The following is a 60,948-nucleotide window of genomic DNA, read 5'->3' as shown; positions in this document are numbered from 1 at the left end:
TGAAGTTTTCTGGCAGCATTTTCATATGATTTTCGCGAAGAAAAGCCTTGAATGTACTAAACGTGCGCTCGACGTGAGTTGATACAAGCGGCGCCCAATTTAAATATGAAACGTTTAAAACTTTCATATTATGAGGAATAAGGGCTTTTTCCTCGCCCTTAACAATTTTATCCACACACCGTTTTGTCTCCAAGCCTACATTAGCTGAGAAAACGGCTTTTCCAGCACCAATTTGGCAATAGGTCCCTGCGCTTCTATAAGCCGCTTCGCAATAGTGGTATTCACCGAATTGAGCAAGTAGCCTGGCACTCTGACCGAAGAGTAGATGATTGTTGACAATAGTCGTTGCTTGAGCTGATCTACTCTTTTGCCAGACGGCCAGGCCACTTGCTCACTTTGGTGAATACCACTAATGTAATGAAAAATAAATTTTGTGTACGGTTCTTAAAATGTCATACTCATGTAAGGCAAAAAAGCCACATTCTCCGCCCTTTACAGTTTTGCCAGGGGCGATCGTAGCCCTGAAAACCATATGGTTACATAAAACGAATATATTATCCAATGGGGGAGCTAGACAAGGGCAAGAAGGCAAAAACATGCCGTTTGCAGAGTTGAGTGTAAGATCAAACATATTTTGCACCGTAGAAGGCCAACATTTTTTGGGAGAAGCGAAATCACCATTAATGTTTGCTTCAGTATTTCACTACTACATACACACTGCGGTTTTCTATACATACTAATTTTGGTAGCGCTTTTTTCGAAACGGGGCATTTATTTTTTACTATTAAATAAAAAACATAATTATTTATTACTTTTTTTTAAAGGTAGAAAGGCAAATAAAAGGCAACATCTAATGTATATACAGGGTGTCCCAGAAGTAACCTGCCAAACATGAGGAGAAGGCAGGTGGGGTGGTCGGCTCCCTGATAAGCAAAAAATTTTCAGGTAAAAGTGCGAGGGAATACTTCACGACCCGGATGCCGACGATTTGGGTATCGCTCTGCATAGAGTCTTTGAGCAGCTCTGGCATTACAGCAAGCTTCACCGTAAATTAGGTGAATATCCGCATATTCATGCGACGTATACTGCGTGTTCTCTGTCATAGTATTAATAACACAATGTTCGAAGGGTCCAATTTCACAAAATCCACTTTCACTAATTCCGGTAAGTAACACAAAATAATGTCAGGAGCAGGTAATAACGTACCTTTGTACTATTTAGCATGTCATTGGTCGGTAACAAGAGCAACTTAAATTTTAATCTATTAAATACATTCTAGCGTGGCTCAGTCCTTTGCCCACAAAAGCGGCTATAACTTTTTTTTTCTATTCGAAAAAGAAAGAGTGGAACCTTTCTGAAATCTTTATTAAATGGGCAATTTTTTTATGTAATGTAAAGTTATAGCTCAGTACATTTTTTTCACCAGAGATAGTCAAACTTGGGGAAGAAAATATCAAAAAGTTAAAAATTGCATTTGAATATGGGTAAGCAACTACCTGGAAGTATTTTACATAAAAAATTTACTAAGTATAGCCTTGTTTGTAGATGCAGTTAAAGAAAATACTTGAAAGGGCACGCTTTTTCTTTAATTAAAAAAAATTTAAATATTTCAAAAAACGGTGACACTTTTACCTGAAAAAGTTTTGCTTTTGCCTTCTCCTCAAGTTTGGCAGGTTACTTCTGGGACACCCTGTATGTATATGGAATCAGGGAAAGCTAAATCGTGGACATTCTTAATCAATTATACCCTATTCCATTAGCAGAAAAATGGCAATTTCCATAAAATCCGTTCCCTGGTGATTACTTATACTGGGGCGAAGTCGATAAGGCTATTTGCTTTCGGTGGAGTTCTTGTGAAGGCTTACTTATCCAAATGTGATCAAACATATGTATGTGCGTTCTTTGGTCACCAATGCATCAAAATCACAAACTCGCTGCTTTGTCTCAGCGTCCTCCCCGTCCATCGAGACGTGCGTACAAATTAGGCTAAATGTTAAAATAGCCTTCTTTACAATAAACATGTCAAAATACTTTTATCTGATTTATGCTGAAAATTGGGCTCGGTGCCATAAAAAACCACCTGCTTTTATCTAAGTTGGCAGACATTATGGATTTGTGAAATCCCTTTTTGATAGACGGTGAGTCAGCCACGTAGCCACGTATGTAGCTACGTTATAAAAAGGGACAGCTTGGAGAATATCGTGTTGTCCATGGTAAGCAGGATTGCTTTTGGACTCCTTATAGTTTCGCGCTGCTGTTTCTATACAAATGTTATGTCTAACTACATATATTTATGTGTAAAGAAAGTATATATACATTTGCAATTATCAACATTTTAGAGCAATGATATGTATAGTATAAATATGTATAGTATAAATATGTTTGCATGTATTTATTTACATATGACTGCATATAAGACGATATGTATGTAGTATTTACGTATTCTTTACAAATGCAGAAAGTAAAAACTGACAGTAAGAGAACTCGTTCAACCCACATTATAGACGCTTCTCAGTTCGTCTGCAATCCACTATATGCCAAATGGCGATCACTACAAGATCCATCCACAAAAGAACGCTGTGGCATGCTCGTGTGCCAGCAATCTAGCAGCCAGGCTGGCCGGCAAACATCCATACATACAAATCTACATTAGGGTAGTATAATATTTTCTTTTTCCAGCCACACGCCAGAACTGCAGAATATCGAATATGAGGAGACCCGTAGTTTAGCTCTCGGTATGTAAATAATTTATGTTAACCCAACAGAAAATTTGTAACTGCTTCTTGTGTAACCCGGCGGTAAATCTGTAATTGCTTCATGTGTGTACAAATGAATATTTCTGAGGTGCAACAGGGCTATTTCAGAACCATTTGGGGTCTAGTTCACCTCTAATTTAGGGCCATTTCGGGGCTAGTTCGAAATTATTTCGAAACCTGCGCATTGCCATTTCAGCACTAACTACCAGTTTGGGATCGCCGAACTATTTCGAGACTAGCTGAGGACTATTTTTAGAACATTCTGGGACTGGTTCGGATTCATTTTGGGGCTGGTGTATGGTCATTTTGAGAATCATTTAAAATGATTTTGAGCCTGGTTAAGGTGTCTTTTAGGACCATTTCGCGCTAGTTTGCATTCATTTTGGGATTAATAGGGGACTAGTTATGGTTCATTTCGGCGTAGTTCATGCATATTTTGGGATGATTTTAAAGTTAAATTTCCATCATAATTTTATTATTGGAACATTTCTGAAGGTAAATATTCGTATTCCATCAAAAAATAAAATGTTGCTTTTTGGACCACTCTAATGTACACACATACGTATTTAGTACGTAGTTATGTATATTCATGCGTATGTGCAGTGCTCTTTTCACGAATTTACAGCGTTTTCCATCGCAACAACAATAATAACATTTGCATATAATTACTGAATGTGAAAACGCCGACAATTCTGGATGTTTATGCGATTGTTGGAAAAACTTGGTGTACATCCATGCCTACATTGCGTTCGTATGTGTGTGTGTGTGTTGCTATCAGATCGGAGTGATTTTCTTTGATATTTTGGAACGTGTGCCGAGCAACATACCGCCAGTTGGAGGACGAACGTTGGAGCTTCTGGTACACTGCACAACAAAGTGTGAAAAATAAAATATAATTCGCTTTGTCAGTACAGGAAAAAAAACTTGGTGAAAATGAGTTCCGTGGTGAGTTTTTTTTTTTTGGATTTCCTTATAATGTTTCGCATTGGTGATTTCTTTTAAAAAGAAGATGTGTACATTTATTGATTTGTATCCTTGTTTTGCAGGATGAAGATCTGACACCTGAGCAAATTGCAGGTTTGTTTTTCGACATAAATATTGTGTTTTCTTAAAGTGATGTGAATATATTTTTAGTGCTCCAGAAAGCTTTTAATAGCTTCGACCACCAGAAAACCGGTAGTATCCCTACAGAAATGGTGGCGGACATTCTGCGTTTGATGGGCCAACCCTTCGATAAGAAAATTTTGGAGGAACTCATCGATGAAGTTGATGAAGATAGTAAGTGATTAAATACTTTTGATTTAAAATTTTTAATTTTACACAATTTTATTTAGAGTTTTATTTTGGGGATTATAAAATACTTTTTTTTTAAATTTAGGCGTTACTACAGATACTGAATAGAAAAAATATCAACTTAAGGAAAAAAGGAATGTATTTTATCAAAGTCATGATTTTATTATTTTCAAAAAGAAAAGGACGAAATATGTCAAATATTTTTGTGCGGAAAATTAATGGACATATTTTCTTTTTTATTTTTCGGCATTAAAAAAAAAAATCGCTAAATATCATAAAAAAGCCCAAATTTGGTCATTTCTTTTCGCCTTAAAAAAAAAATAAATCTTGAGGAATATAGATACACATGTACATATGTATTTTCTGCAATGAGAGAGGATAAATTTAGCGCAAGCAGGTTTTTTCACAATGTTTTTTTTTAGATTTCAAAATCTAAAAATAACGTTTAAATAAAAATATAGCTTCAACAAAGTCCATTAATTTTCGCTTCGACGAAAAAATTTGTGTATCCTAATATTTTATTGTATCTGTAAAGAGTAAAAGTCATCATGATTCACATACATATGGATGTGTATGCTTGCGTTTGTACGTGAATATTGGGGTGCTCCTTAAATTCCAACAACTAAATTTTACATGGGACAACACTTTATTTCGTTCTATTTACAAAATAAAGATATTCACGAAAGTTTTAAAGTTTTCAAATAAATTTAAGGGTCACTACCAGGGTTTTAAAAAATTTAGATCTGTTAAAATTTACATATTATTGAAAATTATTCATATTAATCCATAGTCATCACAAATGGATTCATCATGCAATATTACGCTCCAAAGACTGTCCTTTGTTTATTTTTTTTTTTTCGAAATAAGCACTTAAAATTTTCCTCTAAGTTTCAAGTTTACAAATAGATATCCTGAAAACTAAGAACAAGCTCATCTATAGAGGAGAGTTAATATGGCCTTCCAGAGCACAAAACGAATTCTTTTAATAAGATATAGCAACTATGTAAAATTTTAATACATGTTTTCAAACCCCGGTAGCGATCCTTAAAAATTATTTTAAACTTTTTTAAGGAACACCCTAATACATATCTATCGTTCTTGTCTGGTTCCGATCCATGGAAAAATTTCTTACGGCTTTATACTCTTTGTACATATGTATGTAGGGATCACTCTCAGGGAAGCGTAGACATTTTTTGCTCGAAAAGAGGTGCACATTCGAAATTAGAATTTGCTTCGCCACTACTTACTTTTCACCATAAAAAAATATAAAAAAAAATTCAAAATGCAACCGCATGAAAATAGCCATAATTATGTTTGAAATTTATTCCAAACAAATTTGTAAGGCACTTCAAGTAAAACTATCTTCTAAGGATATTCAGGGATACAAATTTCAAAGGACATCTTTCAACAACTTCAAACCGAAAGATCGTTAGTAAAAACCTTTTTTTGATTTTGCCTCACATTAATTTTTGGCTGGATATTCATGTTGGCATAAGTATAAAGTAATTTCATAGATTTACTAGAAAATTAAAATTTTTTTAAAAATATTTGTTATTCTGCCTCGCATTCATTTTTGGCTTACTACTCGTGTTGTCATGCATATAATGTACTCTTATAGATTTACTCGAAAACTAAGAGCCCCCCTCCCCCCCCCCCTACGTTATCTTCATTACAGATTTTTTTTATTGGAAAATCAGTTCCATTTGAGCAAAGTATATTAGTAAATAATTTATTTTTATTAACTTATGTATTTAGTCATTCCTCTGACAATGATTTAGTTTTATTTTCTATTAACTGAGAGTTTTTTTTTTGCTTAATCTTTTCGTTTCCAGAATCAGGTCGTTTGGAGTTCGAAGAGTTCGTACAACTGGCTGCCAAATTTATCGTTGAAGAAGATTCTGAAGCTATGCAAAAGGAATTGCGCGAAGCCTTCCGTCTTTATGATAAACAAGGCAATGGATTTATTCCTACATCTTGCTTAAAAGAAATTCTCAGAGAGTTGGACGATCAATTGACCGAAGCAGAGCTTGATATTATGATCGAGGAGATCGACTCGGATGGTTCTGGCACAGTGGACTTTGATGGTAAAAATATTGCTAAAAATCTGAACGTACTAGGGGTTCGATCTGTTTGTGTGTGTATGCGAATGGGTCTTACGCGCTTCTAGACGCAAGGTCATTCGATAAACTAACCTCTCTAGAAAAATAGACGATTCTACGGATTTGTAAATGGTCAAGTGCGTGTTGAGGGCAAAATGAAATTTTGGTTGAGCTCGGGTAGAAGGGAAATCAAAAGTTCAGGTTTCAGCACCAATTTTTGTCCGAAAAATCATGAGCGAAACAAGTTCAACGGAAAAATTATTAAATAAAAGTTATAAAGAACGGCATTTAGTATGCCTCTAATTAATACACATATGTATGTATATAGATACATATACAAATATGCATACATAGTACGTATCTACATGTTTTACGAGCGACACTTTTATTGTCTCCGAATTTCGATTGAACACTGTCATCAGAAACGGCAACGGTTCATGTCGCCGGATGCGTAGGTGTTTTTGGACTGTACAATTTTCGTTTTGTTAATTAGCGTAGTTTGACTAATTAAAAACAGTTGATGTGTTGGGAAATAAAAATTAAGTGTATGTTAGCACTCGATGAGCAATAGATATTGAATTATTTTTACTAGATTTTCTAGACATGCGACTTTTTTGCAGTAGATATCCAAAATTGTCAGTGGGCGTGCAAAATTGATGGAACTTTTCTTTCAAGAGATATGTATGTATTTACATACATTAGTATTGCTATGAATTTTTATTAGATTTCATAGATTTCACTTGTCAGAATCAAATCTAATTTAGATCGCTGATTCCGAGCATATTGTGTTACCACTTAATAGATTTTCTTGGAATGGTAAATTCAGGAAACCCTCATGAAGTTTTTAGGAAAAATTCGTGTTGGTAACAATGAATTTCCGAAGGCAATTGATGTCGACCCCCAAAGAGTTCAGCTAACTCATTAGGGTAGCAAGAATATTAAGCCGCAGTATGCACGGGTTTCCACCAGTCAAAAGGACTTTGCTATGACTTAAAGCGTTCAAAGACCAGCTCCCAGCTGCCTTTCTCCTTTGCGGTTTTGCGCCAGTGGTTCATCCCAAGTGCGGAGAGGTCCTTCTACACCTGCCTGGGCTCGTAAGTGCCCTTGCTCTCGTAGTTCATCAGTGGGTGTGGAGTTGAAGGAACTTTTCACCGGAGCGCCGTAATTCATGCGTACAACATGTCCAAGCCAGCTAAATCGTTGTATGTTCATGTCGAAGACTTTTTATGTGTTGCCAAGAGATACTTTGTGTTGCCCACGTTCACCGCTATACCAACCTCTTTTTAGCTTCTTTTTCTAAGCTGCAATAGGTGCTACTGCAATTATTTCTTAGTATGATGACGATGCTGAGAGATCGCCCCATTGCGGAATACCTCTACTCAGCTTACGCTGGGTGGGAGGTGCATGTAAGAGATAAGCCTAACTAAGTTGTTCCCGCCTTCGAGCTTGTTCAGCGCTAATATTATCGCTTCGCATAGCAGTCTGTATATCGAAAGCGAAGTTTTTGTCCTTAAAAGCTTCCTTTGTTAACAGATGTATGGAAAGCAGATTGTACTGCCCTTCATGCAGGCATATATGTATGTAGATACATTTTTAGTTTGGTAAAATAATTTTTAGAGGAATTTTTTAATACAAATTTGATAAAAAATTTATAATTGCACTAGTAGCGGAACTACTAAGAGGGAATTTTTTTTATCCGAGTGCTTAAATGCGGGAAACACTGCAGAAACACACAGTCTTGCATATGCATGTATAAGTGAAACCATTTGTACACAGGTACATATATACATTATGGTGGTCCAAAAAAAGTAATGCTCCCACAGTTAGGTGGGTTCTATACCGAAAAAATATACCCCTTTTTAGTTTGAGATAAAAAAATATTTAGAGTTACATAGCTCAAAGCGCTCAAAGTTTTCTTTGTATTTTATACGAAAAAAAAAAACAATTTTTCGTAGAATTCTTGAAAATCCATATTTTCCGAACGGAAACTGTTCGTTTCAGGAGAATTCCCAATAATAATACATAATACCCAATTGTTTATTTAGCCAGTTTTTAATATCTAGCTCTTTGTTATATAGGTAAAAACCTAAAAAATGCAACGGGGACCCATAAATAATCTTTAGCATTAAAAAATGGTAAAATAAACAATTGGCTATTATTATTGAAAGTCTCCTTGTTTTTCACAAAGGTTTTCGATCGAAAAATATTGATTTTCAAGAATTCTCTACTATTTTTATGAGAAATTGTTTTTTTTTTTTCGTATAAAACTAGATCGGTGTCACCGGCTTCGCTGAGTGTATGAAATTTCTACGTGCAACATTAGGTGTAATTTATTTTATTTAAACTCAACATACTTAAAATATGCGAAAATCAGGAGACTTTAAATTTTTTAAATATCTTAAAAATTTTCTCTCTTGTGATACTGTTTCATACTAATGTACATGTAGTTTAGAAATGAAGCCATTTAAAAATCATTTCTATTGATACCCATATTGTAATAATTCATTGAAATGATTGACAATTTTTAATTTTACATTTGAAACCGTTAATTCCTATAATTCAAGTTGAATTTGAATTTTTAAACATGTGGAGTCCCTGCTACACATATGTTGCATAGAAATAAAGCCTTTTCAAGACTCTTCCGATTAAAACCTAGTTTGTAATAACTCATTAAACATAATATAATTGTATTCGAACTCAGATTTAAAACAGGTGGCAACCCTCTTCAAAAACCTCAGAAAACTCTACATGTTCAAGCTGAACATTTCTAATTTGAACTCGACTTTTAAAACAGGTGGCAACCCTCTTCGAAATATTTTCCTATTAAAACCCTATTAATTCCCTCTTATCTGACGTCCATATTGTGATACATATTCCAATTATAAAATTCCTTTAATTCAAAATCCTCATACATGAACTGAAGCCCTTATCAAGAACATTTCGATTTATGCCCGTATTGAAGTAATTAATTTAAATTAAATGAATTAAATTTTTAAACGGGTAGCACCGCTTGTAAAACACCTCAGTAATATTTTAAATGTTCAATCTGAAGGTTTCTTAGCAGTCTTTCATAAGACACCCATATATACATTTTTCAGATAGCTTGCTAATAATTAATTTAAATTTATCTTTTCGAACAGGTGGCAACCCTTTCAAAAATACTTTCAAACTACAACTTTTTAAGCCTCTTGTCATCCATTCTTTAAAATAATCTTCAAATTAATTATTCCCTTAATTCAAGTCGAATTTATCTGTATCTATACTATTTATATGTATCTATACCAAGTTCCTGTAGTCTATGAAAAATATTTTCTGATATATGATGTGCGGTATGAAAACTCCGTTTTATGGGTAGTGCAGGGGTATATTTTTCTGGTATAGGGGGTGAGAGCTTTAAAATTCCGACTTTACTTTTTTTTTTGGACCACCGTAGTATACATTCATATCTACAGTATTGCATACATATTTTTATTTATTTATTATAAAATTTTACTTTATTATTGCAGAGTTCATGGAAATGATGACAGGAGAGTAAAATTAAATTCGAAATGGTGTTTATTGTCGTCGTCACCAAGCTATCTGATTGATATTTGGGATATACTGCGAAGACGCCAATAGAAAGTTGCATAATTGCTTGCCACTGGCGGGTGTCAATCATTCACTCATATACATATTCAATATATAAATTTGTACATAATATATTCGTACTATATTGTTGAGGCTTCAATTGTTATACTAACTTAAATATTTTGGGTTTAAGATTTCGCTATTTTTTTATTTGTATACTGAAATTTGGTAATCATACTTTAAACGTATACATACACCCATATATGTAAAATATTGTATTTACTTCATACGCCATAAACATATCGTTGGTGTTCACCAAATATGTTGCCCATAAAACTAAAAAAACTTACGCATTTAAAATAAAAAGATTTTGATTGAAAAGAATTTTTATTTTACTAGAGGGAGTTGAGGTGGGCAGAGCAGAGCCGAGCTGAGATTTACTGAGTTGATTGGAGTGAATTGAGGTGAATTGAGGTGAATTGCGTTGAAAAACATAACATAATATAACATAACATAACATAACAAAACACGATATAACCCAAAACAATAAAACACAACACAACACAACACAACACAACACAACACAACACAACACAACACAACACAACACAACACAACACAACACGACACAACACAACACAACACAACACAACACACAACACGCATTATTTCCTTAAGTTGATAAAGAGACCATAGCCTCTGCAGAACAATGTGCTTACAGCTGGGATTATAGAACTGACACTAAATCATAAGGATTTAGCTAGGGAAGCAAGATGTGGAAGACGATTTAAGAAATATTAAGTTTCAGATTATCCCCTGTGCTAAGTTTGCTTTAGGGCGGGATCTATTAATTGCCTTCACCGTATGTTTTTATTTGTCCGGGTTGTTCTGGAGCAGTTTTTTGTCGGAATCAGGCACGAAAACAACGCGTGCAGAAACCAGCACTGATAGTATATGGCGTCCATTATACTGTTTTCATGCCTCTTTTAATCAATTTTAAATCTGCACGATTTACGAATAAACCTAAGTAGATTTTTGGGTATACATATAAGAGTTAAAGTGTTCGTCTCTCAACGCATCGCGGCCAAATGCCTCAAACTTATTTCTTGAAAAGCAGGGACAGAAGCATAAAAGGCGTTCCCCGTCTCTTCCTTTTCATGGCAGGATGGCAAATGGAGTTGTCACGGGCGCCTATCACAGTTCAACAAGTTGACTGCAGTTCCGTGTACTTAATGAGAGAAACAACTAGAAATCATGTTGCAAGCTCGCCATGTTTGCCAAGATAATTTAGTTGAGACTTGCTTAGCCGAACTAAATAGTTTGGAAATAGAGGGCTGGCCATTGCCTTAAGTGCAGCTTGGCTATCCCCCAGGGACGTAGTCCATACGCTTGAGGATTGCAAGTACCTGGAAGACCGAAGATGCCAGATCCTGACCCAGAGTCAGTTTTGGAGCAATCAGATTCGACAATGTTTGGGTTCGGACTCAGTGTTGTACTTAAACCAGAATTTTGCCTCCGGGAACTTAACGTTATAGAATCTCTTCAACAAAGGCAATGGTGGCGTACTATCCTGCGGCATTGGAAAGATACAGGGGCTCAGATCTCTGCCTCCAGCAACTTCTGTCTCGTCCCACTCAATGCTTTACCTACATCCGTATTAGAACTTACTTAAAACATATTAAAGAAAAGTGCGAAAGGCAAAGAAAAAATCCCGGAGGTACTTCTGTGATAACTTGGAGGGAACAAACAAGTTGGGAAAGCTAAAGAAATACCTAACCTAGATTGCAAGCATGCCACACCTTATACGTAAGAGTTGGGTGGATTGTACAAATTCAAGTAAGGAGTCGTTAGAAGGCCTGGTCAATACCAACTTTCTGTGTCGCTTGGACTCCACAAACCTCGACAGCTGGAGAGATATAGCGGGTTGCACCCCGCAAAACGTTATAATTTTATCCTTAGTAGAAGGGGAAATCAATAGTTTTGAACCTCACAAATCTCCAGGAGTCGACGGAATATTTCCAGCCTTGCTCCAAAGTTGTATCATGGCTGAAGTCGATATTTTTTATTATTAGAGGCTGGGCTATGCGCCGGTACTATGGAGAGAATAGAGGGTTGTTTTTATAACCAAGGCAGGCAAGAACAACCCAGTTTCCTCAAAGGAGTATACACCCATAAGGCTAACCTCATTCCTCCTATGAACGCTGCAAAAAATTCTTGACACAAACGATGCCAAAAAATTCATAAGTACCAGAACAGATTATATGCCACCTTGCTTTAATTGGGAACGAAGGTTTCGTGCAAGGATTGAGGAGGAGGAATGGAGCAAGGGAATAAAACCTAGCCGGATATCCCTCGGTATTTTCACGGACGGCTCTAACTGCCAGGAGCTGGACGCCAGGAGACAGTAGGGTTACTTTACCATTGCAACATATTTCAAGCAGAGGTTATCGCTATGAGGACACTTATACGTAGACAGTCAGGCGGCAATTAAGCATTTACCTCTTTTAGTATTTAATCTACAAACGTCCTTCGCAGCCGGGAAGCCATTGACAGACTGGATGATAGATGATAGTGCCAAGAGCGCTACCAGTCTGACTGTCAAACAGACAAGCAAAATTCATAGACCCCACCAATAATTGCATAACGAAATAGACGACATTATGACTAGGCCACTCGGGGCTGGATGGAATGAGTTAACGACCTGCAAAACCGCAAACATTATTTGCGAAAACAGCGAAACCAACCACACGCCCTTCTTATTACGGCATCCAGGAAATAGTATAGTGTTGCCACCGCATCGCTTACTGGACATATCCTGCTGGCTGCTCATGCACAAATAATGGGCATCGCTAACGTGGACAGGTGCCGGAAATGTCGTTAGCGGCAGACCAAAGAAACCTTAGAGCATCGTTTATGTCGATGTTTCGCACAGTCCAAAACACGACACAGTTCTAGAAGTTAGGAGGTATCTCAAATGTAGAGTACTACTGAAATTTGCAAAACCCGTTGACATCTTTTAACGTCTAAAATCTAACTTCAACTGGCAACACTAAACACCTATCTTTAACTTAACCTAACCTTAAACCTTTGGTAAGTTACGGAGACCCCAATGGATGCATTTGTGGTTTGGTGGAACAGAACTTTCTATCAATATTTTAGGAAACTCTGGTAACTCAACTAAAAAACACGAACGCTGTACGCTTTACGGGTGCTCTAAAGCTCCTTACTTCTGTGCGCTATTCCGAACGTACTGCTTAACCTACAGTCACTTAATGTCTTTATCCGCGGAGAAGCCCTTAAGGGCACTTATAGGCCTGGTACATACAATGTAGAGTGAGGGAAAAATTGCTTGAGGCAAACATCTTAGCGAAAGTATAATTTCAATGCCACAGGATGACTAGCACTGGCTTTGCTACAATGTTGACTTCCTGGACTTACATGTTGTAGAATCTTTACTTATGGCTCCAAAACTGGCATGGGGTAAAGGCCTGAAGTCTATATCAAAGGTAACGGGTAAAAACTTGGTTTTCACTCGTTAACTGACCATTTGACTGAAGAAAGCTGATGCCAGGTATTTCTCCGTACTCGACCAGTTATGGCACTCTCACAAGCGGCCACCGAAGCCACCGGCGGAAACAGGTAGTCTTCGCCAGGCTGCAACTACACAAAACTCATCTGGCTGCATAGATATGCCGTTACATCTACATACCTGTTTTTCTTTTGATTTAATAATGATCTTAATACAGTTAATTACAGCTTTTTATGCGAGCTTTCACATACTACGTTTGAAAAGCTACATATGTATATACATACATATTTATATGAGTCCATAAACATGAATGTGTGTAAAGAGCCTATTGAAAAATGTCTCTCTTAACTATTGAACATTTTTCGAGTAAGTACAGTTCTGTGTGTGATAAAAGTCTTATCACGCGGGAAACTTTGGCTCATTTGAAGCGCGAATCGGTTAGCTAATTGCAGTGAAATAAATTTGGTGGCTAGTTGATTGACTCTTGCTTAGTTGGCCATGCAGTGGTTTCTATTGAGTCGTTGTCTTCACGTCGTCTTCTCCAACTGTCCCCCATCAACCAATCTTCGCGACGAAACATTCTCGTGTACACGGACACCTATAGAGCGGTTAAGTTCTTCGTCGTTTCATTGGGCCGTTTACTCTCTCAGCTTAGCTTGCACGCTCACTGCGGGACTTTTGCCTGGTTCTTCAACGGTTTTTTGCGATCGTCACTATGTAGAAGCTTTGCCGTAACTCATTTCAATTCGTTGCAATCAGTTGCTTAATTCATTTAGTACACTTTGGACATTCCGTGATCACAGCCGTTGCGAGCTTATCATATACTCGTAAGCGTTAGCGCTTTTTGTTGTCGATCGGTAGTATTTCTGCGGTTCAATAGACCTGTAGCGATTGAAAATCAATTTTACGTGCTCGTTTCCCACGATTTTTGTTTAGGTTTAGACACCTAATAAATTACAAAAATTGCAAAAAAATAACAAACCAAAGCAGTGTTCATCATGCCACAAAGGTACGCGCTAACATAATAAATAACAGTGATTAAATAACTTTCAGAAATTCTTGGACTACCCGTAGTGAGTCACAGTGTGATTTATAAAGAGGTCTTTCCCCAAATCACATGAAGCTTTTCTTACAAATGTCTGTTAGAATTTTTCAAATAGATACATACATACATATTTGTATATGTGCCTCCATATCTGTGTACTATGTATGTGTGTATGTACATAAGTGGATTTCTAACGCATCTTTTTTACACAAACAAGTGTGTTATTCACACGAATTCGTGTTTTCAAATATGCATACCTACTGACATATATACATATGTACATTAGGCTGGCTCACGTAAAAAGTTTCTGCTTGTCCATGAGCATCATAAACCTTTCTCTTTTGTTGCCCCTTCTTGAGATGAAGCGCGTTGAAAATTCCTGTAAACTCACCACGGCCTTTCGAAAAACAAAAGTCTTTCGTAAAAAATGTTTCATTCTGGCAACTATACTGAAAGCTCCTTTTTGACTTTCGAAAGACTAATTTAAGACTCTGCTAACGAGGCGGTCTTAGCGTTATTTTGTATGTCTTTTAGCAATAGTCTTTTAAAAAATAAATGAAGTTAACAAAAATATAAATATTACTTTCTAAATCAATAAAAACTTAAAATTAAAAGAAAATTTAATGAAAAATAAAAATATGAATGAATTAGTTAAATAACTAATTAATTAGAAACAACTATAAAAAATTAATACATAATATAAGTTGCTAAAAGTTAATTGAAGCAAAAAAATTGTTTCTTTTTAAAAATCCTAAAATCTTAACAATCTTAAAATTAATGAATATTAATGAATAAAAAGAAGAATAAATCAATAAAATATGTTCTTAAAAATTAAATTTAATTAAAATAATATTCTTCCCTTTAAAACAATAAAATTTAAATTAAAACAAAATAAAATTAAAATGAAATGAAAGAAAAGAATGAGCTAAAAAAGCAAAAGGTGTTTTTAGAAGTTAAACAAAACACAAAATATTTTTCTTTTTTAAAACAATCAAATCAGGAAATTAAATAAAAAGAAGAAGAAAATCAATAAAAATAATATAATAAAGTAATAAAATTAAATTAAGCTCTAAAAAAAAGAAAACAAAATTTAATTAAAAAAAATCTGCGAATGGTTCGATAAGCAAAATCTTTCAAACTACTTTCTTTCAATTTACTTACAAAAGACTTTCAACCATCTTATTGCGAATTTCCATTAGGCACTGACATTTTTTGGGTCGAAATAGATTAATTTATCGAAAGGGTTAAAAGAATTATTGAAAAATCTTTAGCTCAAATAACTTGCATTCACATACATACATATTTATCTTTTCGTAGGCCGTTTTCTTGGAAAAAAGTTTCCGATATAATTTTGCGGCAGATTGAAAGGCCTTTCAAACGCGATCAGCTTTACATTTTATAATTTTCTTGTGGAAGCAGAACCGATTTTTTTTTTTGTATGGAGCGTGAGGCGGTTTAATGTACACATATACATACACACTACATCGCTACTACAGATTGTTATAAACATTCTGAGAACACTTGTTAGCAATTTTCGTATGTAGGTATGTAGTATAATGCATTGCCAAAAGTATTTTAAGAAAGTACCGGATATTTCAAATTACAAACCACATCGGTAAAAATGCTGGACTCAATCTTTCTATTCAAATACGAATACATTGCACAGTTTTACAAACATTTGATCATATACATATGAATGCTTGAGTTTCTAAGTATACATGCATATGTATGTATGAATGGATATACATATATATTTGAAACGCTTGTGACTACGCTAGACATCAACCAATATCGGCAAATAACTAATTCACGGTCTTCCTATCACAAACTGGCATATTTACTTTTTGTTTATACATAGTTGTTGTGTATTTAGCTGACTTTAAGTATGTATGTATGTAAGTGGCTTTTCTTAACAAAAATATTGTCAGCTTGGACAGAAAAGAAAAGAAGATACACATGTATGTACATATTAATATATGTATGTATGTAAATATATTTTAATAAATTATGTACCCTAATCAGATTTTTAATTTTCAGTGTCTAATAAATTATCCAAACTCAAACACAATCGATTATGGCAGCTAAATTTATTAATTTACTTAAGTATTATACGTATGTATTTCTTTGTGACAAACATGACTACTACCTAGAACAAGTGCAAATACTTAGTAGTACAGATGTAAGTATGTGCATATTTAAATAGATTGTTTTTATGAAGACAAGCATTGAAAGCCCAGCTGACATTGTGAAACTTCAACCCCAAACCGATACCTTCATATTTATGTCGTTCCACTCCCAATATTACTGCCCATTATTTTGTGGGAAGATTGTTTGATCACAAAGCTCTACGCCATTTCTAGCCCATATCAGCAGATCATTAAAGTTGAATTCATCTGGACTTTACCCGCTGTATCTCCGTTTGCTTCAGAACCATCCTTTGCAGCTACTTATAATATATGTATGGAAATAGATCCATCTGTGTTTAACATTGTTCCGGTATTCCTGCCATATACATATATATCTAGAGATATGGTGATCTGTTGGACTTAATTTCCAATGACTTCACTCCATGTCAGCCAGTATTTGGAAGCATTCTTGTAAGCGCCTCATAAACCACTGATACGGAGACCAAAAAACTTCCAAAAATTGCCTCTATCCTTTGCAAAGTTACGCAAGTTTTTCATAACTATTGTACTAAGTTCCTTCTCCTTTTGATATGGCCATTATATGTGTGGGCAGCCTGGCTATCGTATGCCCGTTTCATTTCAAAGCGCATACATGTCGTCATTCCATCTTCCTGCAGGCAGAGTACACGAGAGCCCAGTTTGCGTACATATAGTCATGAGAAAAATAATAGGAACACGACATATTAACCAGTTTTGGTAATTTTTAATTTATTAGTGTGTTTATTATTTGTTTTTTTTTTTCTTTATAAAATAATAAAGCTCGTTTGTAGAAAAGTTAGAGAAATTAAACAAACTTTTTATTTAGAGTTTTTAGAAAAAATTTAAGTACGCAGTTTTATAGGCCCTTAAGTGGTTAAGAAATCGATAATTGATATTTTTGCTGACGGTGTCACGCATTTTCTTTCATATCAATTCTTAGCTAGAACTTAATGGGCTATAAAACTATATACTTAGATTTCTAAAAATGGTTTATAAAATGTTTTTTGTTAATATAAATTATTTTGAACCTTTCTAATTTTTCTACAAAGTTTGAATTTGGACTTATATGGTTTTTGTAAGGTGCTGAACTGTATTTTTATAAAAAAAAGAATAAAAATAAAAAAAGTAACAAGTAAAGTTCGGGTGAAACCGAAATTTATATACCCGGCGCAGGTATCAAATATCGTCGTTACAACTATCTCTGAACTACCTTTGCAAGATAAGTAGGGGTCTTTACCTACTTCTTTCAAACGTTTTCGATAATATGCAGAGTTAGACTCAATGATATAATTGAACCTAGTTAGGTACAAATCGATTAAGTGGGCTTCGCCCAACTCCTAAAAGTCTATAGCAGTCTTATTTATTGTTAGGAGATTGTTGTAACTATTAACTTGGAATAAATTAGCGTCCTCAATTATTGAAATATCGGAGTTTTCGTATTTGTGAAATTTACCGTTATACGGGGAGCGGGTGTAATTTTGGTCCGATTTGAATAATTTTCAACAAATTGCTTTTCCGTACCAAGGTTATTAAGTGCACCGAGTTTGATGGTTATAAGTGGGCGGCGCCACGCCCATTTTCCAAAAGTTTATAATATTCTTATTTTCTACTAAGTGGTTATTGCAACCATCGATTCTAAGTGAATTAGCTCCAGAAGTTACGGATTTATAGCAGTTTTTGTGTTTCTGAGGTAGGTGGGCGTGTATATTGCCCGATTTCAAAGATTTTCAACAGATTTCTTAGCTAGACCCTACCCAAGCCTCGTACCGAGTTCGGTAAGGATTGGTGAAGTGGCTACTGAAATACAGCATTTCATAATAAGTGGGCGGGGTCACGCCCATTTTCTAAAAATTTCATAACAATATTATTTTTATTTTTTATCTTTTATCACAATTCTACCCCAAATACTAATTTTCAATAATTTGCTTCTAATATTTACTGAAATATCGCAGTTTTTACATTTTTCGAAAATACCGTTATATGGAAAGTAGGCGTGTTTACAGTCCGATTTCGCCCATTTTCAATACCAACCTACCTTGTAGGGCAACCTACATAACAAATTTCGTTGAGATATCTCAATTTTTGCTCGAGTTATCCAGTACACGAACGGACGGACGGACGGACAGACAGACATGGCTTAATCGAATTTTCTTTCTCGATTCGTTTTGGCTGTTACAAACAACCGTTATTCGAACAAAGTTATAATAGCCTTGTGAACAAGTGCGCTCGGGTATAAAAGCTGCCATAACTGGTCAAAATGTCCTGTTCGTATTATTTTCCACATGACTGTATATTCATCTGACCGAATCGGGCTTGACAGCTGGTATATGCGCTTAACGAGCTCTTCGTCGCTGGATTTAAACAACATCACAGACGGTATACCGTCGCGATATGATGTCTTTTCTGCTTTATTAGTGCTCTTCTCAACTCGTCTTGGCTGAAAGGTGGGACGTGAGGATCGTCTCTATGCATCGGGCAGGGCTCTTCGTCATCAAATGCGCCACCTGCGTCGCCATTGAGCAGTGTTCAGAAGTATTTTCTCCTAATCTCGAATGTTTTCCGGACTTCTGTTACCGGTTTTTCATTTTCCTGCCTTCGTCTCAAATCCTTCGCACTCGCGTCCTTCTTTCTCTGCCTTCCTGTAATAAGTAATTAAAATATGTAGTATGTTATATGTACATACTTTTGTAATTTACGTAATAAGTACAGTTTTTTTTTTGCGCATCCAAAGATAAGGTGGACACAGTCGAGTGTAACGAAATTAAACTGAGGCTTGGCGCAGAAAAAATCATCAATGTTTTAAAATAAGAACCACATTAAAGACTGTGCATACATACATATGTACATCTGTTTGTATTTATTTATGTATTTACGTTTATTTTCAGTCTTAAATTTCACTTTACGCTTTTGCACCAAATTTTGTTTTGGAGCTTCCATTAAATGTAAACAAGTAAAATGCGTTCGATAAACAAAGCCGAGACTTTTTGTATCACATGTTTTCCAGGTCAGTTTAAGAATTTGTCACAATTTTTGTTTTTGTTAATTGCTACACACCCAAAGTTGATAGATATGTATTTACGTATGTATGTTTGTACATTTATTTCATTTCATTTATTTAAAACATAAGTACAATAACACTTGCATACTTAAATGCATATACAAATAAGAATACATATGTATGTATGTACATATGTATGTATACACTCATTTATGTATGTATGTACATATGTATGTAGCTGTGTGTAAACCTTACAGTGTACTCATTGCAATTGAGGTTACCAAGCTTGGCTTTAGCACAGAAATTCAGTGTGTCTAAAAGTTTTGGTAAGTGAGCAAATGGTGCAATCTAAATATGGAAACCGTAATTCGCGACTACACGTGCCTACACATACTTATGTACATACATACATATACCTTTGTGGTCAGCTGATTAAGTTGAGAGAGATTTTGACCAGTTTTGGCTATTTTTTTTTGTTTATTTACTGTTTCGATTACGCCGTTACGTTAACAATTACGCCCAAAAATTTTTAAATTTTTATTCAGAATTTTTAGAAAAATTTCGGGCATACGGTTCTATAGCTCATTGAATTTTATAAGGTTAAAGCGCAAACTTCAAGACGCTAGAAAGTCGGCTTGATTTTTAATAATTTCTAACAAACATTTTGGGTTGAGTTCAACGTTGTTTCTCAATAGTACCTGAAGTGGATGATCATAGCGTTCTTTGTATGAAAATAGGACTGTTTCTCGAATTGAGAAAATGCTAGTTATCTAATTGAAATAGTAAAATCACTTACACCTTTTGATTGAAACGACATACATAGATGGATTAAAATAATATTTTTTTTTATTACTTCATTTGTATTATGTAGTTAAGCAGAATCGTATTACAATATTTCACCTCACAGTACACAGTCCGACAGTAATTTTGCCACTCGATTCACTTGGCGGTTTGATTTCTTTGAAGATACTTTGAAGCTTATTTACTTTTTGTTGGTAATTTTCCTCTTTATGTACATACATACATAGATTTAGTTTTTCACTTGATAATTAAAAATTTATTTCTCTATCACTTTTTACGTATCTGCGCGTCGGTTAGACATGATTTGTAGAATGATGTTGGATATCAACTTGAGAACTATAAATTTCTTCAAGGTTGGAGAAATAGTTTTTTGGTGTTTGTTGGGTTTGTTTTGCTGACGGTGCAAGGCATTTTCTTCCATATATAAAAGAAATTGTCGAGCATACTCTATGTGGAAGAAAATGCACAATACCCTAAGCCAAAAAAATTATAAACAATCAATGCGATGTCCGAGCGTCTTGAAATTTTTCTATAAATTCGAAATAAAAAGCTTAAAATTTTTCGGTGCAATTGCTAAGGTTTATTGAATTTTTATAATTTTTGTACGAAGTTTAAAACTTAGATTTATGTGGTGCTGGTTGAATAATCGCCAAAACTGGTCAAACTGTCACTTAACTTAATCAGCGACCACAAGTGTATATACTTTTAAATACTGACGTACTTACATAATGCGTACATACATACATACATACCTAAAAATATATCTACGTATAAACATAACTTGGTGGGGCAAATCAGAGGAATTCAAAGAAATCTTAAGCGTAGATAATTGAAAGAATGTAAATCAAACTGATAGAGACTAGCTATATGTAGTTCCGCTAGTGCTAAAGCTTCATCGACTTAAACTACGCACATACATATGCCCATATATATATATATATCTATATACATACATACGAGTACCAGCGTTATTTGCGGATTGCGGTTCTGTGTTCTTGAAATGAGTATTTCCTACTGTAGGTAGAAAAATTCGCACGTAATTTAGTACGTACGTACAGTCTCCTCGGGCTTATTTATTTCACCCCTGCCAGCAATTGGAAGAAAATTTTTCCGCCTATCGCCGCGATGTCACTTCTTCGTCATTATTGGAAGTGATCAGTCAGATTTACTGGAAATCGATCCCATACTCGGTTCTCTGACTATTTACAGGGCAAAAAAGAGAGTAGATAAGGTTCTCTCTATGTCAGAAGTTACCAGTTTTAGTCCGAAGATTTTTTGCTGGTAAATTCTGGTTAATGTGTCAAACAATCAGCTGTAGTGTGTTTGGCAACCAAATTGTAAACAAAAGAAAAGTGCATTCTGCTAATTCTTGTTGAAAAGTATTTAGTTACTTCTTTAAATGGATTCTTATGAGTATGAAAGTATTTTTGGTTATTTATTTACACGTGTGAGCTGAGCGTGTTTACATACAAAATAAGCAAAAATTTACAAGCAAAATTTTGAGGTTATGTTGAATTTGACAGAAGTTACCATTTTTTTTACTAGAAAGCGATCCCATACTTTTCAATGTTACTCTCTCGCTCTGAGCGAATTTTTATTTTTTGTCAGTTTTAATAATTTTAGTCCGAGGAATAAGGGATTGCACCTATAGCTGACAGTAATGTCGAAAAATGTAAACAAAGAAATTAACCCTTTGTTATGCATTTATCATATTTGATAAAAATCAATGGCCCGTAGCTATAGTCTAAATAAAGTCAACTCCTAACGCTAAAAGCAGCTTTTAGACATAACTTTCAATGGGATATCTGTCAAAAAAGCTGCTTTTAACTTTGGGATTCGACTTTATTTTGACTATAACTACGGGCCAATATCTTTGAAATGAAAGTTTTTGTAAATATGAAAATATTTAAAAACTCATTTGAATAAGCTTCATTTTAGGCTTTGCATTTTCATTTTAATGCAAAAGTGGAAATGCATACTTACACAAAATTAAACACTAAATAAATGAAACATATTCTTTTATAAAACCGTTTTTGCAATTTTCTTGCTTTTACTAGCCCAATGTTTTTTTGAGCATTTATTTTTTTATTCAATTACTTAATCTTAAAGTATATTGGTCATTAAACAAAAGTTGGGTTCTTCTAAATTTACATCAGACTCAATGTCACGGATGGGACATGCTTCACTGTTGAATTATTCTTATCTAACTAAGTGGAAACGAAAATGCAATTGTGGTAAACATTTGCAATGAATTTTTAACATTAGGTAAGAAACACGAATCACAACTTCAACTTCTGTAATTAAATATAAAAACTTGTAGCTTTTTTGTCACGGGTGGGACAAGACCAATACTGCCTAATAATAACTCATAATATAGACAAAGCACTCACACAATTTAGTATAAAACACAATTTTATTAAAAGCAGGTGAGTTCTACTATATATTTTTCTTACCAAACACTTGAATTATGAATTCCAAATTGTTTGAGAGTACTTTCAACACCATCTTATTACTTTCAACTCTCTCAAAAAATTTACTCAGAACTTGATGTCAAAACGTAAAAAAAGGTAATAAAAATGCATTTAAACCTTTGATTTGTTATTTTTTGGTTGATTCAAGATTTTTACAAATGTCTTATCCACACATTTGTTTATTTTATAACGAAAAAAGATTTTTACACTGAGGTTCAGTTTTCCATGGAACATTCCAAACATATTTTTATTTCCGCCTTTTTTTTTTGATTTTTCAATTAAAGTGCAAAAAATCATCCGTTGGATCAGATCTTTTCCTGAGCCTGCCCTTAGATGAGAATGAAGACAACATGTAGTCGATTCACTGATTTAGACAGAGTTTAGAAAGCTGCTACAACAGTGAAAGATTTTCGTTCGGGTTTCCTTTTATGTTTAGCTCCCTATTATATGTATGTATGTTATGGAGTCGATCAGGTCTGTAACGATCTTTAACTTGCAGTTAGTGTTAACCGGACATTGAGTAACCGGCCCTAAGTGTAATTTTTTATTACACAGGCGTACGATGAACGCGAAAATGTAACATTGCCACTACTGTAAACTCCTGAGACCACTCTGGCATTTGTGCATATATAAATACATACATACATATATAGAAACTGCGTCAATGACAACCTCACTGGTTACAGATGTTGAAATGTGAAGAAGATATGTATGCATATTAGGGTGGTCCAAAAACGCATGTGGGGGGAAAAAGTAAAGTCGGAATTTTTATGTTCTCACCCCCTAGGATTGTTTTATACCAAAAAAGGATACTCTTATTTTTCATTTTGAAATCAAAAAATATTTAGAGGTCGCTCAAAGCGTCCAAAGCTTTTCATGTATTTTATATGAGGAAAAAAACAACTTTTCGTAGAAATGGAATAGAATAGTTAAAAATCAATATATTTTTACCAGAAAGCTCTGTTTATCTGCAGGAGATTCCCAATTGTTTATTTAACCATTTTTCAGCGCAACTATAATTTATAAGTCCGCCAAAAACCTACAAAAGCCCCGAAAAATGCAATGGGGCGACCAATAAAATATCGTTAGTATTAAAACATGGTTAGTTATACAATTAGGTAATATTATTGAAAGTCTCCTGAAGAGAACCAGAGTTTTCCGAACGAAAAATATTGATTTTCAAGAATTCTATACCATTTCTACGAGGAGTTTTATTTTACCCATATAAAAATACATGGAAAACTTTTTGGACCACCCTAATGTACATATATTCCTACATAGGTATTAAAATTTGGGTCTTATTCTCACAGTAAGATATTTGACGCCGGGCTTAAATTTTTCGAAACCTTATTGCGATTCTCATGATAATTTAATATTCATTGTACGATCAAATGTTTTTTAATATATGGCTTAACGGATGAGCCAAGTAAATATGCGGCATGCTTTGTGAACTGTAGTCATAAAAGTTTGGCTTACACACCTATGAATATACGTGAATGTACATATGGTATGTATATGCAGTAAATGTCGCGTCTTTTTAAAGGCTAATTTACCGGCATTCTGGCTGCTGTCTTTATAATTCCGTATATGACTAAAAGTTTTTGTATAAGAATGAGTTTATAAGTATAAGCTTTTATAAATATAGCTTAAATCGGAGGTGCTTCCATGCCGGCCAATCGGGAATGGCTGTACAAAAGAATGCTTTCGTTATACAAATAACCTCATTGTATGTTTGTAGTGGCCTTTTGAGATCTTACCGCAGTGAAATAAATTTTTTGGCTACAAAAAATTAGCACTTCAACTAACACTTCAAAATTTAGATTAGAAATTAGATCGGCTACATTGCCATGAGATAACAGCGAGTAGGTAGTTACATATGTCAAGAGGTAGGGGTGTAAAAAATCGTCTTCTGTTTTTTGATAACTTGACTGGAATTTGGTTTTCTGAAAATTTTCTGCTTTCCTCTTTGCTGAGCTTATATAACTGAAAACCAATCTTACCTTGACGAAAGTAAGCGACCAAATTAAGGTTTGTTGGCAATAGTGGTAAGTGAAAAATTCACACAAACGCTGTGCGAAGTTATGAGGAAAAACAAGGTGGGTGAAATAAGAGGTCGAGTGATAATGGTCTTGAAGAAAGCCCGATCAAAGCGGATCTAGCACCATATACATATGTGTATAAATACTAGAAATTATAAGGTTTGGACTTATGCTGGATAAGAAACTGGATACTGCACACATTTGAACATGTTTTCAATACTATTGTCTTCAGGCCTATACAATGTAGTGGTCTATTTTAACTAAGAAATCAACCAGCCTCCCACTACAAAAGGTGCAAAGAACGGCTCCACTATGGCCAGTAGCAATGAGCCTGCTACTAAATATATATGCAACATCATAGACATCTGGAAATGCAGAGCTCGCTCAGTGCTGCTACAAGACTGCGAAAATTATCCAGCTGGAGAGTGTATTACTGTGGTGACACCTCAATTCGAATTAGACTTCATTGGGTATATAGTGGAAATCCCAGGCAGGGATCAATAGGCCTAGGAAGTGGAGGGCCCTTCAAATTTATGGGCGAAGCGATTAGGATTACAACAGTCCCAGACCATTCCAGTGAGGTTGTTCACGCTTGCCTGGTTATCCGGTTATATGGTTATATTTTTTATTCAGTTTACAACAATAAAATATACCCTGATAACCAGGCAAGTGTGAACAACAACAGCAAGCTGCCAACAGGCAAGGGATATAGCAAACAATAATAATAATAATATATAATAACAGATTGGCACTTACACATTAGCGTGGGCCGAAAATCCGCTTATTTAGAATTTTGATTGGTAATAGCAAAAATATGGTTCATTATGCTTTAAAAAAAAATCTGTGTGGAATTTGGAATTTTTTGCTCAACATCCTAGGCTCGCCCAAGTCCATCAAAGTTCAATATGCTCAAAAAATAAAAATTAATAAACAAATTAATTAACAAATTTTTTTACTAAAACTGTACAAATCTTCTAAAGTATTAGTCCCACAGAATTTGGTATATGGACCTTTTTTGTAGAGAACCGAAGTTAGCTAAGAAAAAATTGTTTTTAGTACTTGAACTTTGATGGACTTGGGCGAGCCTAGGATATTGACCAAAAATTTTAACACTTCACAAAGATACTTTTTAGAGCATAATGATGATGCTATTACCAATCAAAATTCTAAAAAAGCGGATTTTCGGCCCACGCTATTACACCTATGTTATGTTAGTATTTGGCCGAGCTTCTCCTCCGATTTGGGGCGTGCGCCTTGATGTTGTCGCACAAACGGGAGGGACCTACAGTTTTACGCCGAACGGCGATTGAATTTTGACGAGAAACTGTTTTTCATGGTAGAAATGCACTCGGAGGTTTGTTGTGGGAATTGATAGGATAAAACCCACACTTCAGTTTCGCCCGAACTTTGCCTTTTTAAGTTGTTATTTATTCTAATACGATTTTGTGTGGTGATCTAAGCTTTCTGCGTATATTCTGCCAGAGAAACGGAATGAAGCATAAAGCATCTTAATAAAAGTATTAAAAACTTGCAATTTGTCTTAAACCAAAAAAAGCGGTATTAAAACCTTTTGGTTAAAAATATTCATACATACATATGTACGTACGTATGTACATACATATAGAAGTGTATGTATCATTTGCACATACTTATCTACGTACTTATGTATGTACATTAGGGTGGTCCAAAAACAGTAAACTCGGAATTGTAATGCTCTCACCCCCTAGGATTGTTCTATATCGGAAAAAAGTATACCCCTATTTTTTATTTTGAAATCAAAAAATATTTAGAGGTCGCTTAAAGCGCTCAAAGTTTTCCATGCATTTTTATATGGGGAAAAATAACTTTTCGTAGAAATGGTATAGAATTCTTGAAAACCAATATTTTTCGATCGGAAAACTCTGGTTCTCTTCAGGAGACTTTCAGTAATAAGACCCAATTGTTTATTTAACCATTTTTTAATACTAACGATTTTTTATTGGTCCTCCCATTGAATTTTTCGGGGTTTTTGTGGGTTTTTGGCGGCCTATAAATTAAAGTTGCGATGAAAAAATGGTTAAATAAAAACTTGAGTATTATTATTGGGAATCTGCTGCAGACAAATAAATTTTTTTCGGTATAGAACAATCCTAGGGGGTGAGAGCATAAAAATTCCGACTTTACTTTTCCACGTGTATTTTTGGACCACCCTAATGTATATACAACATTGATTGATATGAAAGTTATTAAAATTTTATTTCGGCAATACGATAATTAAAATTGTAGGTACGTATCTAAGTAATTGATGGCTGTGATTGATTTGACTAATAGTCAGTCGATTGAGATTTTGCTCTTAGCCGTTCTACATATATATATATATATATATATAGACATATATATATACATATATATAGACTGACCCAAGAATATATGGAAAAAAGTTTGTTAGCAAATTTTGATAGCATGCCCTCTATATTTGTGCCTTTTAGCTCAGATAGCATATATATGAAGTTTTATGACCGTGCCGACTTTTAGTTGAAGATTTAGTTAATAACTTGAATTATGGCTACCAAATACCATATTTGAATGTATTTTTAGTAAATCTGCATCTTTAAATTTTTAATAGGACAGCAGGATTTCTCCCGAGGACATCGAAAAAATTAATCAATGGAAAAAGTGGCACAGTGGCTTTGAAAAGGTGTATTACAAGGCTGCAAAACGATATGTTTTCTGATCGAATAATTTCTGCAAATCCTGTAGGATAAGAGCCTTTGATGAACATTAAATTTTTATATTAAACTTTTCTAACAAATTCCTTTCCTCCTTTAAAAAATGCCTTTCATAATATTAAGTAAACAACATAAATTGTTTTAGTGTTTGACATGTCCTCTCGGGTTGATTAAGGAATAAATGTGGCAGTATTAATTAAAAAAATTTAAAAACATCCCTAGGGCCAAATTCTCAAAGTCTGGTTAAGACTAACTACAGGTTAAACATCGTTATCCGGTCCTTATATGTTAAGGAGTCGATCACGTCGATAACGATTTTCGCCTGCAGCTAGTGTTAACCAGAGATTGAGAACCAGTTTATTCTGATAACTTTGACTGCAAGTCGGCACGGGTTCGCGTTGTCCGAATTGCATAAAATTTTATTCGGATAGTTTTTAAGACAATATAAATAAAATGAGTTTTTTGGGACAGTCTAATATACATATATGCATACATTGCATACACTGTATTAGAACAAATCACTGATTTTAATCGGGTCGACTTGTTCTGCTCCTCTAATCTGAAGGAACGATTTGTGGAAGACATAATGGGTGCATCAACATTTGGTTGTATAGGAATAATGAATATATCGTCACCCAACAAATTTAAACTTTCCTGCTTCCATGAAAAAATATGTATTTTCGGAAAGTAGAGAAGCAGAGTAACCGTATTTTGCCGATTTTCTAGATCAAGTCATTGTGGTTGTTCACACTTGCCTGGTTATCAGGTTATCTGGTTAAAAATTATTATTCTGTAGTGTATTTTATTGTTGTAAACTGAATAAAAATATAACCACATAACCAGATAACCTGATAACCAGACAAGCGTGAACAACCCCATTGACAGTTTCTATGGCGAAAAACTAACCTTAATAACCCCTAGGCTAAATCGGTCAAAAGACCTTATGATTTTTAACATTATTAAAGCTCGTATCTACGGGTTTTGGAGTTGCTGATTAAGAATCTGAAGTTAGTTTTACGAATTCAAAATGACGGATGGATTTTTAAAAAACTTCCAGATTTTTCTTTGAGTCGCTGATTACAAAACTAAAATTGGTTTTCAATCATAATCATAATGACGGAAAAAATGTGCCGGATGGATTTTTAAGAAATTTTAAAATTTTTATGAAATTTGATGTCCAAAGGTTTCTTGAGTCGCTAATAACAAAACTAAATTAAGTTTTTAAAACTTCAAAACGGGGTATACAATATGGTGAATATGAAAACTGAAATTTGCGATTTCTTAGTGCGGTTGATTAAGAATCTGAAATCGGTGGGGATAGCTACAAAACTGAAACCACAATTGGAGAAATAGAAAAAAATTATCTAGTTTGTGATAAAATTCTTAAAAAAAAATCAGTTTTGTATTTAGGACTCAGAGAATCTTTTTTGTCTAATGAAAAAATGTCTCGGACGGTATACATTAGCGTGGGCCGAAAATCTGCTTTTATAGAATTTTGATTGGTAATAGCAAAAAACTGGTTCATTATGCTCTAAAAACAATGTGTGTTAAAGATTAAAATTTTTGGTCAATATTTTAGGCTCGCCCAAGTCCATAAAAGTTCAATGTGCTCAAAAAATAAAAATTGATAAATACATTAATTAATATTTTTTTTTTTTAATAAAATTGCAAGCATCTTCGAAGGTATTATACCTACATAATTTGGTATATAGAATCGAAGTAAGCTAAATAAAAATTTTTTAGCACTTGAACTTTGATGGACTTGGGCGAGCCTAAGATAATGAACCATATTTTTGATATTACCAATCAAACTTCTAAAAAAACGGATTTTCTAACCAAAGTTGGGAAATAAAATCCCTTTACTTGAATGCTTCATCGGCGGTGTGGTTGGGCTTTTGTATCCAACGCCATTTTCATATTTTTTCGAATAAATATAAATTTGTACTTTATGATATCGGATTTAGCCTTTCAACGAAACGTGTGTGCTTTTTTTCTGCCCGTGAGTGTAAATATCACATCTAGAGCTTTCTTTCGTTAGGTGACTTAGTGTAGTGAAATTTCACAAAATACATATTTTCAAAACTTACAGACCCCCTTAATTCCGGTTTTGTAGAAAATTTAGCTCTAATTCTCAATGAGTATGAAATTAGCTCTTAAACACTCATTCAGTTTTGGGCTTTGTTGTATTCCGATAGTAATGTGCAGTAGGTTTTTACGACAAATACTGTTGTGGTACACTTTAACCTCTGCATCCCTGCCTAATGAGGACTTTTTAGACATTTCCGCACGGGGGGATAAAAAAAAAACCATATATACATATTTAGAAGTTAGAGGGTTGAATATTCCACAAAAATTCTACCCGCAGGATTTTACATAGAACTGCTGTATATGTATATCCGATGTCCAAAAAGTGAGTAGATATCACTTGGATTTCTTCTATACGGACATACACATATGTATGTACCTACATATTTTTTACATCCGCTCTACTCGAACTCGTGTTCGTAACCTTGCTATTTTGGAAAAAGTCAAGTCGATATACGATGAGTCAGGCAAAGGCGATAATACATCTTAAGTGATTATGACAATATGCGCACTTGGCTATTCATAAGTGGACTTATTATTCTGGGCCCGAATTAGGAAATTTAACATAGCATAATCAGTAATTAAAGCATAAGTGTAGAGTTCTTATCTTCACGATTAAATATGCATGTATTATATTTCCCTGATTATTAGATATACAAAACGTACCTTCCCAATAAACCCTTGGGTTGGAGGTCAAGCGTACCAAAACCCATTCTCAAAAAAAGGCAAATTTTTGAAAAAAAAAGTAATTTGAGTTGCCCACTTGAGAAAAGCTGGATATACCTTAATTTGAATTAAAACTTTATTCAACGTTTAATCAAATGTTGGAGAAAAATTTTGTACACGCACTTGAGAATCAAGAATTTGTCAAAGTTGAGAAAAAAATTGGCGAAGGATTTGCTTTGTGCATATTAAGTTATACGAATATAACAACGGTATTACCTAAGTCACATAGTCACATGAACTTGGAATTTGGTATGTGGACATATGTATATACATATTGGAGGTGTTTAGAGTAAAGTATATAAAAATGAGTTTGTAAAAGGGGGATAAATATGTACTCGTCTATTATATCACTTGGATATTTAAAACTGTGTTTTTTTTTAACCTTACAGTATTTAGCCCATTTTGAAATCGTTTTCTTTTGATCCCGTGATGCTGTTAAACGAAAAATGTTCATCCGTTATGAATAAAACTTTTTCCGAAATAAACATTCTACCGGAAAAGTGCAGCTTTACTAAAACAGCTAAGCGATTGGGCAGCTAAACGGAATGTACCGTAGCAGACTTATTTTAATTTAAAAATTCTATCGTTGCCTTCATCCACCTAATTTTAATAATGAAACAAGATTTGTAGTACAGAAAATTATGACAAATATATAGTAGTTGGAGCACGATAAAGCTAAAAGTATGGTTCATAGGGATGCTTTGGAAAAAAAAAAATAGTTTGTCTCCTTTAATTTATGCTGAACTTAATATTTGACTACTGTTTTATATTTTCGTTTGTTTACCCCGAACAACGTCGGGTGCTCTGCTAGTTAATTATAATCAGAAACAATCATGATTACTTACCAGGTACGGAAAATAATCAATATTTTTTAAACAGTCGTCAAAAAAATCAACCAGCTGTAATTGTCGTAAAGCAATTTTAACTCTACTCACGTATTTGGGTTCGTACGTCGTACTAAAATTTTCAATGATTTTTATATTTCGAGTTTAACCAATAAAGACTAAAAATAATAATTAATATTTGAAATTTATTTTTTCACTCAAAGAAAATGATTATTACTTGATTTTTATTTTTTCGATCAAAAAATAATGATTATTTTATGATTTTTATTTTTTCGCTTAAATATAATTATTATTTTAGAATATTCATTTAACATGTATAAATATACGCCAATCGGTATTGTAGGTTCATCAAAAGCCAAAGAAACTGATGATTTCCGAAGAATCGATCATGCTATTAACAGTTTTATAAATAAAACTCAGCTTGTCATCTACAATCACACCAAGGTCTCTTATTGTCTTAACGAGTTTGTACACTCTGGCCATTCAGCACGTATATGACTGCACATTTATTAATATTTAGAGAGAGCTTTTTTAATACACATCAGCTCTCAAATTCGCGTATATCCTGCTGAAGTTCAATAACGTCCTGTTCACCGGCTATTTTTCGAAATCGAATCTTCAGATCGTCTGCGTAGAGCAAATACTCCCATCTGAACCTTTTGCCATCGTACTCCGCTGGCAAATTGAGTTTTATTTTTTCACTTAAGATTAATGATGATTAAAAAACTCATAAGCTATACCAGCTTGATTTCCGATGTATTCTTTTTAGAAATAGCTACACCCTAATAAGAGGGGTAAGTCCCAAAGTTTGCAGGCGGGGATGGAAAATAATCATAATTTTTTATATTTTAACCAAAAAAATAAACAAGTTGTAATCGACGTAAAACAATTTTAACTATACTCACGTATATGTGTTTGTGCGTCCTACTGTAATTTACAATGATTTTAATTTTTCGAGTAAAACAAATAAAGATTAAAAATAATAATTAATGTCAAAGTTTTATTTTTTCGCTCAAAGGAAATTATTAACACTTGATTTTTATTTTTTCGATCAACGATAATAATTATTAATTTTTTATCTTTTAATTAAGAATAATGATCATTCAAAAAACTCAAAAGCTACATCAGCCTGATTTTTGGCGTATTTTTTTCAGAGGCAGCGACACCCTAATAAAAGGAATACGTCCCAAAATTTTCAGGTCAAAACTTCAGTTGCTTACGTCTGTATTTGAATTTTATGAATAGTCATTCTATTTAAGTGAAAAAATAAAACTCTATAATAATTATTATCTCTGAGCGAAAAAGTAAAAATAAAAAAATAATTATTGCCGATGAGCGAAAAAAAACTTAATGATAATAATTTTTTATATTTTATTTAATTGGAAAAATAAAATTCAATAATAATTATTATCTCTGGCCGAAAAAAATGGAAAAAATAATAATTATTTGTGATCGTAAAAAATAAAATCAAATAATAGTTACTTCCGTTGAGCGAAAAAATAAAACTCGGTGAAAAAAATAAAAATCATAAAATAATTGCAAGTCAAAATTTCAGTTGGGTGCGTCTGTATGACCTTTTAAATTTTATAAATAACAGAGCCAACAAAACTGGAATTTTTTTTTTGCGTGGCAAATGTTAAAGCCGTTTTTGGTAGATTTTTTGTGCTGATTAAGAATCCGTCAGCACAAAGTTTCTATCTGCTCCAGATTTTGAGAAAAATTAGGTAAAATTGTCAAAAAAAAAACGCGATTTTTGTAAGATATGCGAGGCTCTAGAAAAGAAACCAATGGTAAGACAACCTTCCATTAGGCTTAGATTATTGTCAGAACTCTCGGCTACTATCCCTGAAAATACCATTCCTGCACCTTGATCTGATGGTCACTTACAGTCATTTAATAAAACAAAAAGATATAAAACCTTCCACTTAGGCTTTAATTAAGGATGGAACTTTCGATGACCAGCCCTGCAACTTGAACAGGAAAAACAGGTTTTGGAAAAAATATTTTGTTTTCAGTAGCACAATTTTCCAGTATTTTTTATTGTTTAATAAATGATTATTGGGTACTATCTTTTCAAGGTACAGGGATGGTATTATAAGGAATGGTGGTCGAGAGTTCTGGCTTTAATTTAAGCCGAAGACGGTTGTGTCACATTTTGTTTCTTTGCTAGGGATTCGCAAATACTGCAAAAAACGTAATTTTTTGACACTCTGACCTCGTTTTTCTCAAAATCTGGGGCTGACGGAAACTCTGTACTTACGGATTTTTACTCAGGGTGTTGTGGAATAAGGCTAAATAATAATTATTATCTCGGAGCGAAAAAATATATATAACAAAAAATCATTATTTCTGCCCGAGAAAATAAAAATCAAATAATAATTAATTCAGTTGAGCGAAAAAATATAATATTTATTATTATTTCCTAGCGAAAAATTAAAAATTAAAAAATCACTATTTTAGTCATAATGAATAACGTCCCTGTTATTAACCGTTAAAAAATATTTGGAAGTAATCATAAATAATTAATAAAATAAAAAAAACTCATCAAAAAGGCATTTGCAACTCGTTTCTACAATTATTTCCGCTTTTTAATTATTTCGGACTTTTAATTTAATTAATCAATATTATTTTTGATTTTTCTTGAAATTAATTTTTAAATTTCGTAGCAGTTGGTATTTCACTCGAAATGGCTACACGAAACGAAAGCCACAGCGTCATCTACCGACATTACCTGACTGTTTGCTGCCAGCTGATAGCCACTACAAAAACAATGCCAAAAGCAGCTGGCAACGTCAAAAGATGGACGCTGAGAAGGAGGAAGCCAGGAATTTGGTAATTATATTGCACGGGAAATACTTTAATGAACTCATAGAAAATATCACAAAAATTCATCAAGTTGCATTTATTATGTTGTATTAATTTGTTTTTTTTTTGCATTTGTAGCAGGTGGAGTTCGAGTGGGTTCTGCGCGAAGAGGTGCATTCGATATTAAAACAATTGAGGAAAATATTAGTGGAGTGTGCTCATCTCTTCCCCGTTCCACTGTATGCCAATGAGGGTAAAAAGACTGAAAAGTATATTATGACTGTGGCACCAGAAAAGCTTCGTGCCATTGTCACGTTAACTGGAGATAGCATCACACATGCGGTAAATAAGAAAAATGTAGAAAATTGTGTACTTTCATAGGTATCATTGAATGCATGTTTTGTAGGACATAAGCTTTAAGCTGGCGCGCCCACCACATCACCAACAGAAAACGTGCATTAACCAAGACTCACCATGGAAGCTGCAGCAGGTACAGGATGCAGCAAACCACCTTCAACAGGCAATTAATCACATCGATGATGTAGATGCCACCTATCATTTTAAGTGAATGAGCGAGAAGTTGCTACAATTATTTCTGAATTAATTCCTGTATGCTATTTTGTAGAACGTCTGACGAAGTAATGAATGTTGTTGGGAACATACTAGAGGCGCTTCAACGCGCACGAACAAGTTTGGTTATACCGAAAAAGAAACCAATAGCTGATTTGATTAAAAGTCGCAATATGGTTAGTTGATACAGCTTATAAGACTTTATTTAAAATTTTTGTTTTAGAAATCACTGGCCCCCAATTTGTCCGAAGACTTAGCCGTCAGCTTTTATCTGCAAAGTCAAAAGCTAATTATGGCTGTATATCAACTCATCACTGTGCAGGGGACAATGCGTTTTGACTCATACCAGGCTGAGGCGACCGTGCAATGGCTGAACGACGTAATGCCCGTACTCTGCGCCGGTCTGAAACTCTGCCAACAACTTAAAGACAAGGTGAATTTTTTTTTATGTTCTGCAAACGCATGCATTTCCAGTACCAATTCACTAATAATAGAAAAAAAAAACTGATAGACTAGCTTACATCTATGATCATTTGAGGCGTTGGTATCGATATGCATATCAACTAACAAAAAGCTTGGAAAAATTCTCTTTGTTGAGTTGCCGTTATATACATACATTATTCGTATCATACCTTGGTACTTACTAACATGATAACTGCGAAGGTCAGAAGTTATTGATGTTGTTGTTGAAGCGGCTTGCTGTTGATAATCTTCATTGCTTTAAAATGAAATAACTTGCCACTTACATATCGTCGTTTAAAGTGCAAAACCGCGTATCGAAAAAATGCAAAACCGCGTATGTGAAGTTGTAGAAATCATTTTCTAGAGTGTAAAAACACTCACATTTCAAAATGGTTCTCTTTTTTATAAAGCAATCGTATTTCTGGCTAGTATATTTCAGCACGAATGGTTTAAGGATTGAGCCAAGAGTTTGTGTGAGCAAATCCAATTTTTGGCAGCCGATATACGTATACATGGGTCTTGCTAATTTTTCTGTGTAAATTATTACTTTTTACCTTAATGATTGCCTACCAACATCGAAAAGCATCTGCAAATCAAAGACGACTTCAAATACACATATCCGTCGATTTAATCTCAATAGGAGCATTAACATAGCAAAGTAATGTGGAAATGGAAAGTACTGATTAGACAATTTTTGTTATATTGGAACAGTTTTACATATCAGAATTTAACTGTTTTCGATTGAATAGATTTAACCATCGTTTTTGTTGCAACCAAATACGAATTCCCCAAAGATTTTTTGGGGAATGATGCTGAGCTGAGGGTCCTTGGCCAGATATCAATCTGGATCGTTACGGTTACGTAGATCGTACCATCGTTGGTTTCCTCAGTTAGACTACGAAACGTTATATCGAATAGGGAGCAATTAAATTGACAGCTTGAAACTTAAAATTCTTACATTTAAGCGCTCAACACGCATATAGACGAACAGCAGTAAATATTGTCATTTTTGTGACTGTCAATCAGATAGATGATAGTGATCAATCTTAAAAACTTTATGGAATTGATCTTATTTATCAATATGTAATCCAGCTTACCAAGTTTCAAATACAGTCCTAAATAGGCTTTCATTTATTTATTTGCCTTCATATTTACAAGAGCTGCGCTTTTATCGTCTCTGCCACAAACTACCGCATCTTTCTGTTGATTAATTTGCCGGTTAAAAGCTTTTCCATCCAATTACCGTTCATAAACCCAACTTTTTATTAAAAGAGCTCCTGCTAATTGGTTACCATAGCCTAATTAAATTTATAAGAATCTTTGAATTTTAATTATTTTAAACGTATACGTGTTTTATGTTTTCTTACAGATATCTGTGTTCTCCGTGTACAAGGATTTTACTGTGGAGTCCCGTTCACCTTCTGCGCTTTCATACTGAGGCAGTGACATCTATCCTAAATTAATAAATGCAGCAGCAGAGCATTAAAAGCATTACAAATCGCACAAATTAATTTACTCCTCAGTTATTTTTTTAAACTCGGTTGCTTCTTAAAATGTTATGTTATTGTTTGTACGAAAGCGTTCGAACGTTTTTATGCATTTATTTGATACAATTATGTACACGAAATTATTAAGAAGGAAACGCGTTCACACTCAAAATTACTTGCACCGTTACTCAGACAATGCCCTAAATATATTCCTATTCCTAGAGTCCATAGAATGGAACCCATATAAAATGGCATTGTTAGCTTAGTTAAGAAATAATTATGCAATTTAATAGATAAAAAAATACCTTCATATACCTACATGCATTCGTATATTAAATGTATGATTTTAGCTATATCTTTAATTTAGCATATTTTTTATTTTAGTTTGATTATTTCGGAATCTACTTATATATTTATACCGTGACAGTACTTACAATTTACTCGCCGTCTAGATTTTTATACAGAAAATTTATAAAAACTAGATGTAAAATTACCATTAATGCCTTTTCTGCTTGAAAAGCTCTAAAGAAAAAAAAAGAAAACGAATAAAGTTGCCTTTGTACTCAGCTTTAACGGTCGAAAATATGTATTACACGCCTGTTTTATTATTTTGTAGTTCTAATGAGAGTAGGAAGTAGTTTTTTAGTATTCTAGGCACCCAGATAATTCTTTTAGCGGAGGTTGGAATATAAATTAGAATTCGAAAAATTGACAATCAGCCTCATTGCGTAAGTCATAAATTTGGCTAAATTGTATGACTCGACAACATTGGCATTGTCTACTGTCGTGCTGAAATAAGTAAACGACTTATTACTATTACTAGTTGTAATAGTGGCTGCAGCGCTACTTGCTACTAAGTTCACAAGATATCGGACCGTAATATTTTTTGGCAGACTTCCTTGTCCTTAATAACATTTTTGGCTATATTTTTTCTCAGTCTTAACATTTTCACGTGGCGAGCTCCATAATTTTTTGCCACTTTTCCTATGGTCCCGCGTTGCTGCAGTAAATCAATTATTTACATTAATGTTTCCTGATTAACCATACTATTTACTGCCAATCACTTCTTGAATAAATTACGAAAATACAGAAAAATGTCATCTGACTTCCAACTAAGTAAAAGATAACTGTAAAATGCAAAACTGAGAGTGAGTACAAAATTGTAACATTGGCCTTAATTTACATTTTTGCCTGCTGGTTTTATTATTGTTGTTAGATTGACTTCAAATCTTTATGAGAGAGGGAATATAAGGGAGAATAAGAATATACAACAAAAGTATGAAAGCCGTTAGAAGTTGGAAAGATAGCGGTGGCTGAAATAAAAAGTGTTACACCATGTTACAGTTTTGCTCGTTACTGTAGGTAATCAAAAGCTCCCCAGGATTTCACTCAAATGACTTTTGAATAGAGCACGACATGTTCGCCTTTTATCGATATGCATTTATATGTATGTATGTGTGCATTAAAGCGTTAAAAATGAAAGCAATTTTTTATAGAAATTTATAATATAAAGATAACGGGAACGAAAGGACTTATTTTTTTCCAACAAAAATCTACATAAATGAGAAAAAATTTACCTTTTTACTAACCCAAATTTTTTCTACCAATTTTGGTAACAATTTACCAAAGTGGCAACCCTGGCAATGACATGAAATTTTCGATACGATTCTGTAGAAAAACGTGCGTGGAAGAGTTTTGTAGCGCTGTGCAATAATTTCCTTGGAAACCACAAAAGCGACGTTTATGCCACGGTTCTTAACGAATTTTTGAATAGTTACGGTGAAACTGTAACATGTCCATAAAAAGTAATTTCCTTCATACGAATTTAGACTTCTTCCTTCATAATTTAGGCCAGTTCAGTGATAAATTAAGAAAAAAAAGCGGTCAAGCAAACATTTTTGAGTTGTATAGCCAGAAATAAAAATTTTGCAAAGATTTTTGCTAAAATTTGATTTCCATAAAAAGTTTAATCACTCAGTAAACTCTTATCCAATTCTTGAAATTCAATACTCGTTTTACTCGTTATTAAATTTGGTTTTACAATAAAATTAGGAATATTTGAGGGATTCACAACGGTGTCGTATTGTTGTATGACGTAAACTTTAAAAGCTTGAATAAATGTTTAGAAAACCTGAAACCACAACCAACTATTTTTTAACACTGCGAAAATTCATAATATGACTTTGATGGTAATTTCTGAACCTCCGTAATATACTTGTTAGGCGTTTACAGTTTACGACGTACACTTACGACACTGTTGTGAATACCCCAATTATGTTTTTTTTTTTTTTATAAAATAGTTTGCAAAAACCTAACTAAGATGAAAAAAAATCGAAAAAATAAAAAAAATGTGTTTGCTTTCTGCTTTGTTATAGCGCTGTGTTATTTTTTCTAGTTGTAGCGAAAATTTATATATCTAGTTTAGAACTCCAAATATCACTGGTGTCGTTCTACGAACGTTTTCCAAAATAACGCGTGTCCGCGAAAGGGTTAACCTGTATTTCTTATCGCATGTGGCAATCTGTTAAAAAAAAACGTACTGAGAAAACAAAAAAAAACCAAGGTTCAGAGATTGGGAAGGTGCTCGGGAAGATCTAGATAATGGAAGCCGTTCTTTAAGGCTACTGAGCAATCACAGCGAGAATTATTTGACGATTAAATAAGAGACGAAGGCAAATAAAAAAACTGATGCTCAATATAGTGATGAAAATAAGCGTGTGTAAAGAAGATCACGATGACGGATATGTAGAAGACGTTGGGATGAGCGGAAAGGGGAAATTCCAAGTTGAGATTTATTTACCAAGGAGAATTTATACAAGGTGCTAGCAAACAGCCACATGTATTTTGTACTGCGGGTGTTTTGTCAAATCTCAATTCGCCCTAAAGTTTACATGTCTTTTGTTGTTGTTGTTGCTGTTGTAGCGGCTATAACAACCCCGCCCGGATCGGTTAATATTTCAGTCGTCGTCAAGTTCCACTAACGGTAGCCGTAAGAAGCGTACATCTTCAATCGGGTCGGTCCACAGGGACAAAGGCTTTAGGGTTGTCCGGTTTTCCGGGAATACGAAGAGATGTTGCGAGTCATGGGGTGTCTCTCCGCATGCCGGACACTCGTTTGGTATATCTGCGTTTAGTCTGCACAGGTATGAGTTTAACCTGCTGCAGTAGCCAGAGCGAAGTTGGGCTATTGTGGTTCTAGTCTCCCGAGGCAGATGAAGCTCCGTTTCGTCAATGTCTGGTGGTTGTGCACCTAGAACGGCATTCACAGGTCTGGAGTCTACATAACTCGAGACTGACTCCCTGTGAATGCCGTTCAGGGCCTGTCGATAAGCAGACGGGTTCTGAGGTTGTTTAGTGAACCTCTGGACTTCGTCCGTCAGTTCGTAGAGATGCCTTCTGACGTGCCTGGGCGAGGGCTATTCTGCAAGCAGTTGCCTATTTGGGTGACCACGTCTATGGCTCCCAACAAGAAACTGCTGGCAGAGCATTGTGTTGTGCTTCTTAATCGGGAGCAATTTCTCCTCGTCGTGCAGGTGGTATTCTGGCGACATCAGAAGGCATCCAGTCGTTGTCCGTAGTGCGGTGTTTTACGTCGTCTGCAGCTTCATCCACTGCGTCCTACTAGTCCCCGGCGACCACACTGGTGCTGCGAAATTTAAAACCGGCGGGCCTACTGCCTTGTATGTTGCCAGCAACGTTTCTTTGTCATTGCCCCAAAAACTGCCGGCTAGCGACTTGAGGACCTTCTTGTGGCTCTGTACTTTGTTGAAAATAGTGGTTACGTGCGCAGAAAAGGAGAGCAGACTACCGAAGGTTACTCCGAGTATTTTGGGGTTATTCACTAACGGAATTGGTGCATCATCGACGTGAATTCCCAGCGGTAGCCTGAGCTGCTTCGTCCAGATGGCGAACAAGGTCGCAGAGGATTTTGTAGGGGAGAGGGCTAGGCTCCTTGCAATGAAGAAGCGAGAAAGCTCTGACAGATACCCGTTTACTTTCGAACACAAGTCATCAATTCCATTTTCAGTCGCCATGATGGAGCAGTCGTCGGCATAAGAGACAGTCGAGACTCCCTCTGGTGGTTGAGGGCGCTTTGAAATGTAAAAGTTAAACAGTAGTGGAGAAAGGACACCACCCTGTAAAACCTCCTGTTTTATTTTTCTGAGTTTGCTCGATTTGTCTCTAAACATTACCGACGAGTGTAGACCACTCAGATGATTCGCCGACCACCGTTTGAGCCTCATATCTTCTAGTAGCGTGGAGCGGCTGACGGTGTCAAACGCCTTTGACAGGTCCAACGCTACCAGAATAGTTCTCTAACAGGGACGAATGCGGTTAAGGTTATGTGTTATCTGAGTGTTTATGGCGCTAAGTGCTGTTGTTGTACTGTGCACTTCACGGAAACCATGCTGATGCTTCACTGGGGTCAGGTGGTTCGTGAAATATGGGAGCAGCAAGGCCTCTAGTGGCTTCGTTACTGGGGAAAGGAGTGTTTTCAGCCGATAAGATTCTCCTTTGTTGACTTCCCCGGTTTGAGCAGTGGGACCACTCTCCCCACTTTTCAGATGTCTGGGACGATGAGAGTGGCCATTGACATATTTAGGGCCTCCGTTAGGTACGCAACTCCCGCAGGATCCTAATTTTTCTGCATCAACATGCATATTCCGCCGGGACCTATGGCTTTGGAGGCTTTCGCCTTCCCGATGGCCACCTGAACTTCAACGCTAGTGAAAGCAAGGGGGGACAAGTTGTTGGCAGTTTGTGCAGCAATCTGGTCACTCGACGCTTGGCTTTGTCGGCCGGAGGATGCAGTATGACCTGCGGCTAAAATAGCTCGCGCAACGCTCCGGGTCCGACGAAGCATGGTCGCCGAAAGAAATTTCGACCCTGCAGTCGTGCTTCGTCGGATTGGACAGTAACGTCACGGTTGCCCAAAGCTTACTCACACCAGAGGTGAAGTTAAAAGTCTTCAGGTGCTCTTCCCACTTTTTCCACTTATGCACGTCCACAAGCTGCCGAATTTTCGCCTCGAGATCCCTGATACGGGGTTTTCCGGGATCGGGCTGACGAAGGTTGTCGGCTCATCGGCGAGAACAGCCGCTTCAGCAGGGAAGTTTGGATGGGTGTCCGTGTTGCATCCTGCCCGTACGAAGCGAGCTGCAGCAGCAGTGCGGAACTTACGTTCACCAAGGTGGACGCCGGTTGGTGTGGGGAGCGAGTGCACGTTGTACCCGGCACAATTCAACAATGTTGAATTGCTGTGCAACTTCGTATCTTGGACCGCAGCTTTCAATATACTATGCCTTCCCATGAAAACAATTATCTCCTCGATATTGCTCTGAATTCCGTTACAGTTAAGGTGAAGGAGCTTCATGTGGTTCGGGAGACGTGTTGTTATGCGGGGTGTGAGGGATGTGTGTGGCCTTGCCGCCATTGGCTGTGTGCGCTGCTGTGGAGGTTGCCCCCCTGTGGTCGTCGCATTTGGGGTTTGCGACCGAGCAGCGCAACACGGGCCCTCGAAGTTTCTCGTCCAATCTCGCGTGGTGCGCAGCCAAGGCAGGTGTTGCACTTGACTCATGTCACGATACGGAGTATCCTGGTCTGACATACCGTGCAGATTGTAGGAGGAACCAGGAGTTGTTGATGGCGGCGTGTGGATGGTGGTGCAGTTGTGTCTGTTGTTTGGTCTTTTGTGGTTGTGATGTGGTCTATTGCGTTATTGTGTTGTGGTGCTGAGGTATTTCTGTTGAGCTGCTCAGGTGGACTGGGGTTAGCCGTGAAGACTGCTCCATTTGAGCAGCAGGGGGCCACAAATGATATGGTCCACTGCCGATGGGTCCGTAGTCCTGAGTTAACTCTGAGGTGACTCCACCCGTCGCAAGCATTGCACTTGACTGAGGTGGAGTAGTGGTGTAGTCGTCTATGGCATACACAACAGGTGTAGGCCCTGGCTTTGACTCGACGCCAGCCCTGAGCAGAAAAATACGTAGCAAATGTAGCCCTATGGACGAACAACTTCTGAGATATTTCGACGACCTAAACGGGGTTAGATCGCCGGAACAACAGCCCTTGGTCGGGTAAAGCCCGAGTCATTCCGGTACGTAGAACCGGCTGTCATGGGAATGTCTTTTGTTGTTGCTTTTGATGGGTGTGCTGTCAAATCAGAAACAACTTTATCAATTCGCCTTGCTATTTATCTATACTGCACAAGCTGTGTTCAGATTGTCGCGGCGACTAAAGGCTCATCATAACAGTAATTGTCTGTTTTGGATTTCTAGCAGATTTCTTGACGAAGACGGGCGATGATACAAAATAAGAATGCTCAAAAATTAGTGAGCACTATTCAGAGGACACTAAGCCTGAGTTTATGAAAGAATTGGGTCAAAGGAAAGATACAAATATACCTGTCGAGAACCGGATACCTCGAGATCATCGAGTCAATTTAATCATCACTATCTGACAGTTCAAAAGATTTTCGATTCAGTGATGAAAGCTTCAGATACATCAACGAAGGCTTCCATTGCATACTCTCCGTGAAATAGAGCATTCAACTATATACTTTAATGAGATAATGAGATATTAGCAACCACTTTGGAGAAGTCCTACTTCAGTAGACGTATTGTACAAACTCTAATATGGCAGCAGCACTCATATCGATGAGTGGAGGGTTCAAAATCAACTCTCCTTGACCGGTTATTGTTAAATAATCTGTACAGTATCTTTTCATTTATTAGAAGTTATTTCAATTTGAGGATAGCAAGCTAAGATATATTCAGAAAAGTCCTAAAAACTATCGATAGTGTATACATTCGATAGTGATAGTGCAAAATATTCGATAGTATCGATATTATCGAGAACTTGTTTTCACTTTGTCAAATTCAATGGCTTTTCTCGTCAAATATATGAAAACATATTGTCAAATGAATTTTTAAAACGGGTTCTCGCTTGATTTAGATCAGAACCGATCTTCAGTCGCGTATATATCCAGCTACCTGTCCGGTTATATATACAACTATCGATAGTGCTAAGAAAAATTCGATAGTGGCGGCAATATGAATCCATCGATACTATCGATAGTTCTCCATCACTACTAAAAACCTCCAGAATCAATTGCAGTGAGGGTGACCTGTTGCGGTTTGGAATGGTAACTTTCGTGACTAGCGCGTCTAAAACCTTTATCAGTAGCATCTTAAAAAATATTTGCTTATTTTTAGAAAAATGAACAGTTTATTTGACAGCTGTCGACTGTCAAACTTATAATTTTACATAAAATTCGTGACTAACGTGCCTGAAAACCTTATAAATAGTATTTTCAAAAATATTTGCTTATGTTTAGAGACATTAACAGTTGATTTGACAGCTGTCAACTGCCAAACTGAAAATTGTATGGCACATTCGGATTTAGCTTAACAAAAATACTACGTTGCTGCATTTTTATTATAATCGTAACAGTCCTTCTCATTTTTCGCGTAAAACATATCTTCTCCGACCACTGTGAGGCATTTAAAGAAATTGTATTGTATCTTGTATGGCGTTCATTAGACTAGTAGTATTTAGTGCTTTTTTTTTTGGAATTGAAGCAAATTTCATACTAGAAAAGGAGAGAAGTTTATTGTGGAGAAGTCCAAATGTATAAAAATCTAGTAGAATCATAGTGTCTTCAAAAAATTTCGTTACAGATGAGTTTCTGTTATAGAGGAATCCGACGATATACATAGTATTACATACATACATAGATATTTATAATTAGAAATGTATTTGCAATATGAATGTATTTTTTTTATGGTGCTAATTGGTGTGGGATCAGGAAGTCGCCAATTGAAATTGAAAAATTGTTGTATAATTTTATAAGCACTCCTAACTGCCACTCATACCTCCACTATCAATCCGGAAGATAGCACCGACGGTTGGTTTACGCTTGTAAAGCTGATTAAAAATTGCTATCAACTGATCGATTGCAAACCAATTGCTAACCGTTTTTTAATAACTTTTTATGATACCATATATGTATATTCATAAATATTAGGATTAGCCAACCGCTCCTTAATAACTTTTTATGATAACGTATATTCATAAATATTTGGATTAGCTAACCGTATTTTAATAGCTTTTTATGATAACATACATATGTATGTATATTCATAAATATTTGGATCGGCCTAGTCTTGGCATTTATAGATATCATAAAAATGAACAGTGTTTAAAAGCATGATTTTATCTGTAAACGAACATTTGTGTTAATGATATGACAATGAAATGAACAGTTACCTTCACAATTCTCATAGGTCAAAAGTTTTTTTTTTATCGCAAACACTTAAATAATTGACTTTAGACTCGCGAAGGTAAATCTATATTTAAACTAACATAATGTGGGGTTGGATTGGATTAGATTTGTGGTAGGCCGCCAGACCCAAGGTTTTCTAAGCACTTAGGCATTTATTTTAGCCCATTACATGTACATATTTGCGCCTTGGAAAAGGGGTACAAAAGATGGGCGAGAGAACAGGGAGAACTGGTGGCGTTGGAGTCACTTGTCCTCGTCAAGCTTTCCAATAAAATTGGTCTTCCAAACAAGAAATGCACAGTGAATCGTCGACGAAATGTATCTAAGACGACCAGAGAAAGATTTTCACCATTGCGCTGCCTGGCTTTATCAGGAAACAGGAACAGGTTCAGCCTATATTCCTGGACTATTTTTGAAAAAGTATGACCGGGTTTTGAGGCCTGTAGATCAGCTTAGCTGTCACTGCAGACCGTAATTTGTTGTCCGCTCCACCCTTGGAAAATTATTCAGATCGCTATTATAAGCATAACAAAGTTAATACAGAAGAGTATCTGAAGTTACTCTCCAAATGCCAGACGCCAATATAAAAAGCATTTATCGCGCCCCTCAAGAGAGTATTTGAATCTCTTCAATCTACTCTTGTAGGAAAACTAAGCGTGATCTTCCTCACGCTAGTGCACAAATGTCGTGGTCGTATGCTTGGACGCGAACGTATCTGGAATTTCCGTTAATATGAATTAAACGCACCATAAGGGCGGGTAGTGAATACCAGAAGAGTTTAGGCTATCTTCCAGATAACGTGAAGATCCATCTTGCGTTTGCTTCATCTAACCCATGTCGTCCGTAGAGTAAAGAGAGCAATGCCAGGTGTCCTCTCAACATCAGAAAACACACCCTTTGTTTTTGTTGTTGGAACAGCATACAGATTTCGAAAAGAGTTTTGGGAATGCCGCCGGAGTAAAAATCCGGTCAAGAACGAAACCGGATCTAATTCTAAAAAGTTCCAAAGTAATTTGCAGGCCGACACATCCACTACCGTTGGCCAGCCGCTCTCGGAAAAACTCATTTGACCATTGCATCCTTACAAAACCACCTTTTACGTGCACTTTCTCGAATTCTGGGTCGCTTTTCGATTCGTCAATGGCCTTCGATAGATAGCTAACGTGAATGTCTCTTTGTCTATTGGACAACGATCATTTACCTTCGTCGAAATGTACATATGTCAATCATCATAGCCTATGCAGTCACTTTTGCGGATGACGCAGAAAGAAATATTTCGTCGATTTTGATTCGACGTTCAGGAGGAGGCTAGCATGTGTACAGTTGGATCGACATGCAGGCATTTTCGATTCTCATCCCGACACATTAGCTCAGTTCCAGTACTCCACGAACTTACAGGTTTTTCCACGAACTTGCAGGAAGTTACAGGAAAAATGATCCCGTACTCCAAATTCCTCCAAAATCCTGTAAATGAGAGCAATTTTTGCAGAGTTATGTAGAGAATGAAGTTGCAAGATTTTACCCGATCTTTTTCTTCTGGTAAAATCATGAAAGGTGTCAAACGATACTGCTTGACTTTTTTACAGGAAACACGCTTTTTTGTTCACGTACTTTTTGTTGTTACTCACCATTTACTCTCACTTCAGAGAGTAATTTTGCTGTTTGGCATTTTTACAGGATTGTACACGAAACATATTAGATCAGAGCTATTAATCCGCAGTTAAAACTTGACTTCTGGTTGGCAAAGGAGTTATGATCCGCCCCGTTAGGCTTCACCGTTGCCACTTCGTTTGCACAGTCATACACCAAAGGATGTTTGTATATTGGGGTGGTTCAAAAATGCATGTGAAAGAAGTGCAGTCCGAATTTTGATGCTCTGAACTCCGAGTATTGTTTTTTATCGACAAAAATATACCTCTGCTTTTTTTATTTCAAAATCAAAAAATATTTATGCACATGTAATAATAAGGGGGCGGGCTGCGCCCATTTTCCGAAGGTTTATAATAATCTTATTTATAGACCTGAGTTGATATGAAGGCTAGAATATGTATGTGTGTGGATATATGAATAACGATTGCTTAAAATCGATCTCAAATTTTGTACTTGCGCTGTAGAAATTTTAGGTCTAAGTTATGCAGTTTGACTATTTTCAATTAAATCTAATTCTTTGTATTGCACGCGCCCCACGTTTTCCGTTTTCAATCTCATAAATTGTTTAGATTGATTTTTGCTAAAATTTTTGAATCAAAAATTATCAAAATAAATTCTATGGGACTTAGGAATATTATTTTCTACTTTTTAGTCCATTTATAAAAGCGTGGTATATTAACCAGTTTTTATTTTATTTTATTTATTTATTTTTATTAAATTTGTAATGACACTGAAATATCATAAAAATCCATATGATTTTAAGAAGACGTGGTCCCCACCCTATCACTTTAATAGGTAAAAATTACATAAGGTTACAGAAAAAAGAATTTACGACCTGCCACATTTGACCTCAAGTAAAATTTTCTGCTGAAACAGAATATGAAGTCAAATATAAAAAAAGTATACAAGTTTTTGAGATAAAGCAAATTTTTGTTTGTTTGGAAATATGAAAATAAATTTACTCACTTAATAGATTTAAGTTAATTGGCCAATCATAAATTTCCTTTTACATATCATCGTTTAAAGTACAAAAATGCTTATCGTCATTCTGCAAAACCGCGTAACTGACATTTGCTGCCAAAAAATGGATTTGCTCTTGGCTCAATCCTTATTCATTCGTGCAGACCTAAACTAGCCAGAAATGCGATTGCTTTATAAAAAAGAGCGATTTTGAAATATGAGTACTCTCTAGAAAGTAATTTATGCAACATACACATACGCGGTTTTGCATTTTGTTGTACTTTAAACAACGATATGTAAGTGAAGCTTATTAAATTCTCCTTCATCTATGTTTGCCAGCAGCATTTTCTAACTGGATTAGCGGTTCAGGAGCTATTCACTGATTTATCGGCTGTGTTGCGTAACTTAAAAAAAAATAAAAATTTTTTGTCAACTCTTAATAAATTTTAATCACAAATTTGTATGGAAAATTTACGTATATATTTTTACTAGGGTAATCGATTATTCGATTTTTTCTAAAACCGGTTTTCGAGTTATTCGAATAAATGCAATTTGAAAAAAGCCCTCTCTAAATGTATTGTAAAAAGTAAGAAGAAAATAATTTTATTATAGTTGACATGTTTCAGATAATGTTTTATGCGTCAAAGAAATTAATACAATAAAAAGATCAATCATTTTATTGGCGTATCGCTGGGCTCACGTTTTTTTGTCGAGTGTTGCTGGTTATTATAATAAATAACTTTCAATTTAATAACACAAAATTTTAATATTCGAATGGGCGTTCGCCTATAACTTACAATTCTTTTTTCACTATTTACTGACATTGTAGAGAGTTTTGCATACAAGACATACATAGAGTTAGATGCGGTTTTTAGCGAATTCTTAGTCTTTCAAAGATCTTGCGTAGTTGAAAAAATTAATTTAAGCTATGAGGAAATATAGATGAAGTTCTTAAATAGTGGTTTTTCAATAATACACTCAAACGAAGCAACCTGAGAAGATCTTAAGCATAAAGTTTGCTTCCTGTCGCAAAGAGAGAAACCGGCCTCTAATTAAAATTTTTTAAAGTGAACTGCATATTAAAATAAATATTAAAACGAAATGTATATAATTCTTTGACTATTTAAACCCTGAAGATGGAAATTATCTTATTATTGCTATTCAAAAATGTTATATATATGTATAAAATAATTTATTGGCTTCTGTGTACACTGATGTGTACATTTATGTTAAAATGAATAACACCTATATTTTTGAACTAAGTTTTATTTACATATATACATGAATGTTAGTAACATATAATAATTTTGCTTTGAATAAAAATGCACTGGAAAGTGCTGATTTCGCGCATAAAAATCTGGCAACCCTAGTCAGAAATAGATGCCTAAAATGGAATAAGACTTTTGAAATTAGGTACGGCTTTCATCTAAAAGAAATTTAGATAAAGTAATTTCAAAGTTATTTGGATTAACAGTAAAGCAATTATCGGACCTAATAAATATTTGAATCTTTTGGGATCAACTGATATATTTCTTAATTGTTAAAAACCTCAATCTTGCCCTTTTATAAACTACTATAATATATAAACTAATTTTTTTTTTTATATTAGAAGCAAGAGATATTAATATGCATCCTTTCGAAAAGGTTTAAGGTCCGTATTTTATTTTCCCTCATTTATATTTAATGAAAGCCAAATTGGCTACGTCAATCAGGCACCGAAATCGGATTGCATTCAAAGTGTTGCGCAACACTTGAAGAAAATGGCTATATGTACAAAATTTCTTCCCTCTCCTGTGACATTTGTAAATGTGGACTTTTGTGCCACTTTTCACACTAACCTAGCAATGTATTTCAATTAATTGTTTGCCTAAGAATGTCTCCGGGTCCAATTGTCACAGGTCGAACTTCTTGTCGACTAGTGCTACCAACACAGTATCCACTTTCAGAAACACACCATGGTTTATCTGCTTGTAAAAATGCTGTTGGAGAGTATTATTTCGAGCCCTAACCGCCAAAATAACGTAAGCGACATTTTTTTCAAAATTTTCTTTTTGATGCAGAAATATTCCTAGAGCATCTAGATGTAAGTAATTCTGCATCAAAAAGAAAATGTTGAAAAAAAATGTCGCTTAAGTTATTTTGGCGATTAGGGCTGGGTTTGTTAGGATGAATATTATGAAACAAGTAGCATGGATTTCTCAAAGTGCAAGCGACAATGAAGCGTTCGTTGTACATTGATAACATTTGATAGCTTTACACGGATGCGGCGAGTTGATCTCTCTTCAAATGAAGCAAGAGCAACATAAGTGTGCGAGCCAAACACTTTTTAGATTTTAATGGTTTTGGCTGCTCCAGATCAACAGCTCATTTAAATACAAAGAGTATGGATTGAGCGCGACATTTATTATCGAGCACTCTGGGCCATGGCTATAACCCAGAATAGCTAAGTAGTCACACAACAACACGCAGTCAGCTGGCCGACCTATTCTCTGTTTATAGCCAAGCTTAGACGTTGAATTCCAGCGCTTTGCCGTTCAGTTGAAGACAACCACTCAAGCAGCTCAAACGTGCGGAATAGTAAAAAAATCTACGAAGAAATCAAGACTGTTTTAAAGGTACGAATTAACTTAGAAGGTAAATTTAAATATTTTAAGTTAATATGTTTATGTATACGAATATACAATGTGGATATTTGAGGTGTTACTTCATAGCAACAAGCAGATTTAATGAGCGATTACATCAGATGTACTTGCTAATAATGAGCCCTTAGTGTATTTCATTACTAAGTAAGTAACAATAAAGGCAACAATTCAGCGTCATTAATTTTTTTCGACTACGTGAGAAAAACCAGTTTTAGTGTGATTTTCATCAAACAATCCATACAAATGGATGGATTTATGTACATAGATATATACATACATACATACCTATGTTGGTATTTCTAAAGCCGCGAAATTTAATGCATGTGTACGTACGTATGCGCAATGAGTGTATTTTACGAATTTTGTTTATATGCACTTTCGGCCTTTTGAAACTTTTGGCCCTGGCCAAGTTAGTTTGGCTATATGACGACTCATATTATGAGGCGAATAAAGCAAGTTTTGATAAAACAAAAAAAGAATTTAACGTGAAAACCAATAGAGCACAGCGTCAAGCAATGATATTTGCCGGAAAACGATTTGGTAAATTTAAAAGCTTACCAGTGAATTGTTGAATGTGACCTTAGTTTTTCAAAAAGTCTAGAATGTATTTCAAGTGCATATAAAATAAAAGTAAGGATGAAAGTACGTATGTACATATGTTTATCTTTTGTACTTACATATATATGTAGCACTAATGGTTAGGAAGTAAAGTTTATACCTAAAACAAAAATATTTTCCAATAAGTTTTTATTAGTTACTATTAACATTAGGATGTCTCACTAAAGTGTTGCTGCTACTTCAGGCGATCCATTGCAATACAAATATTTTGCAGGTCTAAATAAATATTAAAGAAAAATGATTCGCTATAATGTTTTTTTGAGAGCAATCGCGTAACCGAAACTGGATTTCAAGTTATGTATCTTTAAAAAAATACCAACATTTTCTTCGTCCAAAATACTTCGGCTGAAGAGTAGCCATTCGAGGGCGGTAAAAATATGTGCTTTTGATAAAACAATTTATCCAGAGCAATTGCCATGGGCTTTATGAATAAAAATTTAGTAAATTTCTCGATTTATTCAAATAAATTCAAAAAAAGGTCGGAAATTAAAAAAAAAAACAATTGCTTAGTTTTTATTCATAAAGCACAGAAGAATATACATAAACAGAAGAATATTCACGCTGATATTTAAATAATCTTTTTATCAATCTTAGCGATTTGGGCTTAGATTTCCTATAATGGACCATTTCCTATATCACCCAAAGTATTACGGATTTTTTAATGAAATTCGCAGGGGGTGTTGAGGAGGTGCTCAATGACCGATATCATCAACATTTTGTGTACAAATGCTAATAGTTTTTAAGTTATTCGTTGTTAAAATTTCCCCACTGCTTCACAATTATTTTTTTATAAACACTGCACTAATCACTTTTCTTTTGTATTAATACACCATCCTTTCTGCATAAACAAATGGATGCACATCTTTTTTCACTAAATATTTAGCCATTAATGCTTATAAAAGTGTTCTTAAAATATTTTTCTATTCTCAAAGAATAGTAAACACACAATTGTTCAGCGACGGCCGCCATGAATTAGGTGCCATATCGTTGAAAATGTTAATAGTTCTTTTTAGCCAAAAATACTTTGTGATGCATTACGGGATTGAAGGCTAAAAGGAAAATATTAATTTTACGGTCTTATTTATGCACATATATTTAAGAGTTTCTTTTAAATCGGCGCTTTTTTCTAAAAAATCCAATACTTCCATATATCTTGAAAATTTTTAATAAAAAATCGCGCGATTTTTTATTACAATTTTTCGCCTGCGGCGCTTTTTTCTAAAAAATCCAATACTTCCATATATCTTGAAAATTTTCAAAATTTTTATCAATTCTTCCATATATAGTGAAAATATCCAATAAAAAAGCTATATCATATATGTACATGTCCACTTTATTATTTACGTTTTCGTTGATTCCCTTTTCAGTACTTTTTTTTACAAATTTTTTGTGATTTGTGGCAGCACCGCAATTTCAGTTCACTCGATGTACAAAAGAAAATGTGAGGTTAAATTGCACTTTTTTTACAACTTTAACAACGAATTACTTAAAAACAATAAGCCTTCGGAGGAGGGGGGGGGGTTCAGATTTAGAATCACAAAAAGCCGCTCTAAACCCCCTCATTTTTTTTTCAAAGCCTGGTCCATTATTGGAAAATTTTCCCGCGATTTGTTTAATAACAAACAGTCTTGCGCATTTTCTTCCAAAAGAAATTCTTGTTGATATGGAAAAAGTCCAAAACGCCGTGAACAAAAAAAAAAATTAAAAAAAAAATAAAAACCAATGCGATTTTGTCGTCGTTCAAAACTTGCACTTATTTTACTAAAATTTCATAAGACTTGTTACTGCATATCCAAAAATTAATCACCTGAATTTCTAAATTCTGTACAAAGTTTAAAAGCTAAATTTATATGGTTCTGGTAAATGCATGAACCATATTATTATAAAAAGATAACACAAAAATTTTAGTTTGAAAAACATTGTAAATATTAAAAACAATGGTCGACTTTTTGGTGCTTTATCACTACTGGGTAAAGTGGATTTCCGCTTAGGTGGATCTCCGCCACTCTTGGAAAAATTACGGATATATCTGAACCGAAACGTCGTCGGTTTAAAAGAAAGGGACGTAGCTGCACCATTTTTCAGTTTAGAAAAACAAGCTGATGAGATTGATCTAGCGGCGAATGAAGACTAGACTAGGTACCTGCTGGAAACATAAAAAAGAGTCAACGCGTTTCTGCCTAGGATCCAGCATAAACACTACCAAAAACGTCAGCCTGAAGATCAATCGAAGTATAGCTCTTGCAACAGGTGCTATTTTGGGCTCGGTAGGCACTTGTAAAGTGGAACCCCCTCTCGACGAACTAAAATTGCGCTCTTCAAGTCGCTCGTCATGCCCGTTTTTCGAACAAATATTAGAAGGCTTTGTGCGCTTTCAATAGAACTAACCTACGCAAGATCTACGGCACTGTTCACGTATAGGAGATGATAGAATGATGTGATGAACTGTAGGAGCTTTATAACGACATGAACATAGTTAAGCGCATAAAAATACAGCAATTGTGCTGGCTTGGACAAGTTGTACGCATGTATGATGACGCTCCCGTGAAAAGATCCTTCGACTCCACACCCATGGGTGGACAACGAAAGCAAAGGCGCCCACTAACAAAATGGAAGGACCGAGTGCAGAAGGATCTTTCTGCACTCGGGCTGAGCAACTGGAGAGAGGCAATTAGAGAAGCTTTTTGGTCTCGGCCTAAACTGACAAATGGTTGTTATGCCAAATAAGAAACCTGAACATTTCTAAAACGAGAGTTTAGCGCTCTTTAAGAACAACAACCCCCTCCTCGAATTAAGCTGTGGCCCCGCCAAGCCGTCATACGGCAGAAAAAATTCATTGTAAGCAACTTAGTCCTGGTACGAAAACTTCAAAGTCTCGTTCTCACAAAAGTTTTACGAGTCGAGAACTTACACTTAGCAAACATCGAGCGGCTGCTGACCTCTAGTAAAAAGCTAGTTCTAATGCCCCTGGAGATAATTTTGAAAAGTTGTAAGGCCAGTTTTGATCATTCACATTTTTCCTTTATAAAACACTCCTCCTTATATTCAAATCTCCAAAAGAAATGCATAAGATATGTGGATATCATTTCCAAACTCGAAAACAATTTGATATTTCGCTACATTTTACAAAGTGGTTGTATCAAACTAGTTTTGGGCGCCTTTGAAGGAGAGGATAACTTGCGACTTCTATTCAAATCTTATTGGGAGAAGAGAAAATACCAAAATCAGTTAATGGAGAATAAAATGTGGCAAACAGTGGTGCTTTCAGAAGGAGAGCTCTCATATCAGCGTCAGTCGATAATCGATTCAAAGGCTCTTATCACAAGCTATCACTTTTTAAAATCTTGATTCAACGATTCAAATTCACGTTTTCGAAAATATGACAAAAATATAGCAAAAATCTGACTGCACATATGCATATACAGGGTGTCCTAGACCGCCAGTGTACCCTCTCTAAAATTGGGATATATGTTTTTTTTTTGTTGAAAAACCGTAAAAATTTGAGCTACCAAATTGGGGATGCTCTTTTTTTTTGGTGGTATTACCGACTTCTGCATTCGACCGTAAGTGAATTAATTAAACTTAAAAAGTGTTCATCGAAATTTCGATTTTTTAAATTAGATTTCTTGGAAAAATTTCGAGTATATTTATATAATTTCGAGTATTTTGTAGGCCTTTAAACTTTATTATAATTTAAAATTTTTTTTTTTTTAATTTTTGAGACTTTGTTGTGTGCGCATTTTCTTCCATATAAAAATAAATTAGGTTCATGCGTTGTATGGAAGAAAATGCACACGACCCCGACAAAAATAATACTAGATATCTCTCTAAGGAATCTAATTTAAAAAATCGAAATTTTGATGAGTATTTCCTAAGTTATTTAAATAAATTTTTGTGAACTTTATGCAAGCTTTGAAACTGTTATTCATGCCGTTTCTGATACACATCGACTCATGTTCTAAGTGAAAATTATCAACAATAAATAATGAATAAAAGTTGCCAGCAACATAATTTTGAATTTTACTGCTATTATTTCACTCGCAACTGTATATACATAATTTTGCTACATATTCGGTAGGTCACTTTTTTCTCGAAAGTGCCTTTTTCAACCTCTAAATGGCGCTCGAATTTAAAATGGTCCCGGACTTCTGAAATCAGTGAAGATATTTTTATTGCAAAACGAAAAAATTTGAATTATCAAGTCGGGGAATGCTCTCGCTTTTGGTCGAATTGCCGACTTCCGGTTTAGATTCTAAACATTTACATATGTATTTTCCTGCACGTCTCCATACTAATGTGACCTTAATACTGATTGTATTACTTTCACTCCATTTCAGCACTTTTATATCTGATTAGCAAATTTGAATCTAAAAATTGAACTGTTACAGTATTACGAAAATTTGGCGAATATGGCATCAACAAGTCTGGACAGTGCTGGTGGTGAAGTGGTTTTAGTCACTGGAGGTAGCGGTTTCATAGGGCAACATTTGCTCATACACCTTTTACGCGAGCGATCCAATTTGGGAATCAAAGAAATACGTTCGCTGGATATATTGCCTTTTGAAAACAAAATTGGTAGGCATCAAGGAAACTTTTTTATTTTATTGATATGTTTTATACCCATATATATGTACATTATGCAGATATACCTCAAGCTGAGGAACTAAAAATTTTCGTTGGAGATTTTTGTGAACAAAAGTCGATTGCGGTGCAGGACGCTTTCAAAGATGTAAACTGTGTTTTTCATTGTGCTGCACTTGTCAGTATTGAATACCCGCCAGATTTCGCAGAGCTAGATCGCGTTAATGTGAATGGAACCAGTGCGATTGTCGATTTATGTGTGCAGCACAATGTGAAAAGGCTGGTGTATACCAGCTGCGCGTCGGTTTGTCTGGTCCCCTTCAAAGGATACAGCACTTTCACAATTGTTATCAACCAAACGGAGTCGAAGGCTCTGACGCCCACTTTTAATGCGCAGGACACAACAGATTTTGACAAATCGTTTTTGATACCAGGATACACTTCGTCGAAATTGCGGGGGGAAACAATTGTTTTAAATTCAAATGGAGCGCTACTTAGTAATCAAAAAGGTACGAATTACATACATATATTAGCAAATTTTATAGAATGTTAATTACCTATAAGTATATTTACATTTTCTCATTCACATGAAACGATTTATATATTTACGTACATAAATAAAATTGAACATCTGTATATTTTTCAGACTATTTGGAAACTGTGGCCATACGTCCGCCTCTTACTTATGGCGAGGGCGATATGAAATTCGTGCCGCAAGTTTTTGAGTATTTGTCTGGTCGCGGCTTTAGCTATCCGCGCATCGCTGGAGCGGGTGGCAAACAACAACTAGTCTATGCGGGTAAAACCCTTTTGAATCAGTATTTTTATAATGTAGAATTATATAAATCACTTTCTTTCCGCTTTAAAATACAGGTAATGTGGCTTGGGGACATCTGTGTGCATATAAAACGCTTAAAGCAACACCAAAAGCTATTGCCGGACTGCCAGTATTCATTACCGATGACACGCCCATTAATGATGTGACTAGATTTATACAAAAAATGGCACTATTGGGTGGACAGTTCAAGGTCAATTTGACCTTTTGGTACCTGCCTCATTTTCTTTTCTTCATTTTGTCCTTTCTCGCAGAGCTTTTCATACAGCTGCTTTACCCAGTTACGAAATTTAAACTAAAACATTCTCTTCGCGCAATTGGGTCCTTCACAGCTTCAGTATTGTTTTTTAATCGTTTGCGCGCCTCTATACATATGGACTATGTGCCGTTAATTGAACCGGAAGAAGCTGCGCTGCAAAGTGCGCGTTGGTATGCGCAGTGGTGGGAAAAGCATTCAGCCGAAAAGCGGAGAAAATAGAGAGTTAAAACACTACAAAAACTAAATATGTGTAATTGTATATGATTTTCGAGCATTTTGTTATCTTGCCGTAGGTTAGTTAAATTTTGTTAAATAAAATTGTTGCATATGAACTAAATATAAAGGGCAAAGTAGTCCGTAAATGTAGCTAGACCTGATCGGTTGCTATTTTATTATATAGCGCGTTTCAAGCTCAGAAGAAAGTTCGACGTCGAAGAGCCTTAGTCACAAACGACACCCGAGAAATTTCGAAATCGTCTCCAAATCCTGCTTAAAATAAATGTATTTACGCGTATCAAATTGTGATTGTTTTTATTTAATTTTCTATACTAACTATATTTCCGTGGCATATTTGTAGGTATTTTATTGAAAAATTGAATGGCAACATGATTCTCTCACGGCTCTGGTTGCACTTGAAATTCAACCTAGAAAACAAAAATCTAATATAATCTAATCAAAGTTTCTAAGTGAAGTTTTTTTTTTGGGTTTTCCAGTCAAGTCAAGTCAAGTCTAAGTTTTGCATAACTGAGCTTTGAGCTTTAAAGCTGAAAGTATTAACCGAATTCAAACACAAAAACTCAGAGGTATTCTATTGAATCAGTTTTAGTAATATACTGGCATAATTTCTGGAATCCTTGTACTTACGAAATCGCCTCAAACTGCAGTGCCGTTTAGAAAGAAAAACAATTATTTGTCAAATGTATTTCCTTGAACAATGTTCATGGCTTTATTGTGGTAATTCTTTTATGGATTCATGTATTAATTTAAATCATTTTTTTATATATGTACTTCATAGAATTGTTAATTGCTTATATCTAGAGTTCTCTTTTAACTTTAATTTCGATTTTTCTTTGTGTATTTCTGTTATATTTTATTTTGTTTTAAAATCGCAATCATCCAATAATTGTTCATTAATAATATTATTTTTCCTTAGATTATGCTTACATTCATTTTACTGTATCCTTTTCCTCCCATTTATCTTTATGTTGTGTTTATATATTTTGTTGCTGTTGCTGCTTATACACATTGACCATTTTTCCTATCATTTTAACACAATTTATTTGCAATTAATTTTATTTACTTATTTCCAAAATTCATATTTTTTCGAATTCAGTTGTTTTCCTTCGTATTTGTATTTTTTATGTAAATATGTATGCATATTGGTATTGTGTGTGGGGCTTTTTGCTATTCCCAACCTTCTAAACTACCAACTTTCCATCAAAATCTCATTATACATGCATCAATGTTCATTTTGGGGTGATTATTCTTATTTTGCTTCATTGACTTTTGTGGTGTTTCGGTTGCTCTCTGATCGAAATAATTAGCATTTGGTATGAAATTGAAAAGGAAACGCGAATTCCCCTTTTTCAGTAAGTTGTTGTAGTATTTTTGATTTTATAAAGGAGATTCAAATAAAAATACCTACAAACGAATGCATCTACATATGTATGAGTTTATAAAGAAAACCAATTTCGTTTCGAAACATATGTACATACATATGTATGCACGCATATGTACATATGTATATTCTTTATAATCTCTTCTTGTTTGGTAAATTTATACTAAATATTGTTGGTTACTTATTATTTTACAAATTCGCTTGTTTATATTACTTTTTCTGTTGAACCTTTTTGCGGTAATTTTTGTTTTTTTTTTTTTTTGTTTTTACAAATTTGCATGCCACGAGATTTTGAAAAACTTTTTTTCTTTCAATGATGAGTCAATTTTTTAAATTATAAATATGCATTTACTATATAGTAGTATATATGTATGTACGTATGTATGTATGTATATTGTATAACCATTCGTGTGCATGTGTATATTCTCTTTGTATTTCTCATGAGTGTGATTTTTTCCGAATCGCGAATTTAAATATCTTTGTTGATTTTGCAAAGCTTCTTACTTATTTTTTTTTTTTTTAATTTTAATAGTAATAATAACTTTTTGACAAAATTAACAGCGAATTTTTTCCTTGTATAGTTGTTGTATCTGCAGTTCTGATTTAACAATATAATTGTGTATTATTTTATATAAGTATATTTACATAATTAAAATTATTTATTATTGTAATTAAATAGTAGTTATGTATCTGTGCTGATGTGAATATTGATTACAATAGTCAATTGGCATCATATCCAAACGTTTTTTGGCCCAATATCGGAACTAAGTATGTAGTTTCTACTAAGGGTTATTTACACACATGTACGAGCATGCAGGCGCAAAACCAATAAAAATCCTTACGTGAGGTGATTGTGCATATGTATTTAAGTACATATAAAACATCCGCTGCTGCTGTGGTAGAAACTTTTCCACTATTGAAAAAACGCTAGATCTTAAGGAATCCCCTACCGCCTTTCTGGATGTGAAAACGGCCTTCGGTAATGTCCGAACGGAGGCGATAAGCAAGTCACTCTCTGAGTACGGCATTCAGCTATACTCAACAGTGGCAAATTCAGCTATAAGTTACCTAATGGAGAGTGCACTAGGTGATATCTCTAAATGTGGCAACCAGAATGGATTTGAGGTTAACCCTTTCAAAACAGAATTAGTGTTGTTTACAAGGAAAACAAGAGTACCCATATTTCATCTACCGAAATGAGGGGAAAGTACTTTGAAACTCTCCTCCGAGGCAAAATACCTCGGAATCATTCTGGACTCCAAGTTGAATTGGAAAAAGGATTTAAAGAAGAGCGTTAATAAATCTCTAGCAGCATACTAAATGTGCAATAGGACCTTCGGAAAGCAATGGGGACTATCACTGACCTAGAAGCCAGCACTGATTACTTTACGTCTGTTTGAGAACTCATTAGGTTCTCGACCATAGAAGAATGGGATGCAGGATTACAAGTAGCAGAGGGGTATATCCATCTACAATGATGGTTCAAAGATGCTGGAACATCGAACCAGAGCGAGCCGGTGTCTACTAGACGGACCTGCAGATAAACTGGTCCTTTTGTCTACGGAACGACTACAGTGCCTTCCAAGCGGAGATCTACTCTATAGAGAGGGTGGCTAGTAGTAGAGTTCCAGAAGATAAAGCCACTATTTTTGTCGACAGTCATGCATCACTGAATGCAATAGGATCTAAAATAGTGGAATCGAAAGTTGTTTGTAAATGCCACACCACGCTGGCGTCACTGAGGCGTATCAATGTCCCCGGACGTAGCAATGGGCCTCATGCATAAAAAGTGAGCTTAAGCTCCGACTCGTTTTTCAGTACAAATTCTTGAGCTTGAGCTCACCCTTTCAGTGCAAAAATTGAGTCTGAGCTTAAGCTCACTTTTTATGCATAAGGCCCAATGAGTCAAAGGGAATGAGTCGACTGATGAAATGGCCAGTTGCGGGTCAGATATGCCAATACAAGAAGCGGATAGCTACCGTTTAGTGATCACATTAGGCAAATTGATGAATACGCCGTGGCCGCGACTAATAACTTGTGGGACAAACGGGAATACTGTGAGATCACAAGATTATTATGGCTACGCCTTAGTAGAAAAAAGACGAGAGACATACTGAAACTCCATAGATCTGCGGCAAGAACCCTTTACGGCATCATCAGAGGACACTGTGCTATAGCACAAATGTTTCAACGGTGGGGAATACCAACAAGTACTCTCTGCAGAAGCTGCCATGACGAGGATGAGAAAGAGCCAATTGACTACTTTCTGTGTCGATGTTCAGGTCTACAGTCGAAGCGTCTCAAACACTTGGGTTCACGCTTCTTCAACAGTTTGGGCGAGATAGCGGAGATGGAACTGTTCGATCTTCTCGGTTTCATTAGGGATAGTAATTGGTTTAGTAGTATAATAACTTGAAGCTGGTCTCTCGATTATAGGTACGTGAATCTTCCTGACTCTCACTTAAAGAGGGCACTCGCAATGGACAATTCTGTCCCCGAGTGAAAGTATGGAATATTTCACACGCGCCCTCCTAACCTAACCTAACCTAACCTAACCTATGGTATTCTTGCTTCCACATTGGATTAAGGAAATCGCACAAATTTGTTAGTAAAGCTCTGGACTGATGTGGTGAGATTCCTCGTCGTCTTTATTGGGCACTTATTTTCTAAACTTTTGCAAACGGAAACCAACATGAAACTCTGGAGAATCTTCTGTGCAGATTTATTCAACATCATTCTGCATAGACATATGAGTATAGTGTGGATCCCACAAGTGTCAATAGCGTCGTAGGTGCATGTTTTCTTCCTACTATTAAACGGCTTTAGTGCGATTGACAGCGAAAGTGCCTATATACAAATATAATGTAATATTAGGCCACATAATGACATTTTTGGAGGTATTATCTCCAAATCGGTCTATATCGCGTGAATCTTAATATTTTACCGAAATATTTAGTCTTAGAATATAAAAAACTTGATAATTGCGGTGGAAAAAACGCAACTCTTTTTATAATTTTATAGTTATAGATGTACGTAAGTACTGCGTGTTA

At 35.1% G+C, this 60,948-nt stretch overlaps 3 protein-coding genes across 4 annotated transcripts; all 3 read left to right on the top strand.

The window, feature by feature from the left end:
• Positions 1-3,562: 3,562 nt before the first annotated feature.
• On the top strand, positions 3,563-10,099 carry LOC118746230 (troponin C). Its single transcript, XM_036480059.1, has 5 exons — positions 3,563-3,701; positions 3,803-3,833; positions 3,891-4,034; positions 5,882-6,133; positions 9,655-10,099. Exons 1-5 carry the CDS (start codon positions 3,690-3,692, stop codon positions 9,681-9,683), a joined length of 468 nt encoding a protein of 155 aa, XP_036335952.1. The 5' UTR covers positions 3,563-3,689; the 3' UTR covers positions 9,684-10,099.
• Positions 10,100-14,219: 4,120 nt separating this feature from the next.
• On the top strand, positions 14,220-37,045 carry LOC118746229 (protein rogdi-like). The gene is made up of 7 exons (XM_036480058.1): positions 14,220-14,253; positions 33,794-33,959; positions 34,071-34,274; positions 34,339-34,496; positions 34,558-34,678; positions 34,726-34,935; positions 36,334-37,045. The coding sequence occupies exons 1-7, from the start codon at positions 14,243-14,245 to the stop codon at positions 36,400-36,402; spliced, it is 939 nt and encodes a 312-aa protein (XP_036335951.1). The 5' UTR covers positions 14,220-14,242; the 3' UTR covers positions 36,403-37,045.
• Positions 37,046-49,707: 12,662 nt separating this feature from the next.
• On the top strand, positions 49,708-56,764 carry LOC118746440 (3 beta-hydroxysteroid dehydrogenase/Delta 5-->4-isomerase type 2-like). Of its 2 annotated transcripts, XM_036480291.1 has the most exons (5): positions 49,708-49,960; positions 54,994-55,180; positions 55,249-55,695; positions 55,833-55,985; positions 56,060-56,764. In XM_036480291.1, exons 2-5 carry the CDS (start codon positions 55,015-55,017, stop codon positions 56,497-56,499), a joined length of 1,206 nt encoding a protein of 401 aa, XP_036336184.1. In that variant the 5' UTR covers positions 49,708-49,960; positions 54,994-55,014; the 3' UTR covers positions 56,500-56,764. The 2 variants fall into 2 exon arrangements, with proteins under 2 accessions (XP_036336184.1, XP_036336185.1); XM_036480292.1 differs by lacking the exon at positions 49,708-49,960 and having other exon boundaries at positions 54,960-55,180.
• The last annotated feature ends 4,184 nt before the right edge of the window (positions 56,765-60,948 follow it).

The sequence above is a fragment of the Rhagoletis pomonella genome, unplaced genomic scaffold, assembly GCF_013731165.1.
Source record: "Rhagoletis pomonella isolate Grant_MI unplaced genomic scaffold, Rhpom_1.0 Rhpom_scaffold_00010, whole genome shotgun sequence".
Taxonomy (NCBI): Eukaryota; Metazoa; Arthropoda; class Insecta; order Diptera; family Tephritidae; genus Rhagoletis; species Rhagoletis pomonella.
This window is presented reverse-complemented; position numbering and strand designations above follow the sequence as displayed.

Coding starts and splice junctions, on each gene's coding strand:
- LOC118746230 (XM_036480059.1), top strand. Junction 4,035..5,881: donor CGATGAAGTTGATGAAGATA/GTAAGTGATTAA, acceptor TTTCGTTTCCAG/AATCAGGTCGTTTGGAGTTC. Junction 6,134..9,654: donor TGGCACAGTGGACTTTGATG/GTAAAAATATTG, acceptor TTATTATTGCAG/AGTTCATGGAAATGATGACA.
- LOC118746440 (XM_036480291.1), top strand. CDS start 55,015: ATGGCATCAACAAGTCTGGACAGTGCTGGTGGTGAAGTGGTTTTAGTC. Junction 55,696..55,832: donor GCTACTTAGTAATCAAAAAG/GTACGAATTACA, acceptor TATATTTTTCAG/ACTATTTGGAAACTGTGGCC. Junction 55,986..56,059: donor ACAACAACTAGTCTATGCGG/GTAAAACCCTTT, acceptor TTTAAAATACAG/GTAATGTGGCTTGGGGACAT.
- LOC118746229 (XM_036480058.1), top strand. Junction 34,275..34,338: donor GAGATAGCATCACACATGCG/GTAAATAAGAAA, acceptor CATGTTTTGTAG/GACATAAGCTTTAAGCTGGC. Junction 34,679..34,725: donor TGATTAAAAGTCGCAATATG/GTTAGTTGATAC, acceptor TTTTTGTTTTAG/AAATCACTGGCCCCCAATTT.